Consider the following 72,089-nt stretch of genomic DNA (forward strand, 5'->3'; position numbering starts at 1 on the left):
CACAGATTCCAGTAAATTTATCAAAATTGTTTATCAGGCCGGAACAAATTTGAAATTTTACTTTTGTCTCCCCCTTCAAAATTTTTAAAAAGTCAGGAGGGGAAAATAAATAAAACATTTTATTTTCAGTGTAGGTTTTAATTATTTTTTGCAATTTCTCATCGTAAAGCGAAGTATGGACTTCAACAGAAAAGTAATCGCCTATCTCGATGCGTGGGAAATTTCTTACAAGAAATGCTCAAGAAAAGCATTTTTCTTTGATCATAGTACGCAGTTGAAAAGAAATGTCATTTCAAATGGAGCTCACTGTAGGAAATTTCTTGACCATTTCTTGAGCAGAAATTTTTACTTTTCTTGAGCGGAACAGCATACTTAGCTTAATAGGCTGAAAACAGTTACCTAATGCAGCTATTGAGCAACGCTTTTCCATTAATAATGGTGAAAGCGATATCTGATACCATCTCAAACGGTCTTCTACGAAAATGCAAAAAATGTTGTACGCAGCTCGATTTGTACAGCACTCATCGTAATTATCCAACTCGGCAAACCTCTTTGGATAAATGTACGACTGTTGCTCTGCTCTAAAAATTATCTTTCTGCAACTTGTTGGGTAAACTACTATTTCGTGTTTTTGCTAGTTTTGTAATTCGTCTTTTCTATATTACATGATATAACACGTGTTATTGGATTATTTGGAGTCCTCAATCTGTTTGTTTTACTTTAACAGTGTGGTATATGAAAATTGAGTATTTCAGTGATTTATATGAATTCCTCTTCTTCTTCTTCTTTGCATTACGTCCTCACTGGGACGTAAGTGAGCACTTCCAGTTATTATTAACTGAGAGCTTTCTTTGCCAAAGTTGCCATTTTCGCATTCGTATATCGTGTGGCAGCTTCAATGATACTGATTACCCAGGGAAGTCAAGGATTAGGAAAAGATTCTGAACCGACCGGGAATCGAACCCAGACACCTTCAGCATGGCTTTGTATTATAGCCGCGAACTCTAACCACTAATCTAAGGAAGGACTCGTGGAGTTATTATTTATTGAAATCTTTAATGAACATCTTGTCAAATCAATTCAGCATCGAATTCCTGAAACTTTATTAAATCTATTTATGTTTTCCTTAAGAATTCGGCTTCTTATTGATTATAAATAGCGTACTGTTGGTAATCATCATGCACAAACTGCGCATCGAATGTGTTACTATAACTTGTCTTCATTGTGCCTATACGTTTATACAGTTGATTCTATTTTGAATTAAAGAATAACATCATTTTAATGGGGGAAATTGTTCCATAAGTATAAAACTGTATGCAGAATAAGTGCCCTCAACGCTGCCTTTCAAGATACTTTCATCCTATTACATATACTATCGTTCTATGCGTATTTATCTCACAGTCGCTAAGGTTTGCAAAGAACATGACACAAGTGGGCGTAGAAGGGCAATAACTTTCTTCAATTTCATTCAAATCTAGCAGAATATTTTCATTAAGAGAATGTTACATACTCGTTGAACCAATCAATCTAAATATGATTTCAAGTTACATACAAGTGCAATATTATCGCATTTTTCTTGAAATTGTTAATAACTAGAGTACAGTTTGAAAATCGTTTTATGGAAAATGTTGCGATCGATCTTATGAAAAATGAAAAAGAACGTTCAAAACATTTTTATTTGATGGATATATACGGCAAAACATGGTTTTGCAGAATATGAGAGTAAAAAAATGATGAATTTCCCTGAATTTTCATTTTATTATTTATTGTCCCCGCCCCTCGACACATTTTGATGGAAGGTGACAAAAGAAGATTTTAAGATTTGTTCTGATTACGGTTGGAAATTACGGTGATGATTACGGTTAGAAATTTTTTTTGACGGTTGAAATTTTTTTCTAAGGTTAGAAATGGATTATTGTACGAATTTTGCGAAAAAATAAAAAGGAAAAGAAGACACATGACGGACCATCGTAGATTTTGTTTGGTCTGCGTTTTCTTCCAAACGGAATTTGGAATAAATTGAGTAAGCACCATTATGTAACATTTGTGGATAATGATTTGGTTGCCATATCACACTTAGCTTAGATTACCGGAGTCGGTAATTTTTTACTGGGTTTTGAACAGCAGAGTTAACTCGGTAATCTTTTTCACTACCGAACACTCCGCAAATTCAAAAGCTGCTGTCAATTTCAAAATGCTGATTTAGTCAGTAATCATTTTTTCTCCTTTTTACTGATTTACTCTGTAATTTAAGTTTTTGTTTACTTTGGATTTGCTGATCTTTTCAGTTCTAGTACATATTAGGTTACTCCCTCATTATTGTTCCATAACCCCTTTTTTATAATTTCTTTATTAGTATCATTCCAAACATTTACATTCAGTTCTTATATCTAGGTATTCTGTGTTATTAGACAACACTATCATCCTAATTTGGTAACACAAATTTAAGATTTTTTTAACATTTTGTTAACAACATATTACACTTCAGTTCAGATTTTTTACAGGTGGGGTGGTTTCACCTGCTTATAGGCGAAAAAAAATGTTTTCAATTTACTTATCCTAACTTAACCTAAATATTTAAGCAATAGAAGATTGTAACGAGTTTTGCCTGAAATTATTCATTATTTTATTTGACATTTGTTCTAATGTTTCAACATTGGATATTCTATGTAACTCATTACGACTATACCAGGGAGGAAGCTTCAGAATCATTTTCAAAAATTTATTTTGAATCCTCTGCAAAGCTTTCTTCCTTTCTTTACAACAGCCAGTCCATATTGATACAACATACAACATGGCTGGCCTGAAAATTTGTTTCAATATCAAAAGTTTGTTCTTAAGACAAAGTTTTGATTTTCTATTAATAAGGGGATAGAGACATTTTACATATTTGTTACATTTGGGGGGGCATTCAACCTCAAAGTAATTTTTGAAAGTTAAATTCTTATCTAGCATAAGCCCTAGATACTTAACTTCATCTGACCAATTTGTTGTAACTCCTCTCATCTTGACAACATGTCTACTTGAAGGTTTCAAATAAAGAGCTTTTGGTTTATGTGGGAATATTATTAGTTGAGTTTTGGAAGCATTAGGAGAAATCTTCCATTTTTGCAAGTATGAAGAAAAAATATCCAAACTTTTTTGCAATCGACTACAGATGACAAGCAGACTTCGTCCTTTGGCGGAGAGGCCTGTGTCATCCGCAAACAAGGATTTTTGACATCCCTGTCCAAGCTGAGACGAGACTCGCGAAGACGGTCTTCTTTTTCTGTGATTGCTGAGTTTTTTCTTATTCCACTTTGTGCATACCAATTATGCGCATGCGCGTACCAATTATGCGCATGCGCATACCAATTATGCGCATGCTGTTCAAATCCTCACATGAACCTCTCAGCAAAATATGATTAAGTTTGCATCACATCGAATCATAAATAGCCATTTGAGTGAAATTTCATGCCAGCAAACGTAGCAGACATTAGAAATAATTAATCTTCTGCTTAGATTTATCAGCAACTTTGGAAAAACTGCTCCTCCGACTGAGGTTTTTAATAACAGTTTACTTTGAACACAATACTTTTCACTTTTTCAGCCATAAAAACGGTGGGCTGCATTTGACGTTTCGTGAGAGGGGAATCTGGGCTGCATATGACGTTGATATTTTTCCTCTTCGCGAGTCTCTCTCAGTGTCCAAGTAACAATTCCACAGCTATTTGGCGGGCTGGCCTGGCTGCTTGTTGATTTCCAATTCGCATCCCCCAGGTTCTAATGAAAACATGGGGTGGTACACTTTTATCCAGCTTTTTACGCTAGCATGCCATAAAATTTGAATCACCCCCTTCTTACATTTCTTGTCTACACTATATATTTTATAGATTAGTCAAAGCCAGCTATGTGTTGAAGATTTTTATATTTGTTGGCGTTTCAATGTCACAATTTATAAATTGTGTATTCAGGCTATTTGAATAGGAACCTTTGCTATCTATTTCAACTAAACAAGGAGCAGGAACTAATATTAGCCAGAGCTACAAATTCAGAGCCAAATTTTGACGTTTTTCAGAGCCAAATTTTGAGTGATCGATCAGCCATTTGCCGCCGGCTGGAGAACAAACCGTAAATCTGCGTTCTACAATCGGGTCATTGTGAAGGGGATCTCAGGGATGTAGAGAAGAATGTCGGAACAAAATTATATATGAGGCATTATATTCTTTGGCAATTATCTTCATTCCTTCTGACATAACTGTTTTCTCATCAATACCCTTGGTTCTACCGAATTTTTAGGATTTGTAATGATCGATTCATTCTATAGGCCTGATCATTTTGAACCCCCCAAAAACTTCCTCAAAAGTATTGTGCTCTGCAAGATAAATCCACGTAATGCGATTATCTGGAAATGTCGATATACCGTCGCAGTGATAATAAAAATCACCAAATGCTTCAAATTTAGCAAATTTGGAACATTTGCGTCTATGAAGAACGAAAAAATCCAAGCTTACTTGCGTTTGAATTTCGCGCATATTCTCTGTGCGTTACCGCCGCCGCTGGATGTGGATTTAAAATGAGCGCCGCAGTATGATGAGTCTTAAGTTCAGAATAATATTTTCAATAAAAAAGATCCATTATAATACATATTACATCTTTTTATCATTATTACACACTTAATCGTAGAATTTCATCTCGGTAAACTTAAATGACGAATTCAGCCGGTAAAACATATTTTTACCGAAATCTCGTTCAATTTTGACAGATGAGCGATATTGACAGATGCAAATTGACGAAAATCGGTAGTTTGCATAAATAACTGAGACTCGGTAATCTAGTTTACCAAAACAACCAGCAAACAAATACTTTTACTGAATTTCGGCAAAGTGCATCTGTCAACGCCGAAAAATCAGAGCTGCAGAAGCCAACATGAGCTCGAAATGTTTTGAAACGTTCGTGGAAAGAGGGAAAGCGCCTACATGTAAGTATTCACATAACTTATTGTATCATGGCGTACATTTATGCCCATAAATGATTCATTCAGACGAGTCAGCTCAGTTAATGCTATTTTTATTACATTATTTTTATTTATTATTATTTTAGGAATATTCCCCGGGAAGTGCTTGCAGCGAAAGTGGTTGTGCTGCTATCATTTGTTTCAAAAAGAAAAGCATAAAATTTCACCAATTTTGTGAAAATTTAGATGTTTTCTGTGGTGGTATTTTGTAACACAATTATATATGTAATTTTAATGAATTTGTTTCGATCATTGAAATTTATGTGGGTTTTTTTCTTCTTATTCTTCTTCCAATAGAAAAAAAATACCATTTACCGAATCTCGGTAGTGGTGTGCCGAGATTTTCAGCAAATGATTGCCGATATTTTCGTCAAATTTTGACAGCTGGGTTGATTTAACATTTTGCAGTTCAATCGGCACTTTGAACTTTTACCGAGATTTTTGCCGAAATCTCAGCTGTTGGGTTCTCGGCAATTATTTTTGCCGGCCTCGGCGAAATAAATTAAGTGTGTAAGGTTTGCCTTTATAAGTTTGAAGTACCGTCGTGTGGGGTGACATTGGGCTATAAGCAAGGCCATAAGGGTAACTTTAGGTCAAGTTTTTTACTGCAAACTAAAACCGGAATAATGAAAACAATGTGACAAACTTCAAGAATGCATCATAAATAGCCACTGGATGGTCATGGTTTAGTTTTTCGACTCTCGGACTAGCCATGAGATGCATCGAAAAGGGCGGTCAAAGTCATCCCCTGGGCCCGATGTCACCCCACACGGCGGTACTCATGATTAGGTCGCAGGGCGAGAGGCGGCTGCATCTACTTATAAAAATTATTCTTGATCTTTTGTCTATAGTGAGAGTTGCGTCTGTTGTGAGTTGTGGGATATGGAAGAATAATGAAATGACTTTCTTTCATCTCGAACCCCCATTTCATGATCTAAGTATATATGTAGTCATTCAAAATTGTTGTATTTTATCTATGAGACTCTTTCATTCATAAGGAGCGAGAGGAAATGTCGATCAATTTCTCTCCCCTGAAATCTGTTTAATGCGCTAGGGCTTTGTTTTGTGGGTTAAGTTCTGTTAGGGTTCATTCAAAAATTTCATAACGCTGAAAATAACCATTTTCGATACCCACCCACCCCCTCGTAACGCTTTTTGTATGAGGGTTTATTCACAAATTTCATAACGCCAAAAATGGTCATTTTTGACACCCACCCACCCTCTCGTAACACATTTTGTATGAACATTTTTTAAATTTTGTATGAGCTGTAACATCTTAAGGATACCCACCCACCCCCTTCAGCGTTATGAAATTTGTGAATAAGCCCTTATTTCCTCTACGAGAAAGAATGGTGATCAAATTATTTGTATTGATGATTCATTTGGAGAGGAAAGGAAATCAATCGCCGAAGAGAATTCTTTCTATTCGAAACAACTGAGCGAATAGTAATGTCCCAAGGAACAATTGGTAGCTTTTAAGTTACTTACGTGTTTAATACAAGCTGCATAGTAGCAACCATTGCTGAACAAATTTTTAGTTGAATCATTAATTGAATAAAATTAATTTCCGCTTATAAAAAAGCTGTCATTCCACTTGCAGTTTGTGTTTTGAAAAAGAGCTGAATAAACCTCCGAGAATGCAAATATAGTAGCTTTTGTTCTACAACACATAAGAAGTTTAACAATTGACTGATTAAAAGCTTCTATAGGTTGTAGCCATCATTTTAGTAGAATATTGAACATTTGATTAACAACAAATCGTACAAAAGTTTCAGTGTCTAATACTTAAAATGTTGACCAGCATGATTAGTAAAACGCATAAACAATGTTAATAACAGTATATGAGTATGCTCTTATTCAAGCAAAACATATTATGTCTTTTTATGTTATTTTCAAATGTTTCAAATGTTTTTCAAATCAAATCCAAGACGTGTATGCGATGGATGGATTAACGTAATGGACGTAATGGATCAACAAGGGTAAAGCTCGAATCGCATTGGATTAAAAATATCAAAATTTATTTAAATTTTCCAAATGTAGTGATCATCATCTGCGACGTTATTGATATCGGAAAAAGTTACTAATCATAACATTTTTAATGATAATCGAAGTATAAATAATAATTTAACAATAGTTACATGAAAGTGGTTACCCAACTTACAGTCAAGTGTCACAAATAAACATACATATTTAATTATTGTTGAATAATGGTGACAGCTGAAAAAATGCCCTACAAAGAGCTGAGAAGATGGTATTTAGATCCAAATTTGAGTCAATGTTAAACATTTTTCATTGGAATGAATAATAGTAGAATCAACACTTATTAAACTTCTCCAAAGAATCTCTGCCGACTTGTCAAGATTGTTTTACTAATGAGTTGAACAAGTCATTTTTCCTTCTATTAAAGAGCCAATATTCCACCAAACAAATATAATTGTGTAAACAAATGTACAGGAGACGAACTAACGTTTTGGTTGCTTCGCACTTCAGCTGTTTCCATGTTTAACATGAACATGATTAAAAGCTGAATAGGTATTTAATAAAATCCTAATACAACATAGATATATCATCCGAGCAGGCCATCCAAAGAAGTCCAAAATAACGATTACTAAACACATTGTTCAGCAACAAAGAAGCCTTACAAAAGAGGTCACACTATAGAGAAATTTATGAAAAATGGACAAAATATCTAAAAATTTCGTTGTATTCCTAATGTATTGCAATATTCAACTTACTAATATTATTATTATTTATCTTTATTTGAGTGGCTTTTCGCCCTTGGCGAATACGCCACTAATTTACTAATATATAAAAACTAATGGATACAATAACAACTGATGCTTTTTCAATACAATATTCAATTATGTTTAGAAAATATTTTGAGTCAGTCTTCTGACTTAGGATTATTGATTGAAATATATTTTATACATGTATAATGTTTAATAGATGGAAAAAGTACGACAAATAATTAAAATATTAACCTAGTAGAAATATTATACATTTAATAAACGAATTTTAGTATAGTTAGATGAACAATTCAATTAAAGTTTTAACAAGTTAAAACTTATTATGAAATTAGACTAATCATTTCAGACTGTTTTTACTTTGTGAAAAAACTTCATTTTTGACCAGCATTGAAATCAATTTTCTCACTGTGCGCTATAAATAGCCGACTGAGTTCAGCTCGCATCAGTACTGAACAGCAGCAGAAGTAATGCGCTTATTCAGTTGTTGATCAGCATAGCACGTGTTGATTAGTTATTGTTGAATAGAAGCTCAAGCATGATCAATAATAAGCTACAAGGCGCAGATGGCAAGGTATACCGCTGACGATGGGAAGGTTTCGAGTTTGAATCCAGTATTCAGGTAATTATTAAAAGTGTGGTTATTAATTCATGGTAAAGGTATACACTGCATTTGATGTATACAGTGTTAGCTATTTTTAGTCATTTATTTGTTTTCAATCAATTTTGTGGCAGTTGAATAAAAGCTGAGATGAATGCTTATGAAACGATTTTGAAGTTGTAGAATAAAGTCAATATACAACGACACGCTTTATAACTTCTCCAAATTTGTGTGAACAACGCCTAAACAAAGGCATCATTTGGAAATAATTAAAATGTTGTTAAACATGATGCTGAATTAAACTGCAATAGTGTAGTTTGTTAAACTAGCGTTGTTAAATCATCAATCCTTATTAAGCTAAGTGAAACCTGAATAAACATCATTACAATATATGATTACAGTCACTAAATGATAAGAAGCTTAATAATTTCGCCAGATTTGCTTGAACAATGTGTGCGTAGCAGCTGCAAAGTAAAATAATAAAGCAACTATTCAGTATGTAGTTGTGAAAAATTGCTTAATAAATGATTATAAAATAGGCAAATGTTTCTTGGGGTTAACACACACAGTGGCTTCGTTTATAAGGAACTTTTATCCTACCTTATTACATCAGCAGCTTTAGCACAGGGGCTTGATCACAAATTTCATAACGCTAAAGGGGGTGGGTGGGTGTCCTGGAATTGTTACAACTCATACAAAATTTATAGAATATCAATACAAAAAGCGTTACGACGGGGTGGGTGGGTATCAACAATGGCCATTTTCGGCGTTATGAAATTTGTGAACAAACCCCAGGACACCAACGCGCCAGGCATCCAGCACACCATCATCCTAGTTGTGGGTTCGAATCCTGATTCCAACAAAAAAATCATTAAGCTGGTAAAGAAAACCATTGAAAGGTAGTCAATGGATTCATTGTTTGGTTTATTTTTAACGCAAGCCCTAAACATACATTATTTTAAGCTAATATACATCATGAACCCTAAATATACAAACATAAATGCTTTAGTAAGGCTTGTGCATTAAAACTGCTTTACCAAGTATTGCATTAATTTGGTTGTTGTGGGGCCCTTTCCCACTTTAATTATGCTTTATAAAGCTCTTAAAGGTTATGTCACTTTACAACAAAATCTGATAGCATACTATAGAGTAAACATAAAGTATTCATATACAGCTTCGTGATTACTTGGGTAGTTTCCCTACTCTAGGAATCCATCCATTGGGACACCGATCTCATTAAATTCATCAGCACCAGTCACTTTTCCAATTGATCACCTAAAATATGAAATAAAATGTAAATGAAATACTTAAAATATTGTAAAATTGAATATAATCGGTAAATGCGTACCCAAGTAACCACGAAGCTGTATATGAATACTTTATGTTTACTCTATAGTATGCTATCAGATTTTGTTGTAAAGTGACATAACCTTTAAGAGCTTTATAAAGCATAATTAAAGTGGGAAAGGGTCCCACAACAACCAAATTAATGCAATACTTGGTAAAGCAGTTTTAATGCACAAGCCTTGTGAGTGCTTCCTTTTCATGTGACTTTTATATCCTGTAAATCAGGCCTGCCCAACCTTTTTGAACCACCAAATCGCAGAAATAATTTGGTGTCGCGGGCCATATTTTTAGACGCACAAATATTCCCATGAAGTCTGACAAAAGTCAGTAAATGAAGTTCATAGAACATGACAAAAATTAGTGAATGGAGTAAATTTCATTTAAAGAAATCGAAAAAAAAATATTATTGCTGCTAAGCATTCTGCTCATAATTGTGGACTGTCATTATAAATAAATTATATAATAGTCTAGTTCAGAATATTTTGAAGAATCTACCCCAGAAATTTCGGATCATCTGAGAATAATACCAGAGATTTTTTTTAAATCGTACTCCAAATTCTATCATAATCTGACCTAATATTATTGGCATGGACCGGATTGCAGATTTTAGCACATTCTGATTTCGAAAATCTTGGTCAGTATGTCCAAAATTTAACAATAATCATGCCTAGGATTCCTTCAAAAAATCACTCAATAATCATTTTGAAATATCACCAAGAAATCTTTTAAAATGTTTAAATGTATTTCAAAAGAAACCTGCTAATAATTTTATTACAGATTCGTTTAGTTTTCGGGCAGAATGTTACAGCAAGAAAAGCACATTTCTTTGATCGCAGTACGCAGTTGGGAAGAAATTTCATTTTAAATGGGGCCTTCTGTAGTAAATTTCTTGCCCTATTCAGGCAAGGAATTTCTTTACTTTTCTTTAGCAAAAGTCGTGTCCAGAATTCTTTAAAAATATTGTTCAAAATTTTGTAGAAAACCTGCCTTTTTGTAATACTATCATGGATGAATGTCGAAGGTTGTCATGGTAGAAACATTGTTGAAACACTCAGTATTTGAGATTAAGAATTTGAATCATTCAGAAAATTAAATATCTAAGTAGATTGAAAAACAAAACAATTGGAATAATTACTATTAAGCTGGAATATTAGTTTGAAACTAAATTTAAATAGGCTTAGTATGTTCTAACTTCGGGTTGGCAGAATATTCACGGGCAAAATATGAGAAAAATCTTTGAACCCTCCGCGGGCCCCACAAAATGAGGTCGCGGGCCGTACGTTGGGCGGCCCTGCTGTAAATGAAGAATAAAATAATATGTTAATCAGTCCACAGTCCGGGAAGTCCCCCCCTATGCGCCAACTGCAGCCAGTACTTATATCTTAGAAATCCCGTAGGTACGAACTGATAAAAGGTACCAAGTCAAAAGGTAGAATAATTAATATCACTTGAGATAGGTAGACATGACAATCCTTTCCCCTTTAGAAAACTTTCTAATATCTCTTTAAAAGCCACCTACAAGTTGCAACAACTCATACAACGAACAATCGAAAATAAATACAAAGAATTCATCTTATTTTAAATACGCAAATTTGCTCATTCCATGACTACAACAAAACATTCAAATCATTGGATTTACTACTCAACATTACATTTGACAAATTCGTCAACAACAAAGAACAATTTCGTTCATCTCAATACAGCAATCGCTTCATAAAAGAACAACTATGTTCACAATAAACGACAATTTCGTCAGTTCTGAAGAACAATTTGGTTCAACTCAAATCGGCAATTTCACCGCAATTTCAAAAACAGATACAATTGGCAATTCGCCACCCCAAAGAAAATCGATTATCTTCAACACACGTTTCCATGATCCTCGTCGCCACTTTTATATCCTGTAAATAAAGAATAAAATAATATGTTAATCAGTCCACAGTCCGGGAAGTCTCCCCCTATGCGCCAACTGCAGCCAGTACTTATATCTTAGAAATCCCGTACACTGAGAAAAATCTACACGTCAAGGTCGTGTGTTTTACTTATAGATTTGCGCAAAGAGGAAAACCACATGACTTGAGTGTGGTAGCCATACACTGAAAGAAACTTTGGAGTAATGACAACTATCGCTTGGTTCTTAAAAATACTATGCGTGAAAATATTTGAGATAAATAGATTTGCGCTTGTGGTTACTACAATGCGGTTGAAATCGCTATGCTGTTGAGGGGTTGATTTAACTACTTTTAAATAGTTAAGAAAACTATAATTTTGCATTGAAGACAAACACATGTTTGCTCGTTTTTACCATGGGCATGGTAATAGTAACAACAATCCTCGATACTAATGACATTGCAAACTACGCCATTTTTCCATCGACTTGTGTGTTTATAGATGAATGAGAGTGCTCGGAAAGTGATTGATTTCTTTGTTCATGCATTTATATAATTATTCAAAACTAAGTATATTTATTTTGGAAAGAGCTAGATTGATCAACACAGTGATGGTAAGCAAATAGAGGATGATTTTGGCTAGTATTTACAACAAAAATATTCTATAGTTCACGTCCTGCTGCATTTTTTATGTTACAAAATTGACACGGTAGATCGTCGCTCTGTTTTTACTTCCATCGGTAAGTTGCAATACATTCAATATTTTCCAATTTCTAACAAACACGATTTTACAGGACATTGTACAAACGAAACCCCGTAGTACAAAATTTTCTAAATGGAAAGGAGCTTGTGAACCAAGAAATAATAGACAAAACACAAGCATTAAGTGCAGCTGGCAACTTCGCTAGGAGAAGAACATAGAAACATTTAATTCTTACCTTTTATAATATAATAATGCAACTAGTTTTGCAAAAACCTATTGATTAATAAACAATGCTTTAGCCGTAAGAATTGAATTCTATTATTGACTTAAAGATTCATACATAATGTATTTGGATTTGCAATTTTGCGGATTACCGACAGTAAATTTTAATCTGTCATGTATTCCGGAAATTTACAAGTTCAGATACATTATGTAAGGATCTTGCTAATGTTTTAAAATATTTTAGAATCATAAATATTAATGAAGCTCAATACACATATGTTGTAGTTTTAAACGCAACTCATAGTAGAAGCTTTGACTTTTGCTTGCGTTCAAATTTACCATGGAACGCGGTTAATTTCACTGCTTTTGCATTGCGCTCTCACCTTGGTAAAAAACACCATTTATTATTCTTGAAATAAATGCAATGGGTAGTCTGCACAAATCAAGTGGTGCTGTGCATTTAATTTAAACCATCAACATGGTAATTTTTACCGCAATGCTGTTTTCAGTGTATGGATTTCGTAATTGACTTCACGGTATAATAACATGTGTATCAACATTAGGTTGTCATGTGAAACAAACATGAATGTCTAAATATTAAATCATGAAAACCAACTGATTTGTTTATTGAATTCGAAATGTAGTGGCTTTGGATAGTTATGTGTGATAGAACATGAATGTCATGAGACTGAAAGAAGAAATTTGGTAGAAGAACTCTTGCTCCCCAAAATATGGATTCGAGGCTCCTCTGCTTGTCGCAAGCTCACTTGAATGTTTTTTTTTTTCAAGCAAGTGAGTCAGCAACAAGCGTGGCGCCGCAAATCCATATTTTGGGAAGCCCGGGATGAGCATATTTCATTTTATTCGAAGCCGAAAGCAAGGAAAATCTGTTAGTGGAATTCGATTCTCTTACACCATACATTATATCCAATGCTGGAAGTAATGCATTTCATTTATAGAAAATAAGAATGAACTCATCATCTTCACTCGGATATCTTCACTAATTGAAAGAAAAACGAATCCGCAAATTTTCCTCTAACACTTTCAGCTTCAGAATTTGCTTCTTCTCTTTGGAACATGATGATGACTGTCGTTCGACACGAGGTCCGACCGCAATTTAGTTCACTATGGGTTGATCACTAACGATTTAGAAATTTGGAACACGGAAATCGACAGCTAGCTCATCGATTTAAAAACGACCAACTTGAACATGATGAGCATGACACAAGATAACCATAAGTTAAACACACTGAATCCGTGTTGGATGATGATCTATGCACCCATAGGTTGACACACACGAATTTGAAATGGAAAGCTTCAGGAACTTATGTGGAAAATTATGGAATTCATGTTGTCGGTTGATGAATCGGTCCATGTAGCAAAATTAAAGAATTGAATGTGTATCACACACGATGTTTGTAAGAAAATCACAACAAATCGATATAGCCGTTCATGAATCGATCCATAATTTTAAGCACACGGATCAAACGTGTGGATTTTTCTCAGTGTAGGTACGAACTGATAAAAGGTACCAAGTCAAAAGGTAGAATAATTAATATCACTTGAGATAGGTAGACATGACAGTGACAGTTCCGTGTTTGCATTTGTTTACATCGGTAAAGGACCGGTGCATACACGGGGCTGTCATTTCCATAGAAGTCAAACTTGAAACGTCTCGTAAAAAGGCCTATTATGCGAGAAAATTTCTCGCAATTTATTTTTTCTCCGCAAAATTTTCGTTCGAAGAAAAAATTTAGATCGGTTTTTGGGTTCCGTGTGTACGTTCTTTTCGCCGTTTTTCGCCCGCTATGTGTCAAAGCGGTTCCCTTTCCCACCGTTCCATGTTTATGACGGGAACGATGCTAACGGAAAAAAACCCCACACAGTGAAGAAAAAAAAAACATAAAACGAACGCATTCGCTGCTGTAATTCGTATCGGTCGCTTGTAGTGAAAAATATCGAAAAGTAGTGAAATTTCGCGTTCGGGTGTTCGCAAAAGATGATAAATTTGCTGCCGAAGGTTTTGGTGACGATTCTTTCGAACCGCTAGAGCTGTCCGCCCGGAAACTATGTCCGATTTCAATCCGAGGTAAGCGTTGAAGTGATGCAGCGGAAAAACAAATGGTTGAAAAGGATGGCTGCTGCTGCTGGGGCTGCTGGGCATCAGTCGCGCAACAGAAATACATATTGTGGGCGCAGATCTACGGTGTCCCTCCCGGAGTGTGAAAGTGTATAGGCTTTGAAGGAATATGAAACCGGGATTCGAATAAGCAAAGAAGAGTTTTACGCTATTTAGATTGGATTCAGTTTGTTTTGTTTATTGCGCTTATTTCAATGTGAAGATTATCTGATTGGAGTTATTCTTATTCCCGACAAGGTCAAACAGTGTCCAAACCGATTCCGGTCCATATGTGAAAGTGTGTGAAGCTCCTTCAAAGCGAAAAGCAATCTCCCCCTGCTGCTGGCTTGTAAGGTTTGCGTTTCGTGAATGGCTAACAGTAATGTGATAGACAGTGAGACGATAACAAGCAGGCCTAGTCGCTGGCTAACTAAAGTCCTTTAACAACTACTAAACTAATCTCGGAGGAGGTCGCCTTCCGCGCATCGGAGCTGTGCGTGACAAACTACGGGACAAACGTGTGCGAGAAGATGAAATCGCCTCACGATTGGTTCAACGAGATCAAGCAAACCGAAAAGTACGTAGTAATCGCGTAAGATGTGTGGTTTTATGTCGTGAACATATTCGTTCAGGATTCTTATTGGTCGTGAAAGCTCGTATAGCAGAAGATAAGCGACGAAAATCCATAGTGGTGGCGGTGAGGGATCGATATGAATGGGATACTCTTCAAACAACATAATGTACACGGTGCGGCGCAAGCCGTTATTATCCGAAAAAAAAAACAAATCTGTCTAATTTGTGTTTATCAGTGTTGTATCAGTGCGTTTTGTTTCCATGGCTAAGCTGCATGAGTGGGCATAACTTTATTATGATCGTTTTGAAGTTACGTCGTTTTATGTGTCTAAGTTAAAAAATTCAAAAGAAAACAGAAATTTAGTCGGGTTTTCATTTAACATGATTATCAGATGAAATATACCATCAAAACTAAGGTCACTTGTTTAGTTACAGTCGACTTCCATAACTCGATGTTCAAGGGACCATCTTCGACTTATAGAATTATCGAATTTCGTACTTTCGAAGTTACTTTTTAGTGAATTGGCAACTTTTTTTCGACCTGGCCACAAAAAAGTCACTATTTCCAACAAAAAGTCACTTTTTTCAGAAAACAAATATCACTAAAGTCGGTTAGATTTTCAAACACAAACAACAAGAAATAGATATTTCGTCTTATAAAGACAATATTTAAGTCTTTAACATAGTGTGGTTTGGAGATCAAAGTGTCAAGAAAGAGGGATTCCTGGCCAACTTTCTGGAAGAATTTCAGCGGAAAATGTAACACGACATTCTGGGATAAGTTCAGAAGAACTACTAGTAAACTTTCTGCGGTACTCTTCGGCTATAGAAGGAGTCTTGAATCTGCCTTCTCCATCTGAAAGAACATCATCAAAACTCCTCCGGAATATCAACCAAAAAAAAAAAAACATCGAATAATTTGTCAGAAACTCGTACAGGGCTTCAAAAGCTCAGGGCTTCAAATTGTTGAGACCGGTGGCTCTTCAGGTGATAATTCCAGTTTTCATTGTGCGTTCGTTGAAAGACTGAATTTTTCATGACATGTATCTTGACTTGAGATCAATGTGCCAGCAAAGCCTACACGTTTCTACGTTTATGAACATTATTTTTCAATGGATCGCCATGCTTTATTCTTCTCAACACTAATTTTGCTTAAAATCATTTTAGAAATTACATCAAAATTTCCAATAAATAAGCTACACGTTCCTTTTTTTCGGGGGATTAACCAGCTTAAGGCTGAATTGAATCTTTATTCAATAACATTTTAACATAACATAACAACAAAGGGCCAGCTATACATTTTTTCCATTGGTAAACCCTTGATACTGTTTTTACACGATTTTGGTCAACTATTTCTATACAAAAATACGTTTTTATAATAATAATAGTATAATAGATTATAAAATCTAGGTATGCAAATTTATTGGAACGTCTAGTTGAAATGTAGATTGATATTCCAAGTACGCATAGAACCGTTCTCTAATTTCTTATGCAGAATATTTATCTATTTCGTTTTGTCTCGAGTTCGTCAAAAATCAATTGTATTCCCTGGGCTTGGGATTATATTTTCCAGGGAGCGATGAATTTTGATAATTGATCGCTGTTGTTAGTAGTTTTGATTAGATGTTGGGTGAATTTCAAAGCAATGGCAACCTTTTTATTACAAAATTTAGATTTTATCTTCTGACCTAAAATTCTGGTTAAACTACTGTACTATGCAGTTGGGCTGCACTAGGCTATCACTCATCAAAATTACTTTCACTTCGGGAAAATATAATTTCAAACTGGCGAGAAGATTACGAACTGAGGGTGGGTTAGGAGCACAATTAGACCCTTGAATGTGCAATGTGGGGTAGTAATTGGGAATGCCATTGACGGTTTGTAATCTTCTACGAGGTTTTCGAAAACCAACAGGGCGCGTGCACCGGGTTGCGGATAGGAGCAAAGGGAGATCAATAGCATCTACCTAAAATAATAGAACAAAAAGCCGTTCGATGATTAGGTAATGTTTAGCGATCTTCTATGGTGTTCTAGTACTATAAAATTCTTCACTCACTGGGAATTTTGGCCTTGATAATAACAATAGTGATAAAAACATAAAATAATACCTAATACTTGATAAGTACAATGTAGCTTCAATATAGTAATAAATGAAATAAAATCAATTTTCTATACTTGACAAGGTTTTGAAGACAATCAATGAGTGAAAGAACTACCTATTAGAAAAGCCACATCAGCTAAGGCTATACATATACAAATGTTGGTCATAGGGTCATGGCGAGCATTCGGTATGTACGTCTATGATTGATTCTTATCTAATAGGGGCACTAGAAGACCACGCGGACAATTTCGAAACAAATTATTTTTATACATCGGTCTTACGATCCGAAAGGCTCAGCTATGCTGCAAAGTCATTTTAAAAGCTATTCATTACTACTGTTTAATTGTTTATAATTCTAACAAAACTACATAATTAACTCATTACTAATCACTGTTTCTATATTCTCTTTTTCTCTCCTTCTTATCTGTTGCATGATTATGAGCATCACTAATATAACGCATGAGCATGCACAATAAGAATAATTTCAGGATTGAAAGCAGTACATGGATACCTGGATAGAATAGCTTCGAAAAGGGCGCTCAAAATATAATATTTCTGATCAGGGAAGTATTATTATTAAGGGTATGTATGTTTTTCCATTATTAACACTTAGATCACACAAACAAATGAACTAATAATATCAAATATTTTTAAAATATTTTTATTTGAATCAGTATCGTCAATCAGTGCAAAAACAGATAAAGTTTGTAAAGTTATCACCATCGATTGAATTGCGCTCTGTATAGTAATGTTCAATCAGTATCAAAATCTCCTAAAGCGTCGCATTGTGCCATCAGCAGCCCTCATATTGTTATTATTTTGTTGTTTATAAAATTTCTGGAAAGCGATCAGCATATTCTTTCTTACTTGTACAATGGCCGATCTATTTGGAATTTTAATAAGTCAAATCTAACTTCAAAACTCAAATTTAATTGCTCTCAGCACATTTACATTTTGCAGCATTAATCGCATTACTGTGTCAAGTCTTCTCCATTCCCTATACCCTACCCCAACCCTTCTTATCCTTTCCGATGGTGTTCAAGTGGTCCGCATAGACTATTACGGCCATTACCTATCCCTTCCCCCGGCTTTGGACTGACTTGCGCTCTCATTGCCCCACCAAACGCTGCAAAATGAAAATGAAATGAAAATGAGTTCGTCAAAAATCAATTGTATTATGGGTTACTGATTATTTGAAAAACAGTCCATTTTACTGAAATTATACCACAAATTTAACCTGAGTTTGTATTTTTGAATTTTGGATTTTGTCAGCATTTTTCCTGAATATTCTGAAATGCATCTATGTTTGTTTTTCCTAAGAAATCCTCAACAAAGTTGAAAATTATTCCTCGAATTATTCCACACCACAGATTTGTTAAAACTGCTTTGAATAATTCGTTTTGTACCTCAAATTCAGTATCATTAATTAATTTTAGTCAGTAAGTTCCTCATGAACAGAAGTTTCACTGAAAATTCTTAAGCTAGCTTGTTGTACGTTCATGCATTAGATCAACTACAAGTTTGAAATCATAAATATAAAATAGTAACCTAAACTAACCTAATACTCATCTCGTGAAAAATGAGAAGTCAAATCACCAATACGCTGTCATTTTGATAATTTATGGCAATCAACTCTTGTCCCAGATAGATAACTGTTAAGAAATATTTCAAATTACTACGGTTCTCTACATTCCAAATTCTGTAAATTCACTCAATATGTAGATTGGTCAATATACACATAGAACTTATTTTCTTGTCTAGTCATTTTTATGACTAATACTTGTAGTTTTGAAGTAACTTTTTGGTCACTAAAGTCACTACTGTTTTGCTGTCTGACCGCTACCAGCCCTGCGAAACGTCATTGCTATACCCATGTAGATCATTCCGTATAGATTCCGTAGATCATTTAGTTTGACTCATATTAACCTGACTAAGCTAACGATAACCAAAGCCTTTATAATCACTAAATGAATAATCACGAAATGGCATATCGAGTTCAATCCCTGTTGAGCTCGAATGTCAAGAAGTGTGGCTGCTAGTTTTCCAGCAAGCTGCTCCAGGACTGCAAAATGTTGTTTAGATTCATTTCAAGGCAAATATCTGTTAAAAACCGAAGAATCCTGCATTAATTAATTCTTATATACCTTATTTCATATCAAATTACGAAACGATGATCGTTTTAAACAGAACTGGCCCTGGAGCTGGAATGTGAGGAACAATGTGAAAATAAACAAAAAAACGGACTACGGTGGTTACTTATAGTTTTGACTTAGCTATGAACTGCTACCTATATTTATTGGATAAAATGTTACTGACTATCTTGCTAAATATTCTATTCTAACCATATATTTATTGAATATAATGAATAGTTTAACCCTTGGTTTTTGTCCTTCTTTCAAATTGAACAACTTTTTACTTGCAGGAGTCTATACTTAACAGGGTTGATTTCTATGAAATGATTCCGATAATTTTCAATTAAATATAATCTAGGATCTATTGGAACGCTTCGCAAAAGTTACGTGAAAATTCATGTACCTTCGATGGAACTGATGAGGTTCCTTAGTTCATGCGTTCATTCTGTGTTATCGATTCACGTAAGTGTTACGTGAAAAGCGCGATGAAAAAAAAACACGTGTAGATTGTTTTATTTATTTGAAATTGAATGTACCAGTGTAAAATCGACTCAAGTTGTGTTTTGGTTTGATTCGTGGTTAAGTCATTTTGTCTCTCCATTCAACGAAGCGGTGAAAGCAATGGTGAGGTTGCGAAAGTTGAAAATCTTACTCACGCCGTTTTGTAAATCCTGAAACTAAACGTTCTAAAAGTAAAAAATCGAGTTTGTTTAGAGCGGAACGTGTAGAATTTCATCTGCGAAACACGTAGGATTGATAAAGTAAATTAGTTTACTTTTCTGATTTGAGTCTGTTTGAATAAGTTTTCGAGATTTGATTCTATTGAATTCAATGTCATATCACTTGCGAAGATAGATGTTACATGGTAGAAATTGAAATTTTCGAGGTTAAAGCTGCAACTCGGAAATACTTATTCAAACTGCCGCAAATCAGAAGAGTAAACAACCTACTTTATCGATCCAACGTTTTTCGCAGAAGATATTCTACAAGTTCCACTCTGAACCAACTCGATGTTCACTTTTATAATGTTTAGTTTTAGGAACTATAAAACGATGTAAGTAAAACTCTCAACTTTCGCAATCTAACCACTACTTTTGACGCTCTGGAATATGAAGTGTCAAAATGACTTAACCAAGAATTTCAACAAAACACTACTTGAGTTAAAAAGAAAACAGTTTATCATTTTGTAAAGTTTTGAGGACACACCAGCCACTATCATCTGTAAAGGCAAATGACAGAAAGCTTAAAGTAGAAGGACCAAAGTTTGTCCAAGCTGTATACTCTTGAACACTCTACTTTTTAGTGTTTAGCTTATATTAAAGTTTGAAGACTTTTTCGAGTTGTAAGTTACTGTTCGGTGAGTTTTTTTGTATTGAACGACATTTAGAGTGATGTGCTAGTATCCATTGTATTAAGCATTGATCAGTGAGAACTGCAATTTTCCCAGCATTGCAGTGAATGATGCTGATACAAACCGATGCCAAACAATTCTTTCTCAAAACGGCTTTAGCATTGTACAATAACATTTTGATAAATCTTGATCTCTTTTTCAAAATTATGCAAAGAAAATGCATCTTACCGTATCGTATCGTTTTCAACTCCGTCGCAATCATTTTCCAGATTCGTCTCACAACTTACGGCTCACTGTGATGTATAGAGTGGTTAAAACACAACATATCAACGCTATAATAAAATGTTTTACTAGAATATATAGATCTACGGGCATCTCCCTCCATTCCTTCAGCATGATGGAATATACTAATTTCCTTTAAAATTAATTGTTTGTCATCAAAATTCAGCCCAAACATATGAACACAATTCCTTTTGACCGTACAATTATGGCATTTGCTCACAGTACAGCGAAAAAATCACAATCAAAGGAACCGTATTTTTACGTCGAGCATCGCGCACACATTGATGCGCACAAGCTTTTTTTTTCTCAGTATGACGGATTGAACTTTGTTTACATCTCGCATAACCTGTGATCTCGCCCTAAAAGCCATTGGTAAACGAGTTTGTAGCTTGTTTTTACCGAGCAAACGAATGGATTTACACGTTATTCAACAATGCTACGATGAAGAGAAGATCCTCCTCTATTTCCCAGTGGTGAAAGTTCCCATGCTGAGACATTAATTTGCTTAGAAACAAGGTGCTACACACTCGGTTACCAATGGCTTTTAGGGCGAGATCACAAGTTATGCGAGACATTTTCAATTATACGCGGCGGTTGAGGAAATTTCGTAAAATTTGGTGATTTTTTGAAGTTTTACGGCGTGTGATTGGAATGAAATCCTTCAGTAAAGAAGAACGAAGGTTTTCCAGAGTGAAAATAACTGCCCGGCAAAGTAAGTCATCCACGGGGCGGGGCGGGAAGAAACTTGTGTTGGAAAGTGGTGTGGCTCGCTAAGCATTTCTCTCAAATCGTGTTCGTCCATGCGATTTCGGTGAAAAATTGCAAAGTGGATAATTGAACTGAAGTTATTTACCGAAATACAGTAGTTTTATTGAATTTTTGGTGTACAAGTGTACAAACCATAACAGCTTTAACAAAATTACACTTGGATAATGAATCTATGTTGCAGGTAAGTTTGAATATCCGCCGTAGTGGAACATTTAAAGTTTGATACGACGAATAGTAGCGCTTACGACGAAGTAGAACAAAATCATAAAATTAAGTTCTGCAAATGCTGAAGGTGATCTATTCTTTTGATAATTTTCTTCTTTTTTCTTGAACTGCATTTTCAGTGGTAATAAACATTTGATTTTACTCTAATCAGTACGATTCGATGAAGGACGGATCTGGTGTTGTAGTAAATGAAGGTAAAAAAGTAAGACTCGATTAACAAATCATGACTGGAATTGAATGGCTTAACCTTTACAATACTTGGTATCGACATCGATGTTACAAAATTCTGTATCTTCGCCATTGTTCGATCGATGATAATAATATTTTCAGGAAATATCCCAAATAGGTTGTATTTTTGATGCATGCTTTAGAAATATTGAATTCGGTGAATTCATTGTAAATTTATCAATTTGACATATTGTATCACTTGTATCAGTTTGAAGACAGACATATTGTATCAGAATGTCTAATTTTTAAAGAAAGTTCTCAGGCCCATAATGTGAGACTAAGAAGACATGCTCTGATCTGGTGGGATGTAACGCCAGAAATAAGTGAAAATATGTGAGACTATCTTAATTCACTTGAATGTGAAAAATCATAAAATTCAAGCCATCATACACAGCAGCAGAAGAGGTTAAAAAATAGACAGAATCTTCAATATTCATGACACGATATTTAATCTTATCTGGGTCAAGGGGAAGGTCACTCTACGCACTTCATTCGGCACAACTGTGCCATTGGTGCGCCGAGGTGTGCCAAGCGTGCAAACATTACATGCCATAAAAATTCAATGAACTGAAATTATGGAAAAACGTTCTCAGTAAGCATTGAGTTTTTTCTTGTTTGTCTCTTGTCATACAAAATTTAAAATGCTCTGAATGTTTCATTACTTTCCCGACATGTACATGTAAAACTTCAATGGGAAGGTTTAGGAAACGGCCCACACGAATTCTAGACTAGACGGGAACTTTGATACTGAGCGTCAACGGTTGTGTACGGGAGCGTGGTGGAAGGGAAAGGAGTGCGAAGAATTGGGAGAATATTACGATGGAAGCACAGACAAACAGATGTTACAGCAAGAGCAATAATCAGTTTTTGTTCAATTGAATTACGAAACGCAAACAATAAAACCCAATGCTAAAAAAGTAACGCGTTTTCAAGACAAAGTAATCGATTAAAGAATATTCCTCTTGCCTAAGTTTGCCTAAACTTTAGTTTTTCGAAAAAGTTGAGAGCCTACAAATGTATGGAAAACATAAAATTTGTTAGAATTTTGTTCTACGAGAACCAAAAATTTGTGCCCGAAAAAGAGTCTTTAACCCTAAACACTTTTAATTTCTAAAAATAGTGAAATATTAGTGATGCGGACCACTGTGGAGGGCACGGCCACACTGCAGCCATTCAGTGCGTTCGGGGCTTTCATATGAGAGACTGCATAACCTTCCAAAATAAGCTTTTTTGTCCAAACGGTTCCTCGAATAAGGAGTGCATTGATTCTTATATTTGTATTCCCCCAGGTTCCCCTACATGTTTTCACCTATTTCTTCGGCTTCATAGTTTGCTTTGAGATACAGTCGACTCTCCACATCTCGATGTTCTACATCTCGATATCTCTCCCTATGTCAATAATTTCATAAGTCTCTTCAGTCTGCATACATTTTCACTCTCCATATCTCGATATCTCCATATCTCGATGTGTTTCTGTTGATTTTTCGTTCTCAATTTTCTCTCCGTATGTCGATATGACCAATATCGAAGGTTACTAGACCGAAGTTTTGGGATTCGAAACAAATTAGGAGCGCAAAATGACGTTTGTTTGTGTATTACTTTCGTGGCAACGGAGTGTTTTTCAATCTAGTATTCATTAAAAAATTGTTCTTTGTCTCGATCTCTCCCTATCTCGATGGTCCCTTCGATATCGAGATGTGGAGAGGTGACTGTAACAACAAGGTCACAGAAGCTCTTTTGTGTCATTTAATATAATATTTTTTTCACTATCGATTACAAATTGAACATGAGGCAAAGTCGATTCTATCACCTTTAGTTCGGTCCTGCTGGTTTGGTGCCGCTCTGTAGCTCAATTCTGAAAAAAAAGTTTATGAATATAAAATCATGTAGTACTTATATTGTTGGGAGATTCCTCCTGAATCCGATGCCAACGTGAAAATTTCGTTAAGTCCATGTTTGACATATAACAAACAACTCAGGTGCAATGTTACCACATTTTTTCCGAATCTCATCTGTGATTTCGGCCGAAAAAATCTTTTTTATCTTAAGACAACCTCCATAAATCTTGGTAAAAATCTGTGTTGTGCAAAAATCCCAAATTTATGTTTTTAGATCGAGAAGAACCTTTGCAAACGTATTATTAGTAATTTAAAGTTTCATAATTGCTTCTAAAAGTTTGAATACTTAAGTTTTTGAGATAAAAATCAATAAACAGAGTAATGGCATTTCTGCTTAATATCTCCCAAAACTGGGTACATAACTCGTGAAACATCCTAAAATCTTAAAAATCTTTTTTATCTCAAAAATCTGTGATCTGTGATCACAGATATCTGTAGGCAGGAACAGAAAAAAATCTGTGTAATTACAGATAAATCTGTGTATGTGGCATCACTGCTCAGGTGACTCAATGGTTGCTCAGATGGAAATTCCAGTTCACATTGGAAAGCTGTGCCAGTCAGTGTGCCGAAATGTGCCATAGCTGCGCAAGGCACACTGCGTAGAGTGACCACCCCCTTGATCTGGGTAAAAAAATCATAAATTTTGAGCCGTCGAAAGGTATCGGTGCATGATACTCTGAAAGTGGCTCCTTAGGGTTACTACGGTGACCATGTTCCCTAAATGACCACAACAGTGTCCAAACAGAAACAAATGAAAATATTCTATCAAAAAGATTAATGTTACATTGATTTTTAAATTTATTTGATGAAGTTTCTTGTATTTTATCCATAATGTCAATTTTAAAATACCCTATCCAAGTAATCACTAGCCCGCTAATTCGCCTTTTTGGAGTAAGAGGGCTATTTTACGGTTAATATAAGGCATGTCAGCTCTATAACAGCACTGTATTGGCGCACAGGGCGAAATAAAGTGCTATTTGATTACTTGGGTAGATACCAACAAATAAGGCTCTAAATTTGGAACCATCACCGAATTCAAAATTTGTAATGCAAGGAAGAAATATATCTAACTTCCATGTAATTTTTCTGGAAATCTCAACCAAATCGATTGAACGATGGTAAAGATACATAATTTTGAAAATTCGATGTCGGCACTTTGTAAGGGAAGAGCACCAATTTTCGACCTAACACTAATTTTCGGCCCACTTTGTATGAAAATTCGAAAATTGGTACAGATATCTGGTAGATCGACAATTAGTGTTTTTCCCCTACAGTAAAGGTCCACAAAGCTGCAACCGCAAACTAAAAATTCGTAAGTTTTCTTCGAGGTATACTTGCGCTTGCAGCTCATACAATAATTTGAATTCTTTCATACGAAAAAGCGTTACAGAGAGAAGGCATGAAGGTCGCAAGTTTCCAATATTAGCGTTACGTAATAAATGGACACTGCCCCAGAAGTAACAAATAACTAATCAAACTTTCGAATGAATTTTGATGCTATATTTTTTTATAATCACTGTAAATGAAAAACTTTAAATATTTTACATTTGCTTTGAATTTGTGGACTTATACCCAGTGTTGTGAAAAACTCAATTTCTCACAACTCACGCTTGAGATTTTTCATGCGTGAGTTGTCAATCATCAAGCAAATCAGCAGTCAAAAAATCATGGATGAGTTGGCTGACCTTTTTGACTCATCGTCTCGTACTTCCACAGCTTACTCACACACGGCAATAATTTCTTGTTAGTCTAGTAAAATTATATTAATCCTTTCTAACGTTAACAACAACATTCGGGTTTCACGAGTTTATGCCGGGTTTTACGACTGAATCATTTTTTACGATTTGAGTTGATTGAGTTGATTTTGCGTCAAAATCTCAAGCGTGAGATTTGCGAAGCAGATCTCTAATGAGTTTGCTCTCACGGGAGAGCGTATTGATTGAGATTTTGAGTGTGAGTCTATCAACACTGTTTATACCATAAAAAAGGCGTAACTTCAAAACGGGCCCTACGATTTTGTTTATTTTTTTCCCAGGCATGCGGATAAGCCATAGAAAACAGCTGGTTAGCACAGATTTGATCGAGATGTTATTCTAGATTTAATGGAGATTTTATTCGGTCTGGGGAACACCGCGAACATGTCTATGTGCTAGTGTGTAAATAATATACTTCCAAAGTCGATTCGTTCGGTGGGTACTTCGAGTGTGGATCGATCATTCGAAAGTGCTGCTGGGTAAACCGCAGACGACGAGAAAGTATCTGCCTAGCTGGAGGAAAATTCAAGAAAAGTGCCACTGAACTGAAGGGTTGTTGATTGGAGGTCTCGTGTTTCTTTATAGGCAGTGACAACATAGAGAAGGTTAATCTAAATATTGAACGAACGCAGCTATGTGTTCTAAGGATCACATAAAAGAAATGCATAGATTATGGTATGTACAGTATCGGACATAAAAAATGTTTTTTTTATTTAAAATTGGTAACTTCAGATAGTTATTTCTCCGACATTTTTCAATCGATTTTTTTCATTTTTCTGTGACAAATCGAAAATTGTCTGAATTTATGAGAACTATTGAAAAAGTTGTGTAAAAACAATTGATCCAGCTACATATGGATTAGAGACTAGGGTGATCAAAGTAATTTGGACAGACAGTTACGCGTATATAATTTGTCCATTTACGGCAAAATCAAATGGAGGTGACCAAATTATATACGCGTAACGCTCTGTCCAAAATACATAAAAAACCCTATGTGTCGAGTTATCATGCACGCATTTGCTCCTTATTATTCAATTAATAAATGCGCTGAAAACAAAGATGATTCGACGCACAATTTTTTGTACTACATTGCTTTTTATCCTGGTGCATTTATTTGTCAAAAATAAACCCATCTGTAGCTTTTGAATAAATAGTTTTCACACACATTTTTCAAACGTTCTTGAGAATTTAGTCAACTTGTACCTAGTTCGTTACAGGAAAATCCGTTCCGAAACGACGAAGATATAGTCATCTGAAAACATTTTGTATAGGAAAATAGCTTTGGTTTATTTTATATGTCTGATACTGTAGGTACTCATGGTAGGTATAGAAACTATTTGCAGTTCGTCACTTGGTAGGAATGGATACTTCAAAATAATTATTACAAGCAAAAGAGACGGATCTTAATTACTTTGTAAGGAAAACAAAAGCTATACATGTCACAGAAAAGACATCCTTTTTACTTCCACACTGCTTCATTTATTCATGCGAAGCTGTTTGAAATTGTGAAATTGCAATGTTCTGAAATGATTTTCGTTAGCACCCTCTTATTTGCTTAAAACACTGTATCTATCTAATTTGACATAACAATTGAGACATAGGGCAGTGCTGGGCAAGATGAACTGATTTTTGATGAATGTGATCATATTTTTTTTTATTTCTAATGGCATGGAATCGTTTCTTTATCATGTTTTCTATCATCCATAAACATAACGGTTACAAAACATAACAATTTAATTTAATAAAACGACTAAACAAAAAGGATGTTTTTTAGTTGGCTTAAATACACTGTGGGGCAAATTGAGCATCCCCAACTAGTCAAGAAGAATTAAGGCTAAATAGCCCGTCATTCGTTTTGACTGCCATGTTGATTTTGCAGCTTGCAATTTCGAAGGGATAAAAATCATTCATCATAAGTAATATTGATCCAGAAAAGTATCACTACTTGCAATTACATGCAGAAAGTATCTTCTTCTTCTTGGCATTAACGTCCTTACTGGAACAGAGCCTGCTTCTCAGCTTAATGTTCTTGTGAGAACTTCCACAGTTATTAACTGAGAGCTTTCTTTGCCAAATTTGCCATTTTCGCATTCGTATATCGTGTGGCAGGTACGATTATACTCTATGCCCAGGGAAGTGAAGGAAATTTCCATTCCGAAAAGATCCTGGACCGACCGGGAATTGAATCCAGACACCTCCAGGTGGCTTTGCTTATAGTAGCCGCGGACGCTAACCACTCGGCTAAGGAAGGCCCCTGAAGGTATGCTGATTCTTTTTCAGCTATGCCAGGGCAACACCAAGTGATTTTCTTTAATTCGCAATCGTTAGACGATTTATGCACAATCATCGCCAGTACAAATTTCAATGACGGCCTACTTCGCCTTATATGCTGCATATACTGTCGTGTTCAGCATAATATTGTCCCATGATTTCTGGGATCTCCTGTTCTTTTTTTCTCTTAGGATGAGCCTGGTACTTTAGATATGTTCCGCTTGATATGATAAAGTGTCACTTTGATGAGTTCTAATGTTCAGAGTGAATAAGTTGCGATACGTTTGCCATGTGTGGCGGCACAATCACAAAAAAATGTCGCCTGAAATAAATGAGAGTGACCTGTATTGTTAATATAATTTATTTGGCATGCAAGGACATCGACTGTGATAATTATATTTAATTTGTTTTATTGGCATATCAGTCTATTTTGCTCGAAGTAGAAGGAAGCATGGAGAAGACAGTAATGAGTACTAGATGGATAGGCGCCGTTAAGGAACGGCGAGAGAAGAGGGCGTATACCATATGAGATGCTCAATGGACCGATGCACGAGTTCAATATTTCTAGCGTAACATTTGAAAAGGGCCTAACTGCAAAATGTAAACAAACTTGATTATTCATTATTCGTATCATTTTTTACGTAAATTACTCCTACATACTCTTACGGGCATGCAAAATGCATTATTAATGGTAATTTTATTCAAATTTAAAAGGGCCTATCTGAAAATGATAAAACTAAGAGGGCCTAACTGGTCATAAAAGGGCCTAACTGAAAATGTCCATCAAAATCAGATTGGCCCTTCCGTGCATTTTTAATTTTCCTCCATATTTTTCAATATTTGGCCATTGTATAGTGTTTTTCTCACATAATGGAACCTAGTGAAATATTTGAAAAGAGTCTATCAGCATAACGTAAAAATTGAAAAATTCTCGATTGAAGATTCTGTAACATATTGATTGTTACTATTTTAAACTCATTGCTATCTAATAGTTTTAAACTTTTGTTCGACACTCATAGTCTATTACTGGGCCACGTAACGTTTTAAATCTAACATAACATAAAAACTAGTAAAAAATGTTGAATTCAAACATCATCGGCAGATAGGCCCTTTTACGAGTCTTCAAACCAGTTAGGCCCTTTCAATTAGGCTCTTTCATTGAACATGGTTTCAGTTAGGCCCTTTTATTTAACGTAGTTCCAGTTAGGCCCTCTTGGAATTTGTTAATTTTTTTGATTATTGAATAGATTTTCAAAGTTTTAGAACAAAATCAATCGATTATGTGAGAAAATCAACATTGAATATTGAAAATTCTTTATTGAAGATTCAGTATTATATTGATTATTCATATTTCAAACCCTTTCTCCTATTTACTAGTTTTATACTTGTGTTCGACACTCATAATAGTCTACTAGGTGGCCCATAACGTTTTAAATCTTAAATAACAAAACAACTCGTGAAAATGGTTGAATTCAAACATCATCGGCAGATAGGCCCTTTTACGAGACTGCAAACCAGTTAGGCCCTTTCAGTTAGGCCCTTTGCTTGAACATAATTTCAGTAAGGCCCCTCCAGTTAGGCCCCTCCAGTTAGGCCCCTCCAGTTAGGCCCTTTTATTAAACTTAGTTCCAGTTAGGCCCTCTTGGAATTTGTTAATTTTATTGATTATTGAAGTGATTTTCAAAGTTTTAGAACAAAATCAATCGATTAGGTATGTGAGAAAATCAACATTGATTAACAAAAATTCTTTATTGAAGATTCAGTACTATATTGATTCCTATTTCAAGCCCATTCTCTTTTTTACTAGTTTTATCATAATCTTAATGCGAAGTTAGTTGAAAAACTGATTTTTTATCCTGACAAAAAAAAATCAATTACATAAAAAAATTTGAATAATTTTTATTTGTTGCCTCTAGTTGTGGATCGAGTTCCAAAAGTCGCGATTTTCACAAAAACAAATTCGTTTGTTTTTGTAACAGCCCTGCAAGAATTCATCTTATACTTCTCCTTGGCATTACGTCCTCACTGGGACAGAGCCTGCTTCTAAGCTTTGTGTTCAATGAGTACTTCCACAGTTATAAACTGAGAGCTTTCTTTGACAAGTTGCCATTTTCGCATTCGTATATCGTGTGACAAGTACGCAGGTACTCTATATTCAGGAAAGTAAAGGAATTTTCCATTACGAAAAAACCTGGACCGAGCCATTCTGAAGGTATCTGAGTTCCATTCCCACTCAGATACCTTCAGAATGGCTTTGCTTTGTAGCCGCGGACTTAAACTGCTCGGCTAAGGAAGGCCCTCAAGTATAAAACAAGTAAAAAAGTGAATGGGTTTGAAATAGATATAATCAATAAGGTACTGAACCTTCAACCGAGAATATCCAACATTTAGCTATTACATTGTTTTTCTCTCGCTTTATTTTATTTAAGAACTATGAAAATCACAATAAGCAATAAAATCAACAAATTCCAAGAGGGCCTAACTGGAACTATGTTTAATAAAAGGGCCTAACTGGAGGGGCCTAACAGAAACCATGTCCAATCGAAGGGCCTAACTGAAAGGGCCTTACTGGTTTGAAGATTCATTAAAGGGTCTATCTGCTGATGATATTTGAATGCAACCATTTTCACGAGTCGTTATGCTATTTGCGATTACTAACGTTCTGGGCCACGTAATAAACCATAATGAGTGTCTAACACAAGTATAAAACTAGTAAAAAAAAGTGAATGGGTTTGAAATATCAATAATCAATATGTTGCTGATTTTGTATAGAATAGTTTCCAATATTTAGCTTGTATGATATTGTGTTGTTTTCTCACATAATCATTAAATGTTGTCGAAGAATTATGCAAATCACTTCAATAATCAATAAAATTAGCAAATTCAAAAAGGGCCTAACTGGTTTGAAAATTCGTAAAAGGGCCTATCTGCGGATGATGTTTGAATTGAACTATTTTTACAAGTTGTTGTGCTATTTGAAATTCAAATCGTTGTGAGCCACGTAATAGACCATTATAAGTGTCGAACACAAGGGATTATCCTAAAAATAAAGTCCATCAATTGGGGCCTCCTCCAATGGGGGGATGTACGAAAATGTGACAGTGCATGAATAGGGTATTGGAAAAGCGTGACAGAGGAGGTAGAAGGGTTCTAGAAATCCCGAAAAACGATCTTCCCCAAGTATGAAACTAGTAAAAAGCGAATGGGTTTGAAATAGGAATAATCAATATGGTACTGAATCTTCAACCGAAAATTTCCAATATTTAGCTATTATAAGGTGTTTTTTCACATATTCGCTAAATTTTGTTCAAGATTTATGCAAACCAATTCAAAAATCAATAAAATTAGCAAAATATAAAAGGGCCTAACTGAAACCATGTTTAATCAAAGGGCCTAACTGAAAGGGCCTAACTGGTTTGAAGATTCATAAAAGGGCCTATCTGCCGATGATGTTTGAATTCAACAATTTTTACGAGTTGTTGTGTTATTTGAGATTAGAAACATAATGGGCCACGCAACAGACTTTAATGGGTGTCGAACACAGGTATGAAACTAGTAAAAATGCGAATGGGTTTAAAACAGGAATTATAAATATGGTACGGAATCTTCAATTGAGAATTTCTCAATGTTTACGTTTAGCAGATAGGCCCTTTTCAAATGTTACGCTAGATTTGACGTTTGAGCGGTGCCGTTGTATTTACGTGACCAAGGTGGTTATCACGCTCAATGGTATGGGTGCCCTAGTGTAGATGTGGTTGTGAACCTTAGAGGAAAACAATATGCACTCTGTCTCGAAAAACACCCAGAATCCGAGTGTAAATTTTTCAAATTGTATAATATTTCCATATGCATTTTGATGAGTCTGGAAAGCGTGCAAGGAAAACAAAAACAAACTGTGTATGACGAGTGTTCATGTGTTCAAATGTCACTAAGCTCTACCATAGGGCTGAAAATCTCCTTAATAAAAATAATAATAATAATAACTAAGCTCTATATCTCTTGCCGTTCCCCTACCGGATCTATCAATCTAGTATTCACTGCTTTCTTCTCCATGCAGCCTCTTACTTCGAGCAAAATAAACCGATATGCCGGTAAAACAAATTAAATACAATCAATTTGGTGTTAGTCCAATACAGTCAACTTTCGTTCGTTGCACTAAACCTGTAGCCCACTTATGTCGTTTTCGTTTTTAGGAACTGGGTCGGTGATCAACCCATAAACAAACAAACGTCAAGCAAATTGTAGTTCGGTCGAACCTGAATCGGGTTGGGGTTGAAACTGTGATTCAGAACGGGATGCGCCAGTTCCAACCTGGGTTCAAAAACGAATTCGATATTAGTGAAAGACTTTCGCTAATCGGGCTAAGTTTCAAGCTGTCAAATAACGTAGAACAAAAGAAAAACAGAGCTACCAACATTGATAAATTGCGTGTAGTGTCAGAAAATAACGTTTGCCTTCGTTTTAAGTGGGCTATAGCCCAACTAACGGGAGCCCAATTAAAAGTAGCCCACTTAAAGATAGTGCAACGAACGAAATTCGACTGTACTGGTACTAGACATTTTAAGAGGACTGAAGAATTTAGATTCCACCAAAGGATCAGGGCCAGATGGAATCCCACCTGTTCAACTGAAAAAACAATTTACTGACAGCACCATTATTTTGGCTATTCTACATATCACTTGAAAAGGCAGATTTCCAAAAGAATGGATAAGGTCATTTCTCATGTCCATCTACAAGTCTGGTAAAAAAATTATGTTCTAAATGATCGTGGAATTGCTATTATGTCATCCATTCCTAAACTGAATCAATTAATCAATTAAAAATAAAGATGTGTTTAGCCAAACAAAACATAGAATAACGAATGTACAACATGGTTTCTTTAAAGGTCGTTCTACCTTTCGGAATTTGTAAATTACACTTCGAATGCAATGGATAGAGGAAACCACGTTGAAACACTTTACATCGACTTTAGTAAGGCATTTGATAAATTACACATTCCTTTGTGGATGTTCAAGCTCCATAAAATGGGAAATGCAATGAGAATGGTCAACTGGATTGAATCATGTGGTAGAGTCTTGATTAACATTCGTTATAAACTACTTTATGTCTTCCCGATCGACATCCTTCCGAATGCCTAGTGATGCTTTCAGGCAGTCGCTCTTATACCTCGGACGAGGATAGTTTGCTCCGCAGCGCGCGTGGCTTTTAGATTCATTATACATTGTGGTCGTTACCACAAATCATATTTAATATTTCGCCAACAAATAGTAAGATTTGAGGGGAAAAAGTCTAAACTTGTTTACGTTACATCAGGAGTTCCCCAAGGTTCACATTTAGGTCCATTGTTATTCATATTGTTAGCTAACGATATTTCATATGTGCTTAAACATCATCAAATTATTATTTATGCTAACGATGTGAGTTTCATTTCATATAGAAATTGATAAATAATGTAGCAAAAGCTTCCTTTAATAAATTTCAAAAAATGTTATCTAATTAAATAAGCATTTTATACACCACTGATTACTGTCTGTCTAAGAGGTTTAAGATATCAAACGGTTAAGAAGTGCAATAAGATTGGAGATTTAGGTTTATAATAGATTCTAAACTTACCTTTACTGACCATTATTAACCCGTATAGGCCTGAGTGAAAGCAAAAATACTAAAACCCTTACCACTCAGCGAATACTTAACGGATTCAAATAATTTTTTGTCAGTATACTGGCCCACATATCTAGTTTCTAGAAGTGGCCAGAGGAACTCGGGAATACCCATGTAGCCGGAGTTATTGCGGTGGGTTACTGGGTCAAGTCGGGTAGAAAAAGGCGATTTTTTGGGACATGCAAAGTTATCTTTGTTTATTTCCAATTGCAATCATTTTAATTTGCAGAAATCAGTAAGATCGGATATTCTACATTATAAATAAATAGTTTTGCACCGTTTAGAGTGTACCAGATGCGGCCACTCGGATTTAATTCCCTGAAAAACCGGCTCTAGATTTGTTAGGTATTAAACCGTTTTAATTCACTATAAGTGTAGATCGAACATAATAGTTCACTAAAATGCGTTCCCATAAGCTTGACACATATGTAAAGATACAAATTGTGCACTTTATCATAAATTTGAGGCATCTTGGGGACCCGAAAATGGTCATTTATAGGATCAATCAAATGCAGTTGACATAATTATTCAATTTAATCGATTATCAGAAGGTTCACGCTGATGCGTTTTTCTTAAAACTCCTTGATATAGTGGCCACATAATGGCCGGTTCTGGAAATTATCAGTGACTTGAAAATTGCCTATCTCCAGGGGTACAGAAGAACAGAACCCTTGTCACCCGACCTGACCCAGTGATCCACTGCAATAACTCCGGCCACATGAACATTTCCGAAATCCTTTGACCACTTTTAGAAACTAGATATGTGTGCCAGTGTACTGACAAAAAATAATTTAAATCCGTTGAGTACTCGCTAAGCGGTGAGATTTTTAGTAATTTTTCTTTCACTCAGGCCTATACGGGTTAACTAACCTTACCTTTAAATACTATTATCCAAAAAGCAACCAATTTGTTGAGTTTTATTAGGCGTTTTAGTCACATTTTTCGGGATGAAGAACTGAACCCATTTTAGAAACTAAGTAAGCCATGTTTTTTGTGAATAAATCGGGCGGGAAAGCAGACCCGAAGAGAAATGAATCGAAGCAACCTAGGCCAAGGTGGTTCGTAGTAATCTTGACGAAAATGCTAATTTTCGACCCATTCATACGATTTAGGCCTACTTTGTATGGAAATCCGAAATCTGGCACAGAATTCTTGTAGGTCGAATATTAGTGCTTTTCCCCTAGCAGCTCAGATTCATGGATGGTTGATCTCGACCTGGTGCATACGGATCTGCGCAAACCGATGAACACAACAACTCCAGGTGGGTGTCGGTATTCATTGGTCATCACGGACGACTTCACACGATATTCTTTGGTGTATTTTCTGCGATGCAAATCAGAAGCGACCAAATATAACAGGCAGCACGTGCGAGAGATGAAGACCACGATCGGCAGACCAAAATCGAAAAATGTTTTGGTCGCCAAGAGGACATTCAGCGCCATCCATACGCCGCAGCAGAACGGAGAGTCGGAACGAAAGAATCAATCATCAGTCTAGATGGGAAGATACCTGTTATTTGATGCCAAGACTCAACCAAGGACCAAGGACCTAACGGGGACCGAAGTAATCCAAGGGTTACCAAACTGGCTCTCAGGAGGAGGTATGCCTGCTGAAGCGTAGTCTCTACGGGCTGAAACAAGCGGGCGTATCTGGAACCAGAAGTTATCGGATAAACTGAAGCAGTTAGGATACAAGCAATCCGAAGCAGATCCTTGTCTCTGCATCTGGAAGGTCGATGGAAGAATGTCGTTCGTTTTACTGTATGTCGATGATCTGCACGTAGCAAGTAAGGACAATGATGAATACGAGTGGGTCGCTACCTGTCGAAAATTTTCAAGCTAACGAGCCTAGGAGACGATAACAAGTACCTATGCATTCAAGTGGAGAGGGCAATTTCTTTTGGAATCAATCGGCATACATCCGTAAGATGGTCGAAGCAAAGCCATCAAAAATACCCATGGACCCTGATATTGCGATTGCGGCGGCCATGCTGAGGCGCAAGGTAAGCGCAAGCCCTCTGAAGCCGATTGAGTCGAAGCAAAGAGAACCTTGCGGTTCATTACTGCGATGGCTCTTCTGAAGTAGCAGCTCGGATCTGGTGATCTTGAAGGTATCGTCCATGCCGACTGGGCCGATGACAAGGTTGACCGCAAATCCAACTCCGGGTACATATCCAAGCTGGGCTGCAAGGAAACAGCAATGCGTCAGTTTGTCTTCAACGGAAGTGGAGTACGTAACCCTCTCGGAGGCTAGTCAGGAACTTGTATGGATAATGATGCAGATGCACGATGTCAGTGAAGATGTCGTAAAACCCGTGATGATGAACGAAGACAACAAAAGTTGCATCGCCATGCTGTCCTCCACAGGAGCAAGTCGACGAAAGAAACACATCGATACTCGATTCAACTTTGTGGAGAAATTGATATCATCCGACGTCATGGAAGTTTGCTATTGTTCAACTGAATCGATGATCGCGAATTTTTTGACGAAACCACTGGCAAGGATCAAACTTGATCGATTCTGTTCCCTGATTGATCTGAAGCTTTTCGACGTTGAGGAAACTATAATATGTTATAGAAGAGTGAAGTGATTCAGTTATGATTTGAATGTTTGTTTAAAAAGAGAGTCTATCGTATGAAAAACATCTTTAAAAACACCATCCATTGGAGCATCCATTGATGGTTGGGTTATTCTAGTTTGCTCATTGTTCTCTTATGATGTATGATAGTTCAGTCATTGCAAAAAGCTTTACTGTCAGCTTGGCTCTCAATTCCGAAAGTACTATAGCAATATTGAAATCATTTAATTCGCGATACCTATCATGATATAATACTGATTGTTAACGCCACCTCTTCAATTCTCGCGCAATCATATTTTCTTTCTATATTCCTTCCAGAGAACCGATTCGATTGTCAGACATTGACAATCTGCTCGAGGATAGCATATTCAACTCATCCAATGGAGCCAAACTTGCAGAGTATCTCAAGAAGAAGCGGGGAGGTGCAGGCCGTGTTCGGTTGCACAACATTTTCGAACAAGTGGCAGCCAATATGGTATGAAATCTATTCACAAACAAAATCTCCGGTTTCAGATTCTGACACCTTCCTAATATCATTTTAGCCGAAACCCACCTTCAACTTTGACATGGACTCATCCGAACCGAATCCGCTGCCGGAATCGCCTCAAGTAGCTGATCAACCAGCCTCATCGCAAGCGGATCCGATTGCGACTACTAGTGCAGCACCGGTGCAAAATGGAAACGTTCCGGTCGAAGTAATGGCTTCAGCTCCTAACACTGAACCTCCCGCGGTAGTCAACGTTGTTAATTTGAGAGCGGCATCACCAATACCCTTTGGCAAATCTCCTAGTGCTAAGGCAGACCTTGGCCGGCAAGCGTTGCTCAACCAATACCACAGAACCAACACGGCCAAATGTGAGTTGCTCAAGCAGATCACATCGAGCACACCCAAACCGGATACTAATGGTACCTTGAGTCGTATATCCGCCTTCACGACATCGATATCGCCAATCATTGAGAGTAACGCGTCACCCGCCGAGGCATCACAGCCAGCTGTAGCACCACAACCGGTGGCCAATCCGATTCCATTATCCTCAATCTTACCCAATGAATCGATCGTTCCAGCAACACAGAATGTCTTAGCACCTTGTTCACAAGCTCCTCCGCCAAGCACTCCACAGAAAGTAGTTATCATTGGCACACCGGTAGAACCTGGCCCGGACGCTCCCGATATGATAATACCGGAAACTCCTAGTCCTGTTAAAGTACCTAACGAGTCTCCCAAAGTTGCGCATCATATACAACCTCGAAAGCTGACTGATACCTTCAACAAACTGCATACCGATATGGCAAACGCTTCCAACGATAATGAAAACATGACATCCGATGAGAGTGGACCAATAGAAGAGGAACAGCCACCGGTATCAAGTGTATCTCATCAAAACGGCGAGGCAAGCATCATGCGAAAGAGTATTCTCAAGGATGCTGATGCATCTTCCCAAAACAGACGTGTTTCGCTTCGTGTATCCTTCTCCCAACAATTGGTTCAGGAACGGGAGATTTCACCGGCACCTTCCATACCCGAAGCCCACTACTCCAGTTCATCCGATGATGATAGTTCGAATTCGAGTGATGACGACTACCAAGTCGTAGACGAGGTGTACAGCGATGACGGAGCGGAATGCGATCCCAAGGAGATCCAGGAAAATTATAAAGAACTAGTTGGAGCCACTGAGAAGCAAGTGTTCGACATCCCCGAGCGGCCACCATCGCCACTAATCAATGTAGTCGACGAAGCTCCTATGCGGTGGTACGAAACAACGATCTCTCGGCAACAAGAACATGATCGAAACAATGGCGGCTTGGCCCCTCCTGCAACGTGTGCCAAAGAAAACAAAACCAATCTACAGCTGGTGGATATCATAACCGATTGGGATGAGGAAGATGACGAGGAAGAGGAGGAACAAGAGGAGAATCAAAAGGAACAATCACAGTCTCCGGAAAAAGTACTACCACCTATTGAGATACCTGAAACGCAGCTGTTAACCCAACAGACAAACGAGACCATCTGCGAGACAATGGACATAAGCAACGTGGAAGACTCGGCAGATCGATTGGTAGAACTTCCTCCTCCTCCTGTAAGTTTCAACGGAACCGCTCAGGACCCACACGGTTCACCAGAGCGGCCACTTACGCCACCGTCACAGTTCACCGATTCTGCCAAACGACGCTTCCTAAGAGAGAACGAAGACGCGCTCATATCCCGGTTGCAGAACGAACTTCCAGCTTCACAACAGGAACCATCTCCCGATATGGATGATAAGGTGTCAGAATCTCTGGCAGAGGCAATTCAGTCGTTCCGTGAGCAGCCGAAGACAACAGCCGTCGTTGTCGAACATAGGAAAACAATAATTCCAACGAAAAGAGGTCGTCGCCCAAAACCCAGCGATCCGGCCACCACAACCTATTTTGAGACTGTCGAAAAAACTTTCGTTAAGCCAAAACCCCCCTCTAAGAAATCGACTGGGTTCAAACCTCTAACAACTGCACAAAAACGGAAACTGTATGCCAGCACGAAACATCCTCAATCACCGGAGCATTCAAAAGGGAAATCAGTAGAACCGAAGACAGTTGCCCTTAAAACATTCAACATTGTACTAAGAAGGATCGAAATAGGTAAATATCTGCAGATTTTGTCCGACGCCGATCGGGCGACCATAGAAGGTATCGCCGAACGTAAAGCCAAACCAAAACCCAATTTGAAAAATTATAAGGAGATTTCTGAAAAGGTCAGGACAGCCCCTGCAGGCAATGATCAGCAGCAAACATCCGACGCGTCCAATCGCTCACTAGAGGGTGTTCCTGGCGCAGCTTCAGATAGTAACGAACCAAACTTCGCTGGCTTCTCCGAGAATGAAAACGTCCATCCGGAACCACCTCCTGCGCTTGAGAATGTACTCTTGCGCGTTGCGAACGAGCCTACTAAAACCAACGCTGTTCGCCGTAAGGTTGGTAGACCGCAAAAGAGTAAGCAGAGTGCAAAAAATATCATCAAGGTGAATGAACAACCAGCAACTGGCGAGAGCGGCGAAAACAGTTCGGAAATAAGACTGACCACCAGCGAGGAAAATGCACAACAAGTGCGGATATCGGAAGCGACGGAACCACAATCGGAATCCGAGCACCGAACAGAGGAGGTAAGTTCAGAATGCAGTGTTTATCTACAAATTCGTTTGGTATATCGTTTTAGGAATATTTAACTGGCGACGGAAGGTAGGACTATGAATGAAGGAATTATTTAGCTCTTAGAAATGAGGGATTTTTTTAGATTTTAGCGTTTTGCTAACACTAACTTAACTACAATGGCCCAACTTCGTACAGGGCATTGTTTTCACATGAATTTAGTAAAAAACTATTGAATAAAATATTGAATTTAAAATACTTTACTCATATTAAAGGTCATAGGTGTCATCTATTATTTGACATTCATAAAATGTCTCCAATTCCATTTATCTTTGGATTAATGAAAAACTATTGAATTTGTTTCTAAAATTCGCCAAATCCCATGTTCGTACGGGTCTACCACAAAAGGCCGAATCACAGAAGGCTGAAAACACAAAAGGCCGAAACATACTAAAGACCGAATCACATAAGGCCGAATCACATAAGGCCGAATCACAGAAGGCCGAATCACAGAAGGCCGAATCACAGAAGGCCAAATCACAAAAGGCCGAATCACAAAAGGTCGAATCACAGAAGGCTGAAGCTGAATCACAGAAGGCCGAATCACAAAAACATTCAGTACATTTTTCTACAATATTATGAGCATTTTTACAGTAGGGTAAGGCGGGACAAGATGCACAAGTAACATTACTAGCTGAATAACAGTTTGTTCAGCTAAAATATCGTTAGTGTTTTTTGGGTTTGTCAGCTGGTCTATTCTTAGCTTACACACCCAAAAAAAATTCTATAATTGGAGCTGTTGTATTTTGTACAACATAAGTGTAGAAACCTCGTGAAAACTGGAAGGTTATACAGTGCCTGTTCGATTTTGGCAACATGCCAAAAAAATTCATGTTGCCTAAATTGAACCGTTTCAAAATTTAACGGTTGTTTTTATTATATCTTTTATCACCGTAACAGTAATTAAATTTACCTATTTTGAATATGTTAAGCCTTAAGAAGGCCCACAGAAACATTGAGATTGACAAGATTTGTGACTGATAATGATTCATTTTTTCGTGTACATGGATTTCCGTGTCGCCAAATTGAAGCCGAGTCAGAATCGAACGGGCAGTGTACGATGAAAAATATTCTTAGTAAACTTAGTATTCTCATGATCACTCAAACACTTGTTATACCCTATCTCAGCAATCATTATCCTGCTTGTTTCGTGAAAGACTATGTTGGCATTATCCCGGGCAAACGCTTGCTGTCCGAACTCGCTATCGCTCGTCGGACCTAAAAATTGAAAAACATCCTCTGTTTGCATTATTCCGGGCATTGTTTGCATTATACCGGGGATTTGCTGTTTGCATAACACCGAATAGATGCTATACGGCCTTCTGCCGCCTCAGTTCCTTTATCCTCAATGCGGCCTCGCCGCATGTAAATTTTGCGCTGTTTACTGACATGACTGCATTTAACAAAGCATGGACTTGTTCTTGTTATATCCAAGCTTCATTCTTTAGGTTTGTAACTTTAACTCGGCCTTCTGTGATTCGGCCTTGTGTGATTCGGCCTTCTGTGATTAGGCCTTCTGTGATTCGGCCTTTTGTGATTCGGCCTTCTGTGCATTCGGCCTTTTGTGGTAGGCTAGAATGTATTCGGCCTTTTGTGATTCGGCCTTCTGTGATTCAGCCTTTTGTGATTCGGCCTTTTGTGATAATCCCGTTCGTACATCTATCAAAATTTGAACATATAACATTCAAAACTGAATTTGAATGCTCTAATTGCTTGCTCAAGTCCTTTAATACGTTGATCAGACATAGTAGAGTACATTTGGACAATTTATAAGCGGACATATATAAACTTAAGGTAAAATTACGAGAAATACCACATGCAGAAAAAACTATTTTGATATCAATTATATTCAGAATCATTTCAACCAGAGGCTCGTCCACGTTTGAATCCATGGGTAGGACAAATGTTGGCAAATATTTTTTGCACAGTGAAGCTAAGAAAAAATCAACCCTATGGAATCCCAGCCTGGAAATTTAAAGGGGAAATTTATTTGAGGGGCTCAAACGCAAATTGGTGTAAGTGACATTTTGGTCGGGTTTGGGTTGAATTTTTACTGTTTCCAAGCGTTCCAACGATATATTCAGGTAACTTTTCCGCTGCACAGAAGAAATAACGTAATTCTGAGAATACTGGCTTGTTTTTTTTTTGACTCCCATACAGTTTGTATAGAATGAAAATTTCCTGAAAACTTCAAAGTAGATTTTATCAGAACTACACGCAGAGAAAACAGACCTTTTTGTTTCAAAAATAAATATTATTGAAATATTTTTTAAAAATTTTAATTATTTTTGTTGAATACAAATAATAAATTTTGTTGATCCAAAAATGTTGTTTTTACACCAAACTGATGGGAACATAAGTTGCGTAGATTCAATAAAATATTTTTTTGATTGTTGGCATAATCTGTTTCGTTTTCAAAAAAGTTTTTTGGTTTCAAAAAATTCTATTACTTACACACATACATATTTATTATATGAGTGTGTATTAGGGTGCGGCTTATTTTTCAAAAGTTCTCAAAACCAAAAATTCGTATGCTCTACTGAATTCTAATCACATTAAAAAAGTAACCTCAAAATCTCAAAAAATATTAAAATTTAGAGGTGGCGCAAGCGTCTTGAAGGCAAATTTTCAGGTTATGAAAAATGACTTTCAGTTAAGTAAACATAACTTTGTTATTTTTCAACCGATTTTAAAACTTTTAGCATCAATACCTTCAAAATTAAATTTATAAAAACTCTATAGAACATCAAATTTGTCTAAAATCAAAAATAGTTTTAGTTACAAGTAATTTATTCAAATTTTTTCCTTATTTTTCTAAACATTTCAATTTTGTTTGACCATAACTTCATGAATACTCAACCGATTCCAAATCTTTTTACATGATTTTAAAGCTAATTCAATTTGTTTCAAACCTTTCATACATCACATTTCACTAAAAAAATGTCTTGACCAAGTTTTTCATCAAAAACTGAACAAAAACATGATTTTTTAACGAAAAATGCCAGTTTATTGTATTTTTTTGCCAGTTAAATATTATCTCTGAAGCTGAAACTGGTTTTTCTCATTTGTTCATCGATTGTGAATGACTTTGAAACAATTTTTAAATAATTCCGCAACAAAATTATATTTGCGTATGTGAAAATATGTATGCACAATTAAACTCGTAATTAAGGCAAGATGCTTTATAAATTTAAGTTTAATAGAAAAAATGCAATTTCCGGCGAAAAAACTTAAATAATCAATAAAAATTTGATTTTTTCATTCAAAAATCATGTTTTTGGGTAGTTTTTGTTGAATAACTAAGTCAAAACCATTTTTTAGAAAAATGTGTTGTATGAACAATTTAAAAACAAATAAATTTGCTTCAAAAACATGAAAAAAGATTCGGAATCGATTGAGTAGTTATGAAGTTATGGTCAAACAAAAATGATTTTTTTAGTAAAATGAGGAAAAATTTGGATAAAAGTATTTTTAACTAAGACTAGTTTTGATTTTAGACAAATTTTATGTTCTACAAAGTTTTTACAAATTCAATTTTGAAGGTATTTATGCTAAAAGTTTTAAAATCGGTTGAAAAATTACAAAGTTATGTTTATTTCACTGACGGTCATTTTTCATGACTTGAAAATTCACCTTCAAGACGCTTGCGCCACCTCTAAATGTTAATATTTTTGGCTCATATTTTGAGGTTTCTCTTTCAATGTGATTAGATTTCAGTAGAGCATACGAATTTTTGGTTTTGAGAACTTTTGAAAAATAAGCCGCACCCTAGTGTGTATGTTTTGTTTTCGCTATTATGTACGCACGGCTTGTCAGACGCCATTTCCATGATTTCAAACAAAACTCAAAATGGATTCAACAGAAGAAGTTTTGGTTATGGAAGTTGAGGAAGTTAAAGACGGTGATTTTTTTGCTGAGTTTTGGACTCTCTGAAGAAATTATCAATTGTCTTCTGGGTAAGAAATTGTCTTGTTTCCATGTAACTATCTGATAACCAACTTATACGCATTGTTCGATTGTTTCTCTCTAAAAAATCAATACTATTTTGAAATTCTGAAAATCCTGGAACGGAAGGAAATTGAAGAATTGATACCGCCGCCATTTCTGGTTGACCGGACGAATTGCATGCATAGATTGAATGTTTGGAGAATTTCACCAGGTATAAATAAACGGATGAAATGTTTTAAAAAAAGGAATGATAATTGTATTTTTCTATGTATCATAAGATTTCCACAGATTGTTATTCAACCGCATCACCAGTGGTAAGAGAAAGTAATTCTGAATCCATCACTCGTGAACGGTGCACTGCAAATTACTTGCTGACTGCGCCTACAAAATGCAGAAATGGCTAGAGTAATGTTATTAATCAGAATTCATAGGAAGGCAATAACTCATCTGGTAATTATTTCTAAATCAGATGTAAATAAAACCCAAATGGAGAGAAAATAGTCTTTTTATTTATGATCATTTCAAATGAAATAAAAAATGTGTTTCAACATAAAATACTGTATTAACAAATATATTTATTATGAATTCAAAAAAATAATTTTTGTTCGTGTTGACGACTGATTCTAGAAACAAAAAAATATTTTTTTGAAACAACAAGGTTTTGTTGTTGAATTCAAAAAAATATATTGTTAACCGAGAAATGATAATTTTTTCTGTTGATTTCAATACAGAATATTATTGATTTAAAAAATCATTTCTCTGCGTGTAGTTTTTTTTTACTGACTCCTCTTTGTTTAATCCCCTCATTGTCATGCCAGTCGTTACCAGAAGACTAAGTGGCCGAAAAGAGACTAAACAAGAATCAAGAAAACATAACGAAACCTAATTAGAGCCATGAGATAAGAGTTTGATCTGAAATATCAGATAAAATGTTTAGATATATTTCCGGAAATTTCTAGAGGTGTTTGACGAATTTTCATAAAGAATTTCTCCAAGAATCTTGTTTTGGACACACCAAGAATTCACAACCTGCATTTACCCAAGGAGAAGCCCAAAAAGGGAATTCCTATAAGATATTTTCCAGTGAATAATCCATTTATTTCCCTGAGATATTCTGCAAGGTTTCCGGACATCTTCTAAATGTTTATCAAAAACTTCTCCAGGAATGCCGACAAGAATTATTAGGGATTTCCTATAAAACTGTCTATGGAAAATTATATAAGATTGCAACTGAAGATTTCTCTAAAAATACCTTTAGCAATTGCAAGGTTCTAAGGTTTCTGCAGAAATTGCTCCTGTTACAGTAATACTTTCAGATTGGAAGATATTTTGCTAGGAATGTTCCCAGGGAAATTATTCTGAAAAATAAATCCGTGAGGCACTTTTAAAGAAAATCCTAAAGTAATCTCATAGAAAACTAGTGGAAGCTTTGAAGTCACTCTGTATGGACAATGATCTCTGAAAAACGCCTGGACTCTTGAGGGAATTTTAGGGAGATTTCCTAGATAGTAGTCTAAGACAATCTAAAAAAAATCAATTGAATCTCGGGATACTATTTGGCAGGGTTTTTTAAAAGAATTTCACGAAAAACAATGGACAGAATTTCTATAGAAGCTTGTGTAGGAATGATCGCAGGGATTATTGTCTATGGTGGTATTAGCTGGTGTGGAAACTTAATTAAACTTTTAAAATTGCATGGGATTCTTGAAAGAATCCACAATCCACATGAACATGCGGAGGAGTTCTTGCAGGGTTTCTTAAAAAAACCCTAATTTTTATTCAAAAACTCTGAAATTAACCTTCGAGGATTTCCTCAGGAGAAATTTTATAGAAATCTTAGGAAGATCTTCTAGAGTAATAACTGGAGAATTCATTTGAAAGATTAGTGAAAAAAATATCTGCTGGAAATTATAGGATAGTTTTGGAAAATAATACATGAGCAAATTACTGGAGGTAGTAGCAAAGACAAATTGTAGTAGCTTTGGAGTTCGAAAGCTTTTCCTGGAGAACATTCTTCTAGGCATCCTTTGAGAATTCTCTGAAAGAATTTCTGGTAAAACTGGTAGAGAAATCTCTAGAAGAATTCCTGGAGAGATCCCTGTAGGAGACCTGAAAAAAATTTAAATAAAATCTTTATGATAATTCCTTAAGCTTTTTCTCGGGAAATCTGAGACAAAATTCTTAAAGAGCCTGTTGAACTTAGTCTATGAAGGTTTCTCAGGAGTCTGTGAAATTTTGCATTAGGATTCAATGCAGAGATCCTTTTGTTAAAATAGAGACTTAAAAGACCTCCCATTAAACATATACTTTTCAGAGACTTGCATTAAAATAGAGACCAAGTCTCTAAAAAGAAACCTACTATAAGCTCTCTCTTCGGGATCATTAATTTGGGTTAATTTGTATTATTATTCAACAGACCAAACTGCTTGTACAATCAGTGAGGTTGTTCTAATTTCCTAGGTAACAAACTGATGAACAGCCAAATTTCTGTTAATTTATGTAGTTTTTTATTCTTTGCACTGAAGTGATCCTAAAAGCAAATATTTGCAAAAGAAACTGAAGATTTTTGAAAAATGTTTAATCGCACAAAAACTCCGTCAAATATTTCACTGGAACTTCTTCAACAAACCGGAAAAAAAGACCGTCAAGATGTGCTCTGAATATTTTTATGAATGATGCCTCAAATATCATCAGGAATTTGATCAAATATCATCAGGAATTTGATCAAATATCATCAGGAATTTGATCAAATCATTTTTCAGGAACTATCTGTGGGAGTTCTATAGGAATTGCCTTGTAAATAGTCAAGAAATTCTGCAATACTTCGATAGATTATATCAATAGTGATCGCACTCTCCGAAATCGGTAGCACCATCACACTCATGCTGTGTATAACACGATGGGATGAGTCTCAAAAGATTCCTACGCGAATCCTCTACAGGTTTTTCAGGGTGTCTGACATTGATTTATTCATAAAAACATTCAAATTCTCCTGGTATTGTTTCCCGATAACTCTCGCAGAAATTTGTTCAGAATTGTTTCCAGAGATTTATCAAAGCTGAAACGATTCTGTTCTTTTCCTTCCCTGATTCCTTCAGGAATTTCAGGGTTTGCTCCAAAAATACGCCCAGTAATTCTCTCAGGGTATAAATTATTACAGAACTGTCCACAGTTTTTTCATCGTATTCTTCTGATATTACCATAAGATACCATCCAAAGATTCCTACTGGAATTCTTTACTGACATTCTCACTAAAGTACATTTTAAGATCTTTAAAAAAATTCGTTTCGATTGTTTTCCAATAGATCCCACAAAAAATCATTCAGGGGTTCGTACTTTCCAGTAATTTTTCAAGCCGTTTTCACAGTTCTTTAAATTCGTCTGGGATTTTCTCAATTCCAAATATTCCAGCTACTCTTCCAGATTTTTTCACCGATTCCTCGAGTATTTACTCCAGAGATTTCGCCATGAGATGTTTAAAAAAAAATAATCATACAGTTAACTCTACCTTACTCGATATTGAAGGGACCATCGAGTTAGGGAGGTATCGAGTGACTGAAACCAATGCAACTGCGATCCAAGGGACTATCGAGTTAGCCATGAAAACCAACTTTTACTATGGTTCTCTAACTCGATATCGAGATACGGAATATCGAGTAAGGGAGAGTTAACTGTACATAAATTCATTCAGGATAAATTTGTCCGCTTATTCCTAATAAAGTTATTCAAGGAATTTCCTCCAATGATTTTGTTATGTTTTGTTCAGTGTGATCCCACTGGCAAATTCTTCTCGAGTAAGTTCTCAAATAAATTTTCCATTGATTCTTCTCAATGTTCATTTGTGGTTTGTACCAGTGCTACAATTATCTTCCAATAAATCCTCAGATTGTTTCTTTAAAACAAATCTCCAAAGATTGCATTCTAGTTGTTTAAGGGATTCCTCCAGAAAATCCAGCAGAATGTTATCCTAGGGCTTAGGCGATAGTTTTTTGTTCAACGAATATTCCAGCAATTTATACAGAGTGTACTCCAAGATTGATCAAGAGTAATAAAAGAGATCCCTCCAGGAGTTTATCAGGTATAGTCGCTCTATCACTAAACCGAAAAGCACCTTCTGCTTTTTTACTAGCGGTGCCTTTTCTGTACGTTCTGTACATAATGTCGAAAATATTGCACTGTATTGCACATCATCCGATGTGCTCTATACAGCGCAATACTTCGGACATTATGCTTAACGTACAAAAAAAAAAATAGTCGAGAATTTCTCAGATTATTTCAGATATATTTCCTTGTCATTTCCTCCTTCTCCTTGATAACGAAATTAATCTAATTAATAAATAAATATAAATCTTCATGAAATTCTGATCCAGAATTTAGATGGAAATCCATTCCATATCTTCCACGCCAAAAGAATTTATGGTAAAATCTGTTGGAAGATTTTTTGGATAAATTCACTCTAAAACAAAGTTAGCATTCAGAGATGACTGACAATATCGATCATTCCTGTATGTCATAAAATTTATGAAACAGAAAAAGAAACTTGCGTAGGATTTTTCGGCATGTGTAAATATTACACAAATTATACTCCAGAAGAGCTTGATTTTGTGTGAGTCGTACTCAATTCTGTATAACTTTGTTTAGTGTGTCTACTCAGTATTTTCCCCAAGAAATTTCAGGAAGAATCTCTGGTGCATGTTCTGAACGAATTCTCTAGGAAGTTCTGCACGAAAATATTGGAAGTAATGCTAGGAAAATTCGTGGAAGAATTCCTGGATGACATTTCTAGGAAAATTCTTCGGAGGTATCTAACATCGGGAAACTTTAGGCAAAATACCTGGCGTAATGTAAGGGGACATCCCCATCAAAGGTGCCCTTCAGTGAAATGCCAGGTCGGATTATCTAGAAAGTCTTACAAAAAATTGATTGTTGTTGTGTGGTACCGTAAAGTGCCCTAATTCAGCGCATTGCCTAATTCCGCGCATTTCATACAAAATTATTTACATATGGAAATACACATCAATACTGCAGCAACTTTTAACGCCATTTGATGCTACTTTGATTTAGAATAAGTTTGAATCACAAATAAAAGCAAATAGAGCAATTTTTCGCGACGTAGAAAAATAATCAGTGGAGGCCCGTCTGAGTAGACGCCATTTTTTCAATTTCCTTAGCGTCCGTGCTAAGACTGTAGGACACAAACAAACGTGATTTCTATATTGAAAATGTTTCGTTATTTATGCAATATTCTATGAAACTACTTGCTACAGATGTGTTTCATGATGCTTCTATGAAATCTTATCAAATATTAGCATAATTATTGAGATTTATCCCAAAAAGTATTGCGCGGCATTAGGGCACGTCATTTTTCATAAGTCCCTAATTCAGCGCACTGCTATTTACAGAACAACAAACTAGTAAAACATGCTATATTGGTCTTCACAGCTGAATATTTATCTGAGGAAGTATTTTCATGCATAAATACGTTTCGCAAACAACCGGAATATCGGGAAAGCCTACTTACAGGAAAACTAGCGGCCATTCAGAAACCACGTGGTCATTCATGGTGGGAGGAAAAGTTTGTCCAAAACCAAGGTCCATAAACATTTGTTATTGCATGAACAGTGCAGAATACGAATATACAGACTTAAATTATTTTACAGGAATCCGTAAAATTCAACGTAATACCAACAGCTGAAAATTTCGGTGAAATAAATTAACGGAGTACGGTAATTTTTTACAGTTTTCGGTAAAATTTTACCGCAATCCGTTGAATTTCGACGTAATTACGGTGATCCACCCATAAAGCTTTTTTGTTGATGCAAGACTAATTTTTAATTAAGCATTTGAAATGTTTTATTCGTTAACTGCGCTGAATTACGGTACTTTACGGTATATTTCCTAATTGCTATTGGTTTTTTTCGGCTCCTGTTTAGTCTCTCTTTCCGGACATGTGGTCTCTGAAATTTCCGCTATCCATTCACTCAGTCGTTACAAGGCCTGGTAATCACGGCATTTACCAATCGGCTGTCGTCGAAGTCAGCTTGTTAACTTCCTACAAGCTGGAATTCTACTGGCGGCAGGTGATGAGAGATGATATGGGATAGTAATTCGTACTACGTAGGCGTAGGCGTCATTTAGATTGATGATCACTCTGAAGTTCTCGCACTCCAACTTATCGCTAATCTTCTACTCCTCTAAAAGCTGCTTTGTTTCCAATATTGTGCCTATTAACCTGTGCAAAAAAATCATCTTCTTCGCGTGTATCCTGATGATGTCAAAGGTGCGAGGCTTATGTTAAGCAAAAATAAAATAGTCATAATTGTTTGTTGTTCGAGTGCTTGTGTCATTGCGTCATTGATGTTTCGGTGCAATATTACAGTTGGATTCTAAACTTTCCTCAAAATGCGAGCTTGTTGGTTGGATTCTATTTATTCTTCTTCTTCTTTTTGACATTACACCATCAGTGGGACAGAGCCTGCTTCTCAGCTTAGTGTTCTTATGAGCACTTCTACAGTTGTGAACTGAGAGTTTTCTTTACCAAAGTTGCCATTTTCGAACTCGTATATCGTGTGGCAGTTACGATGATTTTTTTTACTTAATTCTTTATTTAAAAGGCTCAAGCGCCCGAACGCATTACGGAGCCGAGAGTTACGATGATATTCTATGTCCACGGAAATCAACGAAATTTCCATTACGAAAAGATCTTGAACCGACCGGGAATCTAACCCTGACACCTTTAGCATAGCTTTGCTTGGCAGCCACTCATCCACTGCCTGCGCTCTTAGCACCGTTCAGGTGTTCATTGAAGTGCTGCTTCCACCTTTCGATCACCTCACGTGTATGTTGCAAGCATGAATTAGTTATAATCCTAGGGAAATCAAGAAAATGTACTTTACGAAAAGATCCTTGCCGGGAAATCGAGACTGTGGATCGAACCATTACACCTTCAGAATGGCTTTGCTTAATAGTCGCGCTCTTGTATTCTACCTAGTAGGCAAATTGAAACTATTCCAAATCATCCTTAATGCCAAATTGTTACCGTGCCAAAGAATTTCAAACAAATAAAGATATAAGGTACCGCGGGGCAAGTGGGTAAATGGGGTAAGTGAAAATAATTGGTATATTTAACTAAATATGTGAATTAACATTTAAAACTCATGCGTAAACCTTTGAGGACATTGATAACATTACGTTAGGCAATAGATTTCTGAGATTTTTCAGTCATTATTGCATAATAGAGCGAAAGATTGTTAACCTGACAAGTATCACTCCGTAACAAGTTGGCGGCGTGCAATCTTATTTTAATATTTTCAGCGAAAAAAAGTTGCGGAAAACAATTTTCTGTACCACTTCTAAGTTGTCCCTCCTAAACTGCAATAAAAAAAGTTTTAGAATTAATTCGACATAGACCTAAAAACAACTAAATTGAAACACCGTCAATTTTCTACTCACGTGGGGCAAGTGAAAAATTTCTCATCAGAGATTGAATTTGTGTTTTCTCTTTAGGTAGCTATAAGTATACAAGGATTGCAATTATCATAGAAAAACAGAACGTGCTGATAATTCAAGAAACACTATACCCAAAGCGTTAAAAGCTATTATCATGACCAAATCATCGAACTTCTCTAAAACAAAAAGGTTCTCAAATATTACGATATTAATATGTTTACTTCGGACAGCCGATTACAAGGAAGATTTTGATTGAAAAGTTCGAATATGAGAAAACGCACGGAAATCTCGTGGAATGTCTATGTAAAGCTAGTTCAAAACATAAAAAATGGGGTATAGGTGTATCTACATAAAAAAGTTTCTAAATACTTTATTGAATGCATTTCAACAAACATAACTGAACAGAAGAAAATTCAAGTGACAAAAATGTTTTTTTGTTCACATGTTACTTATGTTATTGTTCATTGAGACGCCTTAACAAATGTTAAAGGTAATAGAAATCGTGAATATAACTGTTAGTGCTATGCGAAATCCATTGCCCACTTGCCCCACGGTACCTTATGAGATAAGCGTACAAAACTAATAAATTTTACGATCTTTACAGGAACGGATGATCTCCCGACAATTACTTACTGCGAGTGATACAAGTGATGTTCAAGGCCGTGCGCAGAAACCAAAAAATCGAGGCCGAAAACGTAAAACCCCTGAGGCTCCAGAGCTGGATAGCGCTGAATTAGCAAACTCTGAAGCACCAGTGGAACCTTTGACATCGACGTCCAATAAAACCACTGCACCGGAAAGTGTTGGAAAAGCAAACGAGATTCACACTTCGGAAATTCCTAACAGATTGGAATCGACGTCCAACAGTAGCGGTACAGCGCCCAGTACGTTGACAAGCATTGAAGCGCAAGGATCGGAAACGTTGTTGACAAGCGCCAATGAGGTGCCCTCAAAAGCTAAAAAACTGCCCAAAACTAAACAGAAACCTGTTGCTGAGTTAAGAAACCCCACTGTTGAAGTATCGCCTGAAATTAACAATATTGCTATTGACGGATCCACATCATCTCTGACCTCGTCATCCGGCGACGATAATGCTTCTTCTGGAGGCAAAAATGATGGAGGAAATTTACCGTTGAAAAAACGTACTATAAGACAAGCTTCAAACGATGAACCACCGGCTCTGGAACCATTCGGTGGCGATAGATCCGTCGAAACCAGCGATAACGAACCACCAATCCTCGTACCCCATGATCCGGTTCCCAGTACTAGCAAACGATCAAGAAGAAAGAAAGCAGATAAACACGCGGAGAAGCATACAATGGAAAAACCCGAGAAAAAAGCCTGGTGGCAGTCGAGGTTTTATCGTGATCGGAATGACGAATTTGACAAAACATGGAAGCCAAAAAAGTCTCAGAAAGATAGCTACAATCAACATATTCGTAGTAAGAATCACCGAAAAGGAGCGAATAATACGGATGAATCCGATTCGGAGCCAGTGCGTCGCGGTAGCCGCCAGCGACGCATAGCAGAGTCAGTTCTACAGAAGAATCCGCACGTCAAATCGGTCTACGATAAACCCATCTACCGGGAAATGACATCGGAAGAGATGATGGAGCTGCAGTTGCAAGAGCAAAAACTCAGGAGAATGAAAGCGGCAGAAATGGCAGCTAGTAACAGCACAGTGCCGGATAAGCGTGTAAACCGGAAGCGCGCCCAGCAAGAACCGGCAGAACCAACCACGTCCAAGCGAAACCGACCCGATAATGAAGGAGTGGAGGGCTCGGTAAGTACCTTTTTTCAGACGTAAAGGTCGAATTCTGTTACGAGATTCCTCAAAAGTGGTGATCCTGTATATAAGTCACTTAATCGCTACCAGCTTTGCCGAATATTCAACATTCCCATTTCATAATACGCTTTCTTTTTCTTCCTCTAGCAACAACAGGAGGAAGTGCCAAGTACAGCCCTTGCTACGTGCCCCCTTCCCAATGCGGCCAATGTCAGTGCTGAATCAGCGCCCATGGACCGGTTGACGCAGGAGAAGATGGATACTTATGGATGGATCCAGAAGCTTATGGACGGAACCTTGAGGGGAGGTGCACGTATAGGCTGTTCGAGGAATCTCATGCAGTACACCTTGGACCATCTCGTCTTCAAGGAACACAACGGCATACAGTATTCATTTTACTCTGACACCCATAATGATAACTATGGCTTTTTAAGGTTTGCCCCTTCGGCAGTCAAAAAGCTCACAAAAACTTCGAACTTTCTACTTGTGAGTATCATGCTGAAATGGCTTATCACCCGGCATCAGTCCTGACCCCAATCTTTTCCGTTACACTTTCAGAAATTCCTTGTCATGGCTGGCAACCTTACCTTTCATCTAAATGGTACTAAGCTTTCAATCACGAGTGGTGACTTTTTAATGCTGCCAGAAAGTAAGATATTGTTTTCGAACTCCAAATGTCCTATTGATATATTTTATCCATTGCAGATTCCAAGTATGGCATTGAAAACGGTAAGGAAGTATCGCTCCTCTTCATGGTCAAAATGCTTTGCCAGCCACAGGATTGTACTGTACCGAGTCATGAGAATACCGCTGTTTGAATGTACTTTATTAAAATTTTCATTTTCATGGAATTTTAATAGTGTAAATTCCAAAAGCAGACTTCCATGACCTCAGTGTAGGACAACACTGTATAGCCATGTCGTGGTTCGGTGAGGGAGACACTAGATTTCGTACCTTTTTGTAAGTTATTTTATAGCGAAGCGTGTATTTTAATGTTATTTAGAGTCATTGTATAAAAATTAGGATACAGAAAATTTTTGTTTTTATAGTTAGCTCACTGCAGGAGCCGTGCAACAGTGCACTGTGTGCCACATTGGAGTCCAAGCAGGCAGTTGGAGCTAAAAACGATTGAATGTTTCCAAAATATACTTTTTTTTTCAATCCAGTGAACCATTTTATCTATTGGCTCACATGTACCAAGAAGAGTCTGTGGCACTACTTTATAACGTTAGTCATTGTTAACAGCGCTCTTCAAGATTATTGTCTCATTACTCACAACAATTTTATTACAACTGTATTGCCCCTATTCGCATTATTATCCCACGTTCTATGGAATTTCCTATATACATGGGACTGTTATGCGAATATGGGCATGTAAAGCCAAAGTTAAACGTGTGAGAGGAAAACAGAGCCCTCAAGCTTCTTGGTACAGTGGTCTTCAGGATTAACATATCGAGATAGAATAAAAAGAAACATCCCTAGTGTTGATAATAAATTATCGAGCTGTCAGTGGAATGTGAACGTACCATATTTGACGCGGTCGAGGAAATTCTGAACATTTGCAAAATCAACAAAATTCGTCGGTACCAGCACCCTGCAGTTTTCAGACGGTATCTTATGAGGTTACATATCATTTTCATGTTTACCGCATTGGGAAACCTTAAATCCTGTGAGTTAAAAATTACTTACTTGATACTTGATGGGCTACAATTCGCTGCGATGAATCTGCGCCGAATAGATGATTCTTCTCCACTGGGCTCGGTCCTGGGCCAATCGCTTCCAGTCGCCCTGAACGTTAAGTGCCCTTAAGTCCTCCTCAACTGCAAAAAGCCATCGTGTGGGCGGCCTACCACGAGGTCGGCGGCCTCGTCCGAGAATATTATCTTTGCTTGTCGTTCTTCCGGCATACGGGCAACGTGACCCGCCCAACGCAGCCTGCCGTGTTTTATGCGCTTGACAATATCCACCTTTTTTATACACTTGGTACATTTCGTGATTCATGCGACGCCGCCAGATGCCGTTGTCTAGTTTGCCGCCGAGTGTTGTTCGCAGCACTTTACGTTCAAACACCCCGAGAGCTCTCCGGTCGACTTTCTTCAATGTCCATGATTCATGGCCATAGGGGTCATGCACAAACTACGTCACGCTTCAAGAGGGGGGGGGGGTTAAGCCAAGCGTGACAAGCCTTACAAAATTTTCAAAGGACTCATACAAAAAACGTGACAAAGGGGGGGGGGGGGGTTTGGTCAAAAAAGTTGAAATTTAGCGTGACATAATTTGTGTACCATCCCATATATGACAACAGGAAGGATCAGTGTTTTGTATAACGCGAGTTTTGTTTTCGTTTGCAGGCTACTTCAGCTGGTTACGGAGCCCGTAGAAAGCCCGACTCGCAGCTGCAATGCGTCTTTTCACCTCGCGGGTAACATCATTATCGCATGTCACTAGTGTTCCAAGATACACAAATTCCTCCATCACTTCAAACTTTTCCCTAGCACCATTTCGCTACCACTAACACGACCGGTCCCACGTTGACCAGCAGCTATCATGTACTTCGTTTTTGTGGTGTTGAACGTGAGCCCGATCCTCGCTGTCCCCCTCTTGAAAGGTATGAACGCCTCTTCCACTGCCCGATGGTCAATCCCGATGATGTTGATATCGTCCGCAAAGCCAAGGAGCATATGAAAACGTGTGATAATGGTACCGCTTATCTGCACACCGGCTCTCCTGATAGCTCCTTCGAGCGCTATGTTAAATAGTAAGTTAGAAAGAGCGTCACCCTGTTTCAATCCATCTAAGGTTACGAACGAGGACAAAATCTCGTCCATCGCCCGCACACTAGATTGCGATCCATCAAGCGTTGCACGAATCAGTCTAATCAGCTTCGCCGGAAAACCATGTCCGGACGAGTTAAAAATTACATTAGACCAAATTTAAGATACAGTATTGTGGAATTGGTCAATTGCGCCGAGATATTTGGAAGATGTCTGGTGCAACCAGGCCGATCCTGAAAGGTCTTGAGACTTTGTAATGACCATATGCAATAATTATTTGACAAATCATGCTTTTGACAACATTGTGGGAATGGCCACTTCCCTCCGGGCTTCTGGAACATATCTGTCGCAAATGAACTGAATAAATTAAATGAACAAACGAATGAAATTATGTCCACAGGAGACTACAGATATTCCACATCTCGATGTTCTATATTTCTATAGAGGGATTCCACGGAGGCATGCAAGTCGATTCTGATCGACCATTTCAAAAATATCTGAAACTTTGCACAGTTTTTTAGTTCCATCTAAATCGTCATTTTCCGATATCAAATCTTCAAGTTGAGTCACGACTAACTTTTCAAAAGGGTGTATGTGAAAATGGTTCAAAAATATTCAAAAGGCTGCACAGCAAAAACGGTTCGTTCGATTGTTAGACAACTAAAGAAACAAAGTTAGACAACTAAATTAAGATTCAAAAAAAAAAAATACACACAGTAAAAAAAATTTTTTTTGCATTAAAAAACATCATTTTTGTCACAAAAACTCAAATATCTCAAAACCCTATCGGAATACCAACGTAATTTTTTGAAGGAAAACGGTCCATTATATTAGCTATCTACTTGATGGTAAGCCAATAAACAAAAAAGTTATGACATTTCAAATATTTCAAATTTGACACTTAGTGAAAATTTTTTTTTTTTCATTGTTAATTTTTTTAGGACCGCAGTTTGTTGCTGAATTTTTTGTTAAGGGTACCACATGAGGTTAACAAGTTGTTTTCATGATATTTTATTTAATTATTCATAACTATTATAGCATCTATTAGAAAGTTAGACGCGATCCAGTGTTGTGATCTAAAGTCTTGATAGTGTCATTTTTTTATTGTACGTAACTGATGAAAAATTCTCTCAATAGTGTTGAAACCTTTTGATAAAAGAAACCTATAAGAAATCTAATATTGAAGACAAAAGCTACAAAAAAAGTTTTCTATACAGGTATACGACTAGTTTACCTGCAAAAAGTTTACCTCGTAGAGAACAAGGCGGGTCTATACCCAGGTGATCTAGTATACGTAAAGCAGGTCGGTTTTCTCGGCGCTGGTTTTCTCCACAAAGTTAAAATCTGATTACACCTGGGTATAGACCCGCCTTGGTAGAGAATAGACTTTGTTAATCATATTTGGGAGAAAGCGAGTAACTTCAACAACATCAAAAACATGATAGGTACATACCATGAACATACTCACGAAAAAGCTAAAAATATACTACCACTATGGTTATAAAAGATTTAATTGTAAAATTTTTCTTCAGTCAAGCAAACCACACCAAACTAGTCAGTAAAAACTTAAAAGTGATTTTGTTTATTAAAATCTAACGAGCAACATGAGTAGTCGCTTTCTCAACTGTTGCAGGCCGTTTGCAGAAAAAAAGTGTTCGAAAGAGCTACGAAATCTCACCGAAAGCACCATAGATAAACTGAAAGCGGCTGGTTATGCTCCAATGTCTACATTGAATACAAATTTACGCATTTGTACGTCCTGCCGTTTAAACGTTGACAAACGGGCAATCTGTACATCAGTGCTTCCCAAACTTTTTCAACTTTCGCCCCCTTGAGGCCAACATTTATCAGGAATCGCCCCCCTGATAGGTTATTTCAATATTTTATGTAATTAGTGCTGTACGTCAAAAATGTCTTTGACTCGCATATCACCATACAATTACTTTTAAGTACATTTGAAAATATTTTCCTTAACATCGATGTCTCAAAATTATTAGGAATGATTTACTAGATTGCAATTTATAACAGCAATTTAAACAATATTTTGCGTACATTACAGGCTACTGAATCAGTTTTTGACACAAGTTCAGCGTAATTTGTTACGTAGTTGGGGAATGATTCGTTAATGGTAATTCCATACTGATTTGGTCGGTGTTCAGACATACTGGACTACATGTTATTCTGGCCTTGTGTAGATATGTTAACTACTGCGCCAATTTTGGTTTTTACGATGATATTTTGATACAGAACTTTTATCGAATAGACAAGTTTTGATATTACAGCAAATAAATGCAAATATTGTGTTGTTTCGAATGTTTGGAGCACATTTCCTTGAAACTACTAAAAAGCACTTGGTCCAGTCTGACTAAACACCGACCATTTATCTTTAATTTCTACAACTACTGCAATAATTTTAAGAAATTGTGAATTATAAAAGTTTGACGTATCTGGAAACGATTTTTTTTCATTCAATCCAATACATGAATATATGACAATCCAGAATGTTTTTCAACTCATATTTCAATGCAATATATAAAAGGGTATGCAACCAAGAAAAAAATGTCTCTTAAATGATTTGTACCATGAGAAATGAAAAGAAAGAGTGTACCGAATCTTCTTGTTTTCTGTAAAAAAGCTGGATGCCAATGAAAGAAATACATAGCTTCCTAACCTCAAAGTTGCCACATAAAAAAATCCTTTTATAAAATATTGGGCATTTGCTAAAAGTTCTAAAAATTCTCAGATACATGTTTTGTACATCCAAAATATGTTGTGTTTTAAATGTTATCTGTGACCTTTCATCCAACCTTGTAAAAATCTCAAATACCGATCATTCTTAAAACTTCAATGATATTAAAAAACCTGAATGCATGTGTTTGACAATTATCAAGTGTAGTCTATCATAATTTTAAAATGACCCTGATTGGAGGAGATATATCGATCCAAGGTTAAATATTCCTGGAATCAGTTTGGAATTGATTAACCTTCAGGTGAGAGTCCTAAAAAAATTATCAGTAATTATTTTCAAATGCTCCCTTGTTAGCCTTTTCGCCCCCTCTCTGAATTTTTCGCCCCCCCCCCAATTCTATTTTACAAATTTTCGCCCCCTTTAGCCTGAAAATCGCCCCCCGGGGGGCGAATTCGCCCACTTTGGGAATCACTGCTGTACATCATCGGTGGATCAGGTTGCAGGAAGTTCGAAAACAACAACAACTGAGGAATTACTAGATGCACCGACAACAACTGAGGAGTTACCAGAAGTACCAAGTGCAGATAGTCTTGCCACGGTACCATCAGCGACATCTGTTTCAACAAATCAATCAGAAGATGAGTGCATCCAGAAGGTCAACATCGAACGCTTCAACGAAGGGATAGCTGGAATAAAAGTGACTCCTTATTCGCTGAGTTTGAAGAAAATTATATTGATCAGTTATCATTTGAGCAATGGGTGACCACGGATAGGTGTGACCTAAAAACTATTGTAAAACCTGTAGATGGGTTTGTGTCATTTTTTTGCTTGAAATTAGAAAGTTTAATTCCTCACGACTTTATTAAAACAGAGCAATCCCGCTTTTTAAAAAATACGAAAAATACATTACAAGATGGTGAATTTTTAGTCATTTGTGATTTTTCTGACAACTATAGCTTTGTATTGCAAGATGAAGTGCAGTCCCATCACTGGAACGTACAACAAGCTACAATTCATCCATTCGTTATTTATTTCAATGGAAGTACGCAAATTGAACATTTTAGTTTTATTGTAATTTCCGAAGATTTAAGACACGACTCAGTATCTGTAAATTTGTTCATTGCCAAAATGATGAACTTTTTACGCGTTGATAAGGATAAAGAAATCAGAAAGATATATTTCATGTCTGATGGAGCAGCATCGCAGTACAAAAACCGTAAGAATTTTTCGAGCGTATGTCAATTTAAATCAAAGTACGGAATTGATGCAGAATGGCATTTCTTTGCTACGTCACATGGCAAAGGTACTTGTGATGCTATTGGAGGAACCATAAAGCGCATGGCCACAAGAGCAAGTTTAGCCAAAGAACGTGAGCATCCAATTAAAACTGCAAAAGAACTATTTGATTGGGCGAATCGCAAGAAGAAGATTTAACAAAATTATCATTTTGTTTTACTACTACTGAAGAGTACGAATTAACGGCATCAGAGCTCAGCGAGCAATATAATAACGCGAAAACGATCCAAGGAACCCAAAAATTTCACTGTTTCATTCCATTGTCAGAAAATAAAATTAAAGCAAAACTATACTCTAACTGCACTGATAATGATGCAAAAGTATTCGATATTGTAAAAAAATTGAATAACAATAAATAAATAAATAAGTATTAATAAAATGTTTTCATGATCTCATAACGCATACCCAAATCCAAAACTTTTAAAGTTTATATATAACATTTAGAAACTCATCAATCATACTCTAAAAAAAATATCCTGGTAAAAAAAAAATATTTTCGTGTAATCTGTTAATTCATTTTAATTTATACATATATACATATACATATAATATTTATACATATACATAATATTTATACATATAATATACATAATACTAATGAATACATGAAAACGACTTGTTTAATTCACGCAAGGCCCTTAACAATAAAATCAGCAACAAACTGCGGTTCCCGTAATAATTTACACCGGAAAAAAATGTTTTTCTACTAAATGTGAAAATTGTGACATGTTTGAAATGTCATAACTTTTTTGTTTATTGGTTTACCATCATCAAATTTATGGTGGATAGCTAATATAATGGACCGTTTTCCCTCAAAAAATTACGTTGGTATTCCGATAGGGTTTTGAGATATTTGAGTTTTTTGTCAAAAATTATGTTTTTTAATACAAAAAAATTTTTTTTTTACTGTGTATTTTTTTTGGAATCTTTATTTAGTTGTCTAACTTTGTTTCTTTAGTTGTCTAACAATCGAACGAACCGTTTTTGCTGTGCAGCTTTTTGAATATTTTTGAACCATTTTCACATACACCCTTTTGAAAAGTTAGTCGTGACTCAACTTGAAGATTTGATATCGGAAAATGACGATTTAGATGGAACTGGAAAACTGTGCAAAGTTTCAGCTCAATAGAAAAAAATGAATTAAAAAATTTACCAAATTTTGGTGCTGTTGCTTGGAATCACTCTATAGGGAGAGATCTATGTCGATGATTTCTTCGATCCCTTCAGTTTGCATACATATTCTTTCTCCATATCTCGATATCCTCCTTATCTCGATACCTCCATATCTCGAGGTGCTCCTGTTGATTTATTGTTCCAAATTTTCTCTCCGTATGTCGATAAGACCATAATCAAAGGTGACTAGACTAGATTTTACTGATTCAAAACAATTTCAGAACGCGAGATGACGTCTGCATGTTTATTATTTTTCTGGTAACAGAGTGATTTTCATTCACGGTAAAAAGAAACAAGGTATGGACCAATGCACGGGTACACTATTTGACGTTTTAGCTTTGCCGTGTTATTTATGTGACCATGGAAACCCGTGAATTCGGCACTGCTCAAATGTCAAATTAGTGAACTCGTGCATTGGTCCATTATTATGGACCGATGCACGAGTTCACTAATTTGACGTTTGAGCGGTGCCGAATTCACTCGTTGCCATGGTCACATATATAACACGGCACCGCTAAAACGTCAAATAGTGAACCCGTGCATAGGTTCATACTCCGAAAAATTGCATTTGGCAGTGACGTCATTCATATCGCAAACTCGAACGAGTGCAAAAGAAAGCATGGCTTGCTCTCTTTTACTATCCTGTAAGCCTCATGCTTGACGATAGGAATGACGACACATGTTTTGATTGAAAACCGTTATTTACACGTGGGAATAACCTACCTTGTTGTGTCTACCGTGGTGTTCATTAAAATTTTTTTCTTTGTCTCGATCTCTCCGTATCTCGATGGTAACTTCGATATCGAGATGTGAAGAGGCGACTGTAGTTCTAGGTATATTCTACTTAGGTATAAAAATATCAAATATAACAAGCTAACGAATAAAACGATTTGTACTTCAGCATGATTTGATCTCAACTTCGAAACTGTAAGGAAAAATGGTTCCATAATATAGCCTCTTTTGTGGATTGAGGTAAATCTGGATTGGAAGCCATTCCATTTGGGAAAAAAATCGGTTGGAAAAAAGGTTTTCAACAGCTGATTTCAAAAGCAGACGTTGGGTACGCATTCTTTGTTTTACGATACTGTGAAATGCCCTACTGCCGTGATTTAGAACAATTATTTTTATTTGGTTTTACTCTAATCAACTTGAATTAACTTTACTTTACAATTTACTCGGTTTATGGCACGCTCTCCACGTCCTGGTGAACCTGGTCAATCCACCTAGCTCGCTGCGCCACTCGTCTTCTTGTTCCGACCGGATTCGTTGCGAACGTCATCTTTACAGGACTGTTGCCCGGCATTCTTGCAACATGCCCTGCCCATCGTATCCTTTCAGCTTTGGCCACCTTTTGGATACTGGGTTCGCCGTAGAGTTGGGCAAGCTCGTGGTTCATTCTTCGCCGCCACACATCGTTTTCCTGCACACCGTCAAAGATCGTCCAAAGCACCCGTATTTCACGGCTAACGTTATTGTCAGCCGTTAGCAAGGATCCAAGGTAGACGAACTCGTTTTGGCCGCATTCACCACCAGTCCAGCTTTTGCTGCCTCGCGTTTCAGGCGGGTGTACAAGTCTGCCACCTTTTCAAATGTTCGGCCGACAATCTCCATATCATCCGCGAAGCAAACAAATTGACTGAATCCCGTAAAAACCGTACCCCGGCTGTTAAGCTCGGCTCTCCGCATAACACCTTCTAGCGCAATATTGAACAACAGGCACGAAAGTCCATCACCTTGTCGTAGTCCCCGGCGGGATCTAAACAAACTGGAGTGTTCGCCTGGAACCTTCACACAATTTTGCACACGTTCCATCGTTGCTCTTATCAGTGTCTGTTGATGGCTGCTTACACTGTTCTCCAGCAGTCTTCAAGCGGGGCTTTATCCAGCTCACCCTCTTCCGGTAATGCAGCCTCTTGGTGCGAGAAGTAATTCTCGCATAATTTAGGACAACTTCTTAAAAGCCATTGAAATTTTTTTGATTTCTCCAAGCATATGAACGAATTTACACGTTTTTTTTTTATTTACCGGAAGTTAATTAACAATGTTATGATAAACAAAATATAATTTTATATCTTGGCGGTGATGGTTTGGATGTTCATCCATTCTTTCGTTCAGAAACAATGGGCTACCCACTTAGTTACCAATGGCTCTTAGGGCGTTATCATAAATTATGCGAGAATTGAAAATGAGAAATGGAAAGTGTTTCTAAAAGACTGAGACAGAAAGCAAATTCTGTCCCAGATGAGTTGTTATGCCTAGAAAAATAAGCCGAAGAGAGCAACAGCAGTTCAAGTCGAGCGGGCTGTCATCGTGTGTTCAATAAGAAGAATTCTAATTTCACTCGCAAAACGATTTACTGTGTGTTGTTACCTACTATAGTTTGTTCCATTCTAGACCGAGTTAACAGTAGGACAGATAAGCCTTTCTCTAAATTTCTACTAACCATTATCTTTCCATTGCCCTTTTACCGTCCGCCATTTTCCCTATTTTAGTACTTATGGTAGAAACAAAACTGGGTTCAACACAAAAAAGACGTTATGCAACGTCAAAAAACCCAAACTCCGAAATGCACAGACTAGCAATAATGATGTTTTCTTTAATTAAATTACGTTAAATAACAGCGTGCGAAATTAAATTCGCTGCTTATAACTAAATAGACTTATGATCTTAAAAGATGATGAACTGTATAGTAGCTGTCGTTGTCAACGAGTACATCTCGATACTAACACTTATGAGTGATCATTTTATGTTTTTTCGATCTATTCTAAAACTCAAATTTAAAATGTCCAACTGCAGCAAACGGCAAATTTCGAATTAAATAAGATGAGAGATAATGTAATCGCTTTCTAGTTAGTTCACCTTGACTTTGTTCACGGTCAGGTGACAAACAAATGTGTACAGCTTGGGAAAGTGGAAAATGGCCAGATAAATCACTCCCAGGTACGCCACAATCATGAACGTCAAGAACAGATCGAACACGGCTGGTTTCACGTTGTAGATGTTGAGCAGGCCGTCGCGTTCGTCATACAGCATGAAATCCGGTTCGCGAGCGTCCGGCTTATCGAAGCTGACTTTCACATTTTTAAGGTACTTTTCGAAGGCATTTTTGAGATCATTGTTCTGCTGACTCGAGCGCACTTGCAACCACGGTCGGATGCTGTCTTTGGTGATGGCCATGGAACCGGTGAATATTTCACCGCTGCCGGCGGAATTGTCCAGGGGCAAATTGTAGATGTAGCTCGCCAGGGTTTCGGCTAGGATTTTCACATTGGTTTCCAACTTCTGGAGCTGCTCCTCTTCGTCTTCATCGTCGAAGATAGTGTTGCGGAGGTAATCTTTGTGGGACTGAAATCAAGGGTTAATTGTTGTTAACATTGCAAAATAGTCCAGAAAGCAGATTTATGAGGAAAGATGCATTAGGAGATTTAGAATGAAACTTAAGACAAAAACTGTCTTTTACAGTTGTTTAGGTTACACCATGAAACTGAATACAGGATTCTACGCTTTTCAAAATGGATTTTCAGTCCGCTTGGAGATTTTCAATATGCTGACATGAATAGGGGCGCAAACAGCTCGCTTCAGTTATTGCTTGGAAGCTTTAGTATACATTTTCAATACGTTTCTGAGTGATTCCGCATTTTCAGATTATGCCTTATGTTATTTTCCGTCTTGTGTCAAACGTCTAAGGTCGTCTGCCTTTTGTGATTCCGCCTTTCATGTTCCCGTCTTTTGTTGAGGTCCCGCTTTACTATAATGTTTACAGCATACGTGATTATGTCGAGGATGGGATTGGATCCCAGGTCTTCGACGTGATAGGCGTGTGTTGTAACCACTACACCAGGTACGTCCCCTTCGAATTAAATTCATATTCAACTGTTCCAGGTTTTATTCACTGAGTGCTTTCAAGTGATTATGTCTGATTCACTTCATATTCCTGTATTTTAATGTTGATGCACTTCATATTCAAGTGATTTAGGATTGATTAGAGTTGCTCCATAACCATGTGGTTCATGGATTCACTGCATGTTCAAGTGAGTTTCTGATCTAATTCACTTATCTTTAAGTGATACAGGAATGAGTTACTTCATATTCACCTGATTAAATTATGAATTACTTGATATTCAAGTAGTTCAGGTTAGGTACACCTCGAATTTACCTTGTACTTTGTACAACACCCTTGGTTTTGCGAATATCCCAGGAGTCTGACCACTTAGAAACATGACGTCTTCGGCAAAATTGTTCAGTAGCTTAAGGGCTATCATTATCATAGCCAAGAAATTCGGGATTTTGCCACTAGGCGGCGCTAGTGAGCATGAAAGCTTTGTTTCTCAGATCTCAGGATCCTGACCACTTAGAAAGATGGCGTCTTCGGCAAAGTTGTTCGGTAACTCAAGGACTTTCATTGTTTGAGCTAGTTGATGCAAAATGTTGCCACTAGGCGGCGCTAGTGAGCATAAAACATTTGTTTCGCAAATATCTCAGGAGCCTGATCACTTAGAAAGATGGCGTCTTCGGTAGAGTTGTTCAGTAGCTCAAATTCTTTCCTTTTATAATCCTTAAAGTTCGAGATATATCGTATATCGTGTGGCAGGTACGATGATACTCTATGCCCAGGGAAGTCAAGAAAATTTCCAATACGAAAAGATCCTGGACCGACCGGGAATCGAACCCAGACACCTTCAGCATGGCTTTTCTTTGTAGCCGCAGACTCTAACCACTCGGCTAAGGAAGGCCCCACATACTTGCTGTAATCTCTTATTTTTCTTTTCGTAGCATCATACAATATCTGATTTGTTATGAATAGTTGACAATTGCCAATAGGTGCCTTCCTTAGCCGAGTGGTTAGAGTCCGCAACTACAAAGCAAAGCCATGCTGAAGGTGTCTGAGTTCGATTCCCGGTCGATCCAGGATCTTTTCGTAATTGGAATATCCTTCACTTCCATGGGCAGTATCATCGTACCTGCCACACTAAGCTAAGAAGCAGGCTCTGTCCCAGTGAGGACGTTATGCCAAGAAGAAGAAGAAGAAGAATTGTCAATACGGCCAATTGAAATTTACGGTGGCGATGACGATTGACGATGTCTATGACTGGGGCACTTCTACGAACGGAGAGCTCCTCAGTGTTCCTAAATTCACAAACAACGCAGTAAATCACATGGTGTAGTTGACGTCATGCAGTCGTGTCTGGTGAACAACCCCACTGATTTTTTAAAGTATTTTACTTTGAAATACGAAATTCTGAAAAAGCTTCCAAAGCAAATGACAGATTCGCCCTAAAACCATAACGTAATTGAATACTCACAATCACAGCACCTATCATCTATCATCTGCAAAAAGCTACTGCACCACTGTTGTTAGAGTCTCACCCAGAATTGATCGAAGTTGTGTCCATAGTAGTCCTACGTCAACCCCGCGGTAATGTAACATACATTACCCACCCCAATTTTTTTAATTGAAAGGTCTGCCTTCCGGATGTTCTTCCATAACAACTTTGCCGAAAACTCGAGCTTCCTATCTCATGTGGATCACAAAAAGGACTTGCTTAAAATGCACAATTTGACATGCTTACTAGCACCACCTAGCGTTTGCTTCCGGATGTCCATGTGATTTACGCGGTGAGTCACTTTACTCGATTCGAGAATTGTCGCCTCGCTATACGAGACCAACAAATCGCACTCGTAGAATCAGCCAAATTGTTTGAAGTGTTCTGCAAACTTCCTAGATAAAGAGAAGAAGCATTTTATGAGAATCTTTTATGATAGTGTCTGAAAACTATGCTTAGCATATCAATGGTTGCTATTCCGTGATTGATCGAATACAGTGTATATGCAAAACGAATCAACTAGAAGGTCGGCTGGGATTGACCATCATCTTCTTCAGTGTGCATAATTTAGTGCCTCCATTTATACAGGGTCAAAAACGGTGCCGACCACGTCTTTGCAGTCAGGTGGGATTGGGGGAAGGAATGTTAGTGTGCAACCTTTGCTATTTGGACTCCGTGTTTACCTCTGCATCTCCACAAAGGTTACTGCGAGAGAAGTTTGTTAACACTTCAGTCGTCGCGCTGTTGTATTTTGCACAACACTGTTGAAAAAATCTCGCTTTTCGTTCACAATATCAGCGTGGTTGTTCTGACGGTGGCAAACCGCGCGACGACTGGAAGGTTAATGAAGAGGATCGTTGCTTCACAGGATTTTTTTTGATAATCGATTAGACTATGATTAACAATTAATTGAGAACTTTTAACATGCTAATAAATATAATATTTTCATTGATATGAAAAATTTACAATTAGAAGAGAATAATGTCGACACTGACGAACCATTAAAAAAATGGACAAATAGATAAACTCAACATTCTTACAGCTGGCAGGACGAAAACATGTGTTATTATATTTTACTCATACGAAAAGAAAAACAAAACTCGATTGGCTGGACCATCACAGATTACTTTAACGTCGACACTTACAGTGGTGAACCATTTAAAGTTTGTTGAAAAATCATATTTACGTTCCACCGTTGTAACGATTAAATATGCAGTCATACATTAAAAACGTAAAATTCTTACAGATTTTAAATGAAAGCATGAAACGAGCTCACCAATTGATCCTTTATCCTTGACTGAGCAGCCATAATCCACTTTCAGCTTCACTTAACGTATACTGACAGAAAGAAATCACTCTGGAGTCGCAAGAAAAATAACATTTTTGCTTTTCATGCAAAAATTCGCTCTGATGACACAAAAAAAACACGATTGCTTTGGACTTCCACGAAGCACTCCGCACTGCCCTGCAAATTGCGGAAGTGAGAAATTGAGTGGCATTCTAAGCGAAATTCAATAATAAACTCTAGTAAGAGCTCGAAGAACCTAGCTAATAAAAACAATTTTGCAGAAGACACTCTTTTTGTAAGTTCCGCTCTAATTCTCCAAATGCATCTATCCTCGTCAATCTGTGCATTGATACTACAAAGTTAGGACATTTGGTTTGATTCATGACAATACCTACCTTCAAATTGGAAACGGTAAACGCTGGCATTCGCTTCATACTGAAACGCTCATGTTCCCAAGCAAGCAACGTATCCGCCAGGTTGATTTTTTTGTGTACCCCTTCAACAGTTATGTTTCCATACCGCTGTGCAACAGCCTTCAGCGTTTTGTAGAAACTGTTCATTGGTGTGCCCTCTTTGGGTGGTTTCGAAACATGCATGAAAATGTTATCATTGGCCAAGGCTTTGCTGATGGAGTCCAAGCAAATGACGAATTCCGCCTGCTGAATCTGTACGTTTTCGTCCAGATTGGAGTCGAGCCATTTCTTCATGCCCTGGAAGTTCAACAGACTGCCCGACTCGGACACCAGGAACATCAACCGATATTTCGGGATGCTGGCATGTAGCTTGCTGAACAACTCGACCAGTGTGAGCAACACGGTCACATCGACATTCTTTAGGGGACCGTTTATCAAACCGAAAGTGTCCAGATGGGCCGTAAGGATGATTAGAGGTAGTTTACTTTCGCCATCGCTGGTTTTGATGGCATGTTTCGTTGGGGTGAGTTCACCCTGTATGATTGGTATTTTGGATTGCTTGATCGCGGTGTGACCAGTGCCGGATACGACAATCTGGTAACCGTTGGCCGAGATTGATCCCATGATTTCACTGATGGCCGATTCGCGCTCTTGGGAAGACTTTTTCTGATTTGCACTGGTCGTTTTGGTAACGTCGTTGATTATCTCGTTCATTTTGGGATTGTACCGCGAGAAGTACACCGGAATGGAGATCTCCTGCAGCATCATGGCTTGTTCGAGCATGTGGATGTGCTAAAAGAAGAACAAGAAGGTGACGAAGTAAAATCTTGTTAGTTTCATTTCATGTTTGCACAGTTCACTAATCGGATTAGATAATTATAGACCGACACCGCTTCACAGTGGCGCATTTTTATTCAAAGGTCGGACAAAATCTCAAAGGTGTCCCAAATCGACAGGAAAGTCAATCAGCAATGACCTTTAAAAAAGTCAAATTGAAAATTCGTTTTTCTAGTGGAGTTAACTCAGATTGGGGTTTTTATCCAATAAGGCTGTTATTACATGAAATTTGGTTGCAATACAATTTTTTTTACAGAAGCTTAAACCTGAGAGAGACTCGCGAAGAGGAAAAATATCAACGTCATATGCAGCCCAGATTCCCCTCTCACGAAACGTCAAATGCAGCCCACCGTTTTTATGGCTGAAAAAGTGAAAAGTATTGTGTTCAAAGTAAATTGTTATTGAAAACCTCAGTCAGCGGAGCAGTTTTTTCCAAAGTTGCTGATAAATCTAAGCAGAAGATTAATTATTTCAAATGTCTGCTACGTTGGCTGGCATGAAATTTCACTCAAACGGCTATTTATGATTCGATGTGATGCAAACTCAATCATTTTTTGCTGAGAGGTTCATGTGAGGATTTGAACAGCTTGCGCATGATTGGTATAAACACAAAGTGGAATAAGAAAAAAACTCAGCAATCACAGAAAAAGAAGACCGTCTTCGCGAGTCTCGTCTCAGGCTTTAACCAAAAAAAAAAAGGTAACGAGATACAGATTTGAATGATGAACCAGTTAAGTTATAATGAAAATTGGAAATTAAATTTTCACCTCTCGAGGCAAAGAAGGGTAAGCAAAATTAGCATGTACTCAACATAAAGTTTTGAGGGTTTGTCCGGCAATGCGCCACTGTGCGCTCCTTGAAGCTAAATGTGGTAAGTAAGAATGCAAACTTCGTAAAGACGAACCAACCTGTTTCTCTTCCAGGCTAAGGGAGGCAAAATCCTCCGGCAGAAGAATAACCAATCCGCCAGCTTTGGCACGGATTTCCCGGAACTGGTCGATGGTCATGTCCTGGAAGCGGGTGACAACGCAGTGTCGGGAAGTTTGCCAGGTGTACAATGATTTGGCCTCCAGATTCAAGGTGGAAGCACGGCAACCTGTAAACGAAACGAAAATAATACAATCAGAAAATATTATCGTAATCCCTAATCTAATTAACGGTACCGGTGTGCCTAGGCCAGGCTTGCCCAACCTTTTTGAATCGCTGGCCCAATATCAGAAATAAAATTGTGCGAATGTGCGGGCCAACATTTTTTAGTTAATGACTTTCAACATTGTCAAAAAATCGTTCAGATCAGTCATTAAAAAAACGTTTGGAAAAATTGAAGAATAGTTAAATGATTCTAAATATTATGGTCAGACATCTGTGGAAATGCTTCCTAGGAATTTGTTATTTAAAGTCTTATCCAAAATTTTATGAGAATTACATACTCATTATTACACTAGAATCTTACAGAATGCTTTCGAAAATCTAGCTTTGGATTTTTTTAAGAATGATGTCTTGAATTGAATTGAAATCTTACTCAGAGCTTGGTTAGAAATTGTCAAAATATTTTTTTTATAATATCATCTCAAAATTCGGCCCAATGTTCGCTGAGAATCATGCTCTGGATTCTGTGAGAATCTAGCTCAAGATTTTTCTAGAATTCTGTAGGAATTGTTCTTACGATTCCGTCTGTAAGAAATAACAGTACATATATAGATAGACATGCAGTCTACTTTTGATTGCTGAAATAAATAAATAAAAAATCTTGCACAAGAATTTTTAAATACTGTTATGTAATCTTTTTCAATGATTCAAGGTCAGACAGCAAAATAATAGTGACTTTAGTCACTGAACAACCGAACAACCGAAAAAGTGACTTCCTAACTTCAAAGTCCGAAATAAAAGTTCAGAAACGAAAACATGGTCTTTATAAACAATAACAATAAACACGTTATGTAAAATTAAAATTCAAGCTACAAAGCTAGGCATATGCAAATACTTTAAATCTCGAATTACTGTCAGTAGGGGAAATCTCCTTAATATTCAAAATTCATCATCTCTGAAAAAAGAAATAATGATAAAATTCTTTAGCATTAACGGTAAACTTAATCATCAGAATTCATTAAAGCTGTGTAATATGCCAGATTTGCGGAACGAATTCCTGGAAAAAGTGCTTGTTGCACACAATGACAAATATTTGGCGTGGATTGATACAGAGCAAATTTCGCCAATATTGAAACCGCTTTGAGTCTGTTGGTTTATGCCTTGTCAAATATTTGCACATTTGGCAAAGCGTGTACTGATAGCTTAAGAATTGATTTGAAATCCAACTCTCCAACAACTCCAACTCACTCACAAGGTAGCTTCGAAGCTTTATCGATTTTCGATGAACTCGAAAAAAAAAAAACTAAATCAGATGGTTATTGTGCGATACTAATTAGTGAATGATGTAGATTTATTACAACAAGCTGGATATTAATCACAATCGTATCACTAATGACTGATAAATAACGCTTTTTTAACTGATTTCGAAACAATTAGCACATAAGCCAAAGTGTGTTTTAGGTTTCAAAGCGCGTTTTTAGAAGAACAATAGTCGTTTGAAATCGTAGCCTAGGGTGGGCTTAATCCGCGAGAGATGCCTGGCGAATTTGTTAAATTTGGTTGTTAAATTTTCTAAATTTCTTCTAAATTATTATTGGCATAAATCCTGAAGAAATTTCTGGACAAGTTTGATATTTTTTGTTGAAATTTCAGAGAAGTTTTGGGCTGCTTTCTTGGAAGACTTTTGTTGAGCTTCCTTCAAAAGGTAGGTTAGAGATCCCTTCAGGCTATTCCTCGTTTATTTCTCCAGAAATTCATCTGAAGGAACTAAAGGCTGAGAAATATATCTAGAAAAATATAAATAAATGGAAAACCGAATTTATTATTTGGCAAAATGCCATTTGAAATATGTATAATACACTTGCATCATTTTTGATACACACAAAATGATCAATTTTAAAGGGTTAGATCTGATTTATTTATGTATCGATTTGAATGAAATTTTCACAGTTCTTCAGAGATAACTTAGTTTTAAACATTTATTTTTGAATGATTTTTCCATTAACGAATTCAAAAGCAATAACGGTTTGATTAAAGTGAATTTTACGACATTTCTTCATAATTGACACAGCTTTAAAGAACTAACGAATAGCTTCATAGTATCTTCAACAAAGTTGTAAGTCTAGACGATATGAACAAGTGTGCTTATTTTTTTTTAATAATGAAAGCAGATCGAATTTCAAATGTACATTTCTTCATGGATTTTCATAAGACAGAATGTTCTAAACAATTGGTCTTTTCATAAATGTTCTTGAAGATAGACGTGACATTATTCGTCGTTAGAACTATTTGCCCTATCACAATTTGCCAGTATTACGGAGTAATAACTGGAATTGAAATTTTATTAGTCAACGATACCCCGTTGAAATACATTTGGTATTACTTTCGTCAGGTCAAAGA

The 72,089-nt window shown here is 36.9% G+C and overlaps 2 protein-coding genes across 4 annotated transcripts in view; one reads left to right on the forward strand and one right to left on the reverse strand.

Moving 5' to 3' along the window:
• Nucleotides 1–14,372: 14,372 nt before the first annotated feature.
• Nucleotides 14,373–53,984, forward strand: LOC110680225. 3 transcript variants are annotated; one of them, XR_002502796.1, is made up of 9 exons: nt 14,373–14,588; nt 14,877–15,195; nt 36,759–36,915; nt 36,983–39,577; nt 51,625–52,803; nt 52,954–53,292; nt 53,365–53,455; nt 53,512–53,766; nt 53,856–53,984. XR_002502796.1 is itself a non-coding variant. In XM_021856042.1 (8 exons), exons 2-8 carry the CDS (start codon nt 15,149–15,151, stop codon nt 53,622–53,624), a joined length of 4,521 nt encoding a protein of 1,506 aa, XP_021711734.1. In that variant the 5' UTR covers nt 14,373–14,588; nt 14,877–15,148; the 3' UTR covers nt 53,625–53,984. The 3 variants fall into 3 exon arrangements, 2 of the variants coding, with proteins under 2 accessions (XP_021711734.1, XP_021711735.1); XM_021856042.1 differs by having other exon boundaries at nt 53,512–53,984; XM_021856043.1 differs by lacking the exon at nt 14,877–15,195 and having other exon boundaries at nt 53,512–53,984.
• A 9,254-nt stretch (nt 53,985–63,238) lies between these two features.
• LOC110680221 (nicalin-1-like) overlaps nt 63,239–72,089 on the reverse strand; it is a 10,276-nt gene continuing 1,425 nt past the window's right edge. Inside the window, exons 2-4 of the mRNA XM_021856034.1 lie at nt 69,509–69,696; nt 67,746–68,555; nt 63,239–64,083 (exon numbers count right to left, since the gene is read on the reverse strand). Coding sequence (XP_021711726.1) covers nt 63,589–64,083; nt 67,746–68,555; nt 69,509–69,696 — 1,493 coding nt within the window. The 3' untranslated portion in view covers nt 63,239–63,588. The remainder of the gene's footprint in view (nt 64,084–67,745; nt 68,556–69,508; nt 69,697–72,089) is intronic.

The sequence above is a fragment of the Aedes aegypti genome, unplaced genomic scaffold (assembly GCF_002204515.2).
Source record: "Aedes aegypti strain LVP_AGWG unplaced genomic scaffold, AaegL5.0 Primary Assembly AGWG_AaegL5_hic_scaff_1067_PBJ_arrow, whole genome shotgun sequence".
NCBI classification, from domain to species: domain Eukaryota; kingdom Metazoa; phylum Arthropoda; class Insecta; order Diptera; family Culicidae; genus Aedes; species Aedes aegypti.

Excerpts from the sequence above, each read along its gene's own strand:
- LOC110680225 (XM_021856042.1), top strand. The coding sequence starts at position 15,149 with ATGAAATCGCCTCACGATTGGTTCAACGAGATCAAGCAAACCGAAAA. Across the intron at positions 36,916-36,982 it reads AACAAGTGGCAGCCAATATG|CCGAAACCCACCTTCAACTT; the intron begins GTATGAAATCTA and ends ATATCATTTTAG. Across the intron at positions 53,293-53,364 it reads AAACTTCGAACTTTCTACTT|AAATTCCTTGTCATGGCTGG; the intron begins GTGAGTATCATG and ends TTACACTTTCAG.